Below are 72,089 nucleotides of genomic sequence, written 5' to 3' on the forward strand. Positions count from 1 at the left end.
GGTGTAATACAAGGATTCCCCGAAAACAAGGCCACCCTTTCTATTCTGAAAGATGGCCGCCCCTGCCAACGGGTCAATTTCTCAGGACCAGCTGGGTCATCTTTCTGAGCGTTGAGGTTTCATAATGGCCGAGCTCCAAGTCGGGAGTGTGATGAACTTGTTTCTTAAAATGGACCTGGGTCCACAATGGGCGCGAGGAGATAGAAGCGCTGACTCGAGAAATGAATTTGAGATATATTTGATTATATCAACTGCCTTGATGTCGCTTACGGGACTTGTGTTCATCACTGGGGCTGCGTCGGCGTGGCATGGCAAAGGCTCGATGAAGGGCTGGGTATATTTGCCGCGGCCAGGCTGGGAATCCCTTGCGGTTGCGCTGCTTTCGTCATCGGCTAGTCGTTCTATGCCGAGCTGACAGGTGCGGGGATGTGTTGACGGAGGCCGATCTTAAGCAACGGCTAGACCCTCGTTCCTGGCACTGCCCCATTATTCTTTCCGCCGATCTCCTCCGATCGTCTCGTGTGCTAGCTACGATCGCTCTCTACATTTCTCCCATCGGCTTCTTTTCAAACCTCGGTTTCTTATGCTCCAGCTACACTTGCTGTTGGGGCTAGTTGGTTATTTTGTATGCCTACACCCATGGCGAAGGTGTATTTGGGGATTCCAATTGGGTCCAGTTGGAATGCCTAATTGGTTTCAATTGTGTATTTGAAACCAATAGGTTTCAGTCGGAACCAGTCGGAATGTCTAATTGGAACCTATTGTAATATCCAGTTGGTTCCAGTTGTGTATTTCGGACGAAGTAGACATGCCAATTAGAAAGCCCAATTGGACCCAATTGCCGCGAACCTTTGTACAGTTTATTAATTCTATAAAGCTGCCGGCACGCGGCTTTATCACTTTGTCTGCGATGCAAGACGCAACCAGATTTATCTCGATTGATCGCATCCAGGCGGAACCGATTCTACGTTGTTCTTGACTGTTGTAGTAACTTTGCACGCCGTATCTGAAAGTTCGCTATCAGATTTAAATTAATGATATACGCGAAACAGCGCAAGGCCCAAGGCCTAAGAAGAGAGCAGGGGATGGAGGAAACGGATAATAACACAGCGCTGAACAAGCAACTGACATTTATTTGGCACGCTGTGCACCAAAGTAGAAACCACCGCAAAGAGCACATTCATGCGCCCGGCTCCCTGTAGGCTCCCTGCAAGCTAAGATGGGCAATTCAGGAAGCGAAATTCTTTTTGTGATAAAGATACGGATAGTGATAAAGAACTCGCCCATCAGTTTGTGCTTTCAAGATTCGTTCGACGTCCGCCGAGCACGCTTGTTACTACGCCGCCGCCGAGTGATTCAGTTCTTTGCGGGCGCAGGTCAGCCCAAATAAATAGTTTTGTTTGGAAGGCATTTCCGCCCTCTTCCTAGCTGCTCACCGGACTGGAGTCGACCACTACGTGACACAATGTTTTTTTTATTTTTTCTGGGACCTCACGGTCTACTGACATTTATTAATATGTAGTGAAGCACTAGAAAATTTAGGCTACCTATGGCGAACCCTAATCAACACACTTATTCATGCAAGCCTCCGGGATGAGTCAGTGGTTCTGTCGCTCGGCTGTTGACACGAAAGACGAGGGTTTGATCCCGGCAGCGGCAGTGGCATTTTGATGGAGGCGGAATATACTAGTGGCCCGTGTACTCTGCGATGTCAGTGCACGTTGAAGAACCCCAGGTGGTCGAAATTATCTGGAGCCCTCCACTACGGAGTCCTTCATAGCCTGAGTCACTTTGGGACGGTAAACATAATAACAACAACAGTTACAAATGTATGAATTTATTATAAGTCCCGTTTTTGATTATGCATCTTTAGTTTGTAACTGATATAAGCAGTTAGAGATTAAGATGTTATAAGGATTCCAGAAAAAGGCTGCGTGATTTATGCCATCGTTATGATCGCGACTTTTCACTTTCTTCGACACTTTATTCCTTGAACCGAACCCCACTTTCTTCACGTCGCAGCTTCGAATCACTGGTATTCTTGCATTGCACCGTCAATTCTTTGATTAGGCTCTCAAATAACTAACGTGTTCAAATTCGTTTTTTTTCGCTCGATTGTGCACTGGAATTCATTACCTGAATTCATTACCTGAACCCACCTGAGTTCATTCGCTCATGTACATCCCGAAGTTGTTCATCCGCCATGAAATATGCACATTCCTGCACATCCGTGCCTGTGGCCGATTGTATTCTTTGTCATTTAAGTTCTTTTTCTCTGCACATTGAGCTTTTGTTTGTACCCATGTCTTTAACCCACTGCTTCCCCTGGCATTGCGTAGAGGCAGGAGCTCCAGTCCTCCTTAACTGCAGCTTGGAGCGTGGCTGGCGGGCGGGGCCGGAACAGGATAGTCGTCACCGTGTTGTGCGGGTGGCTGGGCGCCGGTGCTTCTGGGTGATGGAGGAGGTGCGCTGATCTGGTGTCCAGGGAGGTTGGATGGATGACTCCAGGTAAGCATGGGGCTGATCCTCATGGCCGGACAGCTGGGCACCGGTAGGAGGTTCCGAGGACTGGGCAGGACCTCCAGACAGGATAGCAGCTTCCGGTGGGGAAGTCAGGTTGTCCTCAGGGCTCTCTGGTGGGAGTGGAGTTGCGCAAGCAGCTCTGAGGAGCTCCTGTATGGCCGAGGTCACTCTACTACGGTGGCCGTGCTAGCAGAAGCGTTTGCGGGTAGGTAGGCTGGAAGCGCCGATTAGTCGGTGGGATGCGTGTCTGCGTGACGTTTTTTTCGCTTCGCCCTCGTTCTCAACCGGATGTGGGGTCGCCGCGCCTCTCTCGGCATGTCCCTAGAGGGCCAAGGGAATCGCTAGGTCCGGCCGGCCGCCGCGCGTGCGTGGTCCGCGGGCATTCTGTTCGGTCGGCGGCGCGCGCGTTTCGGGACCTGTCCAGCAGGTATGGCTTTTTTGCGTGGTGCGCTCGTCGGCGTCAGCCAGCTGAAATTTCTGTACAGTTCTCGCTTCCATGACATTGCGACGACCCACATAAAGCGCTGACCCGCGAGAAATCGTCAGCCACATAAAGGTGCGCATTTTATCTCAAATTTCGCTTCATGAAGTGCTGTACCGCTTACCTACATGCCTTGCGCATTCCAGGACCTCGTTTTGCTGCTGCAGGAGCACGTGGCTAGTGTAGCGCTGGTGTTCAAAGTTTTTCCACGCCATTACGACGAGCCACATAAGGCGCGATTTTAGGACCGCCAGCGTCGCCAGATGAACCGCTGTCGTGACAGCCACGCTGAAGCGTTTGTTGGGCGTGCACATTCTCAGCCCCGAGGTAAGGGTTGAAAAACATTTTCGCAAGTTTTCTCGTGCAGAACTCACCAAATTGCGGCGCTTGTAACGTAACTTTTTTTCGCAGCATCGTTTCCTGGATGCTTCTGGCAAGCCGATGCTGTCCTTATTTGCCGCGGACATCTAGATACCACGTGACGAGAGACCGGGGCATCGACCAGATGTCAAAGATTATCGTCGCGGCCCTCGTCAAGATCTACGGACCAGGGATGGCGTCGGCTTCAAGGGCCAGACCATGAGAGGTGTACGTCGTACACCGGTGTAGTCGGTGCGGAGCAAAAGGGCACAAGACGGACCACTGCTGGGCCTACTGCTCACCGCGCCGCCACGCCGCTGCAGGTCGACGTTGAAGTGCTCCAGTAAACGGCCCTTTTTAGGGCCACCTCATTGTTTCCTGGCAGATCACGGACATCCCGTTTCGTGGCCGTGTTCCCTCTCTTTGTCGAAATCGGCGCCAGGCATCAAAACTCGCGATAGGCCTTGTTGCAGGGTTAGCAGAGTGCAGTGCGCCTTTGTTCATTTGCAGTGGCAAGTCCAGGGTAAAAGTGGCCGCGATTGTTCTGCCATTACAATGGGCCCTTTAGGATCGCTATCAGCTTCAACAGTAAGTCCAGAAGTTCCGACTCGCGCATTGTGGAAATCGCGCTGGCCTAGGTATACAGCATTCACCCAGTGCAGTGCAGCTTTGTTTATTTCCTTGGAGACTTCTCGCGCTTTGCCGAAATCGACGGCAGCCGTGAAAATTTAGATATTAGACCTCGCTACAGCATTAGCCCAGCGCAGCGCGCCTTTGTTTCTTTGCGTTGGCAAGCGCTAGAAGCGCGCGCTGTCTCGCGCTTTGTCTAAGTCGGCTCTAAAACTCGGGCTAGGCCTCGTTACCGGGTTGACAAAGGGCACGGCTTTGTTCCTTTTCGGCGCCCTTTATTTTATGATCGCTATCAGCTTCAACAGCAAGTCCAAGAAAAGTTATGACGATCTCGCAGTGTGGAAATAGGCGATAGAGACAAAAAACTCGTGCTTGTACTTGTAGCTACAGACTTACCCAGCTCCAGTGCGCCTCTGTTTTATTTCCGTAGCGACTACTCGCGCTTTGTAGAAATCGACGCTAGCCGTGAAAATTTACATATTAGCCCTCGCTACAGCATTAGCACAGCGAGCCTTCGTTTTTTTTGCGTTCTAACTTGCATGCAGCGCACCTTTATTTTCTCGTTACTTTTGTTCTTTTCAGTCGTTTCCTGAATCCGTCCAAAGAGCCGGGCTAGGTGGGTGATTGTTCGCCGTCAATGGAACCACATGGCGATCGCACTATACAGCACGACTTTGCTCCCTGTGCTTTTTAAATAAAAACGTCGGAGGTCGTGGTCGTGTCCGAGGATTGCTTCGACAGCTGGGGCAAAACCATGGGGACCGCACACGCTGTGTCGTCGCTGCCAAGTGAAGAGGCACAAAACGGCTGTCATCCTTAATAAAGGCCTTTCTCGGGGCCGCCTCAGTGTTTCATGGCAGATCACGCGCTTTCCACCCTGTGCCCGTGTTCTCATTTCCAATTAAATAAGCCCTTAATTCAAACCCTGCAGAACGCTTGAATTAGGAACTGCTAATATCAAGAGATGGTACTTGAGAAACAATAGCGGCTACAATGACAAAGGTGAAGAAGGGCTGGAGTTACACGCAAATAAAAAAAGGTTGGGGGTACCCAGATAGGCTGAAATGGTTTTTGGGCAGGACTCCTACTTAATTGCATTTGGAAGAGAAAAACAAGGTTTCATTTTGCAGTGTAAGCCTGCGTATCTAGAATGAACAGAGAACGTTGCCTAACACTGCTAGGGCCTGTCGTTTGACCCCTCGTTGACCCCACGAAAAAAAATAGATGTCTCTAGGAAACTATTTGCGGAATCTTTCCCCTGCTTCAGGAGGGGAGGTGGTGGTGATGGCCTCCCCTTTGTTTGGTTCGCCGCGAGACGCGACGCACGATGGAAAAGACGACGAAAGGAAGCGGGCAAAGCCGCCTTTCCGAAATTAAGCATGACTTAAAAGTGCCACAGCCGGTCTCGAGGCGAGCGCGCGCGTCAAGACCGGCCTTGCAAGTGCCTAGCTGTATTTGGATTCCAGCGAAGTAGCAGCGAACCTCCGAATCCTCCTCGACCATTCCCACGGGGCTCCGCGTGCCATGTCGCCATGTGGGTGAAAAGAGCAGTGTGCAGAGTTTACATCAAACAAGTATGAAGCTATACAATGAAGCCAATTACAGACTTCTGTGCAACAGCTAGAGGAATTTCAAGAGTATACTATGTGATGCTAGTTATCTGAGTCAAAATATAATGCAGTCAAATATTGTTTCATATTTTTTTGACCCAACAGACATGAAATGCCTGAAGATGAATGTGTACCAAACACATCGGTGCATCAGTTGTGATGCCTGAAAAAAGTTGTACCAACATATAAATGCCCATGTCGTGATAATCAGGAATACTGAATAATTAAGGAAAATAAAAAGTTTATTTTGTTCGGGCTCACACACCTGCTACAAACATCTTTATACGTAGCAATTTGAATGACTCTGTAGGAAGCTTTTTGGGTAAAAAGTACAGTATGTCTGAAAGGAGTCTTTAGGAAATGCACTGTGTAGAAATAGCCATACCAATTCCATGTCATCGTTCGATAAATGTAACAAATACCGCGCAAAGAAGCTTGCTGCATAGTATAGTTGCAAGTTACTGGTTGCAGACCGCTCTGCAGTCACTGGACTGTGATTGTGTATGTACTGCATGATAGTGCGTGGATTGCAGAGCAGTTGGACAACAAAGAGGTGCTTGTTCATATCATTTACCACATATATAAACATCATCAATGAAACAGAATGCTATGTGTAACTTTTTGACATGTTCCTTTTTGGCAGGCAGCCTCTAAAAATGTTTCCGCATAAATGAGCTAGCTTGTTTTGCAGCAATATAACCACGGGACTGCTGTAACTTGCCCGTTGCTTTGTTGGCAATGCTTGGACAACCATGATTAGTCTTCCGCATTCATGTGCACAGGTTATCCCCATTACTTGCATGCCTTTCTACCTATTAATGGCTTACAATGCAAACAGACAAAAAAAAACACAGAGCACAAGTACAGATAGTGTTTGTAGTCCTCACTCTTCTTCTTCACCTCAGTAAATATGGCACTTACCCACGCGGGGGGATTGGTCAAGGTACAGTGGAGATTGCCAATGAAGTATTTGCACGGAGGGGGAAAAAAAAGACGTGAGGCGGCGGCGTAGAAAACTGAATCAAGATAAAAATAGGAAAATTCAATTAAATTTAAGAAATATGAATTACCAGGAATAGAATCAAGCATTTTGGACATGAGAAAGAATTTTGTATACAGCTAACAAGGTAACCGATCAGTCGCACTTATGTAATCATGAAGGTAGCCACAAACACAGCTTAACGGGAATTCCTTAGCGCTCGCATCGAACGAGAGAAGAACTGGAAGAGACAGGGGGAGTCGTAACCTCGAAAGGGGGACCTCCAAATGCTGCTTTCCTTAAACTGCGAACCGCTGGCAAGAGAGGGGAAAATGATCTAATTTTTCAACTTGCCCACATGAGACACAAAGGTTTGTAGCAGCGATCCCGCATCTGCGTAAGTACAAATTTAAGTGAGGGATTCTGCATCGCAGAAGTGTCAATGACACCTCATAACGCCTTGATTTACACCACCGGACATTCCATGGGTACTTTAAGCGGTGAAAATCCAGGGTATTGAGCAACGGGTCACTCAAGCTGGCTGAAATATGTTGGAACCGCTGGAGACGTGGAGTTTCCAACAGAATGAAGTAAGGGACGGGATAGATTACAGGAGCGCTGAGAGCTGACCTTGCCAATAAATCAGCCACCTCGTTAAAATAGGCACCCGAATGCCTGCAGGTACCCGGACAAAGCGGATCTCACTCATTGTGCACGGAACAAAAAACCAAAGCGACCGATTCAGTAAAGAATTCACGGAATTTTGGAGACAGACTAGAAATGCAAGGCAGTCTGCAAGAATAAGAACCCGTGCTATATACATGCCTGGGAATTTCGAGAAGAGCCAAACCAATAGCCAAAAACTGCACGAAGAATATATATATATATATATATATATATATATATATATATATATATATATATATATATATATATATATATATATATATATATATATATATATATATATACTTATGAAGGGAGCGAGCAGTCACCTGGACCAAGGTGCATAAGGGAACGTTATTGTTTTTTATGTGTTGTGCTTATCAGTGGGAGAATAATACTTAGATTAATAATTTGCTAAAAGAAAGTTACATTTAAAGGAGCAGAGAACACAACCATGCCACCGGTGGTATCCGAACCCAGGACCTCCGAATATCGCGTTCGGTGTTCTTACCAACTGAGCCACGGCGACGGCCGTCCAATCTGCTGCTCTTGAGGGTATTTATGTTTGTTGGGTGTAAGTGAGCCTTGAAAGTGTTCACCAGCGCCACCCTCGACCATAGCGGCGGACGTATTTATGTTTATTGGGTGTAAGCGAGCCCCTACAGTGTTCACCAGCGCCACCCTAGACCATAACGGCGGACGTAACACGTCCTGTAATACCGTGGGCGTGATGTGGAACGTCATCTAACCTCGAGGGCGGAAACTGTGCGAGAGCCCTCTTATGCTACCTGTGGCATCAAGACTGCCAGAACCGAGACCATCGTTAAGCTATTAGCAGACAAAGTAATGGAAATGAGGGGGCCGTTTGACAAAATTATGAAGGGAGCCAACAGTCACCTGGACCAAGGTGCTTTGGGGAACGTTATAATTTTTAATGTGTTGTGCTTATCAGTGGGAGAATAATACTTAGATTAATAGATCGCATAAAGAAAATTACATTTAAAGCAGCAGAAAAAACAACCATGCCACCGGTGGGATCCGAGCCCACGACCTCGGAATATCGCGTCCGGTGCTCTTACCAACTGAGCCACGGCGACGGCTGTCCAATCTGCTGCTCTTGTGGGTATTCATGTTTATCCGGTGTAGGCGAGCCTTGAGAGCGCTCACCAGCGCCACCCTCGACCATATCGGCGGACGCAGCGCGCCCTGTAATACCGCGGGCGCGACGTGGAACTTCATCCAACGGCGAGGGCGGAAACTGTGCGAGAGCCTTCTTATGCGGCCTAGATTAATCTAAGCGATATATTAAATTAAGTATTATTGTCCCACTGATAAACACTACACATAAAAAAAATTATAAATTCCCCTATGCACCTTGGTTTTTTGTGGCTGTTGGCTGCTGGCTCCCTTCCTAAGTTTGTCAAACCAGCCCCTCATTTCCTTTACCTTATCGGCATATATATATATATATATATATATATATATATATATATATATATATATATATATATATATATATATATATATATATATATATATATATATATATATATATATATATATATATATATATGAAAGAAGGCAACATTTTTCCTTTTTTTTAATTTGCACTTCTGATTGATCAGTGCGAGAATATTCAATTAATCTATCGCTTTGAGGAAAGTAAATATAGAGCAGCAGAAAGAACAACCGTGAAGAACAACGACCTCCAAATATCGCGTCCAGTTGTCTACCACCTGAGCTACGCCGACGGCTGTCCTAACTCCTGCTCTCGTGGCCATTTCCGTTTTTGCATTAAAGCGATCCTGGAGAGTGTACACCAGATCCCCTCTCGGTTTGCTTACACACAAAAATGTAAACGCCCACGAGAGCCTCAGATTGTGCAGCCGTCGCCGTAGATCAGTCGGTAGAGTACCGGACGCAACATTCAGAGGTAGTGGGTCAGGAACCCACCGGCAGCATGGCTGTTTTTCTGCTGCTTCATAATTACCTTGCTCAAAGTAACAGATTAATTGAAGTAATATTATCCCACTGATCAGCACTAAAAATTAAAAAAATAAGGGATACGAACGGGATACGAACGGATCAGGGATACGAACGGAATAGCTCCAAGCCAGATCCTGCGAATATATCCCAATCGCCGCCTTCTCACAGCTGCCGGACGCATCAGTGGACAGAACGGTTTGATGAAAATTTTGTAGGTGTTCAGAAAGAAGACCATTTAAGATATTTGCGGGCATATGTTTCGCATGGGACGGGCAAATGTGGTCGTAATAGAAGACGGGGTTAGCCTGCGTATCAGCAACTAGTGGCAAGGAGATCAGATCAACCTGCAGCAGAGCTTGCGTGAACCTAACTTGCGGAAGCTGATAGCGTGGCCAATGCCTCCCATGCCTACTGTCTTTTTCTTCCATGAATCATGACAGCATACCGGCTCACCTCTTTCTCCATGCTTACACAGACATTTCACACAAATAGCCTGAAAGCCGGCCGTGGTATGGAATGAGTTTAGGGAAAATTACCTTTTTAGTCGTTTTATCTGCACAGCTTACAAATATGTGAAAGGTATATTTGGCTGTGAGTGCTTTGGCCTTTCTCTCTCATAATCATTTTGCGAACTAGCTGAAGTGGTAAACTATATCAACTTCTTCATTACATATTGTGCCATCATTGTCGCAGTAAAAATTGGGCACAAAGTAAAGATCTGCAAACATTGAGGATTTGTCTTTAAACTCTGACATAATTATGGATGGAATCAATACAAAGTAGAAGAACAAGTATAGTGCAGCACATATATGATTGGAAGTGAAAGACGAATGTTGTTGATGTTGTTAGCCTATGAAAAGATGGCACATACCCACTGGGCGATCGGCCAAGAATCCGATGGCTATTCACCTGCACTCAATTAATAAAAAAAGAAAACCACGCGGGAACGCAACACTGGTGGATGTGCTGAATTTCAGGAACAAACTGTGCAACAAGTAACAAAAATATTCCTGAATCAGATTTTACATTGCATAATGAACCATGACTGTACCAAAGCAATGAGATATAAGCGAAGCATTTCATTCCTTTCGTGACAGAAATGAGTCATGAGGTTTGTTGAATAATTAAAAAAAATGATATTTGATGGCAGCCAGCATGGGTCATTTCAAGTTATATAGCTCAAGATTACAGTCACATCTGATATAGATGACACGCATATGCCAAGAAAACAAGATAATTTTTTTTCCTTTTTTATGAGAAATGCACAGGCAGTTTGAAGGCTTGCCTCACAATTTGATTTCTGACGTATACACAAAGTCATGCCTATAAATTATTCGTGTGTTACACCAGAACCAACATTACTTAAGTTGGTAAATCATGTTCATTACCTGGGCGTCATTAATACCAAACATATACTAATGCTGATAATCCAATAGAACAAACAGCGGTTTTATGAAGACGTTAAGTAATACGTGATACTGTTGTGTCCATCAGGTAATGAACTGTGCGGCAGTTTCAGTTTCTCTTCTCTTATTTTCAGTTTCGGTTCTCTTACTTTCAGTTTCGCTTCTTCACAGTTTCAGTTTCAGTCACATATGCATGTTACTTGACACCACGTATACGTGACACAGGAAAAATAGAACGGGCGGAGGGGGGGGGGGCGGAAACTTGGCGTCAGCATGACATTGCTCGCTGCGGTGTGTCGTTCGATCTTGCATCTACAATACAACAACGTGCCGACGAGGTAAACCTTTTCTATGGGTTTCACGGGATCTTACGCCCCCTCGATCGTATATTCCTGGAAACCCGGGACAACCACCAATACCATGGAACCAGTGGAAGGCACCGTTTTCTACCTACTTAGAGGCGTCTGGCGCCTGAATTTGCTGCGTCCCGGCGCAAAGCTATGCTTCTGCAATCGCACGGCGTCGAAGGTCAGCGTCGTTCCGGAACGCCTCCCGCCACGAGCGCAATTTTAAAACGAAGGATCAGGGACCTCAATTAAGTGAAGTTACGAAAGGCGAATATGCGTTTCAAACCGCGCTCAGCACTTGCGACCGTCTGTTCTCAGCCCCGACGGAACGCCACCGCGCTGCGGTTCAAGATGTATTTATACAGAACCCTGGTGAGCCTGTCAGAGGTTTATATTGCTCAGTTACGCGAACTTGCGAAGAATTGCGACTTCGACAATTCCGTGAACACTGTTCGTGATCAGCTCGTTTCTGGCGTTGCGTCAGACAAGCTCCTAGGAAAAAATTGTTGCTCGAAGGTGCAGGGCGAATCGGGAAAAGGCGATTAATAGCTTGTACGAAGAGGAACTTTTTTAAAAATTCAGTGGTCACTCTGGCGATGTAAAGTGCGCGAGGCGAAAGTCTTTCCGCGCCCACTGGAACTGCTTCTTTATTTTTATTTAATTATTTTTGATTTTTGAAACTGCATTGTCAGATACGTTAATTTTTTCGTTTTATTTTTATTTTTCTTTAAATTTGTTATGTAGTTATTTTTTAACGTTTTGTTTCTTTCTTTAGTTATTAATTTATTTCGCGAATTTCTTAACATCTAATTACAAACTAAAGGCTAATTACTACACACCCATTACTTCGTAATTTCTAAGAGTACATGGGTTACAGCAATTATACCATTGATGACGTCATAGTGTGGCAGATTTGGCGGATGGACAGACAACGATGAGCCATTAAAGGCATCCGCCTTAAAAGTTTGTATGAAATCGCCTCTTCTGACAGTGTGAAGAAAAAATGTAAAGGCAAGTTCGAGCGCCTCTCGTACACGCGCCGTATCCTCATGCACACAGCTCCGAATCTGGACGCTGCTCACTTTCTGCCGTTTACTCCGATGCGTACGTAATCAAGGTGGACGTTGCTGTATACCTGGAGCTCCAATCAGCATTTGGCCGGTTCCACTCATTGGAAGGGCAGAAATTGTTCCAAATGCAAGAAAGTTGGCCATTTCCAAAAAGCATAGTTGGGACAGAGCATCAAGGAAGTATGCAAGGATGGAAATGATGAAGAAAAAACAATTAAGTGAGTGAAGTTCGTGGCTTTTCAGTGCTGCTGGATTTTCAAAATGCCCGTGTTAGAATTCTGCCCACCTACCGCTGTAGCAGTGAGGCTGGTGGTTCATGGGTACCCACAGAATCAGTTACTGCGACTTTTGCAGGGTTCTCTGTCCAAGTGAACTAAAGGTTTGGCCGATAGTCTATCATGTAAACCCACTGCAACCACGGCAATGGCAGGGGGGAACGGCTGGCGGTTTGGCCACAGCACCAAGTGATCTAAGTCGGCAACGCGCTGTCACATATTGGCAAGGGCAATCATCCATCAGATGCACTTCTGATTCTCTTATCTGCTTTGGTTGCCACTGTGCTCACCCAGCTGATGATCTCATATGTCCGAAGCGTGTGGATGAGCAGACTGTCCTGGAAATTATTCAGTGCGATAGGTGCTCACGAGCAGCTGCATATGCCCTGCTGGATAGAAAAAGGTGCTCTTATGCAGGTATTGTCCGCACAGCTGGTAATGATATAGAAGCTGGATTGGCAAAGTTAGTTGTTGCTGTGGAGAAAGCTCTTGCTGGTATCCTCGATCATATGCTCATGTTCATTGATGCCCTGTCCCAGATTATCTCTGCACAGGTTGCATCATCTGTAGTGAGCAGCCAATCCATGTCCTTCCTCCTGTGGACTCAGTCCAACCTTCAACCTCTCTTACATCAATGCCAGTGTTGACGAATGTCAGACACAGTCCCTACCTCTAACGTTTGCCCCTCTGACATAGAAATGTTATGGCCAACTGAGAAACGTCGCACTTTGTCCTTGCCATCATAATATGAGCGTGCTCATGCCAAGACCACAAAAGGGTCGATCTTCGGCTATCACGAAGAAAACCGACGTGTTGACAAAGGCTGTTGCCGCCTCCTTTCTAAAGCAGTAATTATGGTGAGATTAGCAGTCCTCCAATGGAATTGTTACTCAATCACATCCTCCTTCAACGAATTACAGCAGCTCTTACGTAAGCTTAGCCCAAACATTATTTTATTGGAGGAAACCTGGATTTTTCCTAAGCAGTCCTTCTCACTTAAGAATTTCCGTGTGTTTAGAAGTGATCGCACGAACGGCAGGGATGGGAGTTTAACGTTGATTTCATTCGCGAATGTGTCACAAAAACTTATGCTCCTGAATTGTGAGGTCCTTGCAGTTGATATCCTTGTACCGCAGTATGATGCTCTAACAGCTGCGAATATTTACTTTTCTGCTGACGTTCATAGGATGGATTGCTCAGATGTTTTATTGCTCAATAACTCCAACGTTTTTGCGGGAGACCTCATTTTACATCATGCTTTATGGGGTTTCTGCACAGATGTCAGTTGGCAAGTACTTTGGTGTTGAATATCTGCAAATGATGTGCATTGTTACAACAGCTGTGCCATAACTTGTATGTGGGCTCATTCGCGTTCAGCGGTTGATTTGACTTTCACTATTAATGGGGTTCGGATATCTTCATGGTCGCCAGTTGACTGTGCTACGTCGAGGGATCACTACTCGGCAACTTTCACTATAGTGTGCAGCCCTCTTAGGGTGACCGGTTCAACTCAAAAATTCGTTAGCACTGTACAGTTTAAGAAATTGATAGGTCGAACACTTTCCTCTCCAGAGTCCTCAGTTAGCTCAAACCGAAGGCAGAAGGAGTTCTTAGCTAGCTCTAGTTACATTGCATATTGCAAATGCATACGACAGTGTTAAACACAGTATTTTGCTTCATAAACTAGCTGACCTCAAACCTCCTTCGCACCTTCTTGCATGGATAAAAGAGTTCTTCAACGATAGGCATTTCTTTTGCACTGGTGGCTATTACAATTCCAACACATACGCTTGGTTGAGGGGCACGCCTCAAGGTTCACTGCTCTCACTGTTACTGTTTAATGTGCTCATGCGAGATATTCCTGTCCACCTGGCTGTCAAGGCCTAAGTGTACATAGACGACATTGCATTCTTCACTTCTGTGAAGGACATCCACACTCTGTTTCGGATGTTGCAAGCGTACCTCAACGCTTTGGAAGCCTGGCTGTGGCCTAAGGTCAGCTTTAATTGTTAGTAAGAGTGCCTTCCTTGTTTTCCCACCAGCATCCCTCCTTTTCAACTCCTTGCTGTATCACAATACCCAAATCCCACAATTTGATGGTCCGTAAAATACCTGGGTATTACCTACGATCTACAGTTAGACAGGTGACTACAAATTAAAGAAAATGTACTCTAAGGTGAGCACGCCCTTGGCAGGTTGGTGAGAATCAGCCACAAAAAATTCCACATGCACCGTGACACTTCACTCTTTTTTCACAAAGCTTATGTAAGGCCACTACTTGAGTCTGGCTGTGTTCTTTTTCTGGTTGTCCAAGGTGCAAGCTTCAACCTTTGATTCTTTTGGAGACGTGCTCTGTGTCTCTGCCTTGGACGACCAAAAACTGTGGCCAATGCTGTGCTGCTCTTGGAGGTGCAAATATACCTGGTTTAAACTCACAGTTTCAGCATCTTACTGTGCAAACTTTCCTTAGAGCTTTAGAGCCTATTCTAGGATTGGCTAGCCCCATATATTTACGACATCCCCAACTCTGTTCTCTTGTAGTATGTGGTCTAGCTATAAGCTCCCTCAGATTAGGTACACAAATTCTCTGCTATCAAAAATTTCAGTCACATTCAGTTTTGTAGTAAAGGTTCACAACCTGTGGACCAATGCTGGTATTTACTTTGAGAACACCCTCCTAAAAATTAAATGCAAAGAATTTTTCTCCTAATGTTTTAAATGGGCTTGTAGAAGAGTGTCTGGACAAATTTCCGACACATACTGCAATTTTCACAGATGCCTTTCAGAAAAAGGAAAAGGCAGCTATTGGCTCTAGATTGCAGTTATTCGTTTTGGGCCCCTGATTATACACCTATATTCGCTATTGATTTTATAGCGATTCAGTTGGCCCTAGATAAGGTCCCTTGCATCGTTACTAATGTCATTATACTTGCTGACAGCCTTTCTGTCTGGACTGCACTCGAATGCTCGAGGGACGCTCTTGTGGGCAATTCTATAAGATTTTTCATTCCACTACATGTTAAAGAAGTGCATTTTCACTGGATACCTGGCCACTGCGGCATTGATGCTAACATGACGGCCAATTTTTTTAAACAAAATCTGCCCTTTGCGGGCCTGTGGTACTATTTACTCCAAACACTGTGCATTGACAACAGCCTGCTTCCAATGGTTCCTGCATCTACATTCCTTCAGTCATGAGCCTCTCCTTGCTGAAGCGGATTTTCAACATTCCCTTGGAGTGTGCGCTTATGTAGTTTGCGGCAATGCGAGGTGTCTATGAAGTGGGATTCCAAATGTTCCCACTTTATAGACAATGATTCCAAATATGAAGTGGGATTCCAAACGGTCCCACTTGTTTTCAAGTGGTGCCACTTCAAAACAAGTGGTTTTTACAAGTGGTCCCACATGTGGTCTCACTATTCAGACATTGTTGAGCCTCTGCGCAGGCTCTTGCGACACTACGTTGCTTTCGCTTGGGACTCTGAGGCAGCTGAAAGCTTTCATGAAGTGAAGCAACTACTCTCAACTCGTGAGGCAATGCACTTGTATGATCTGGCTCTACCAGTGGCCGTGACCATAGATGCTTCAGAGCATGGACCTTTCTTTCTTTCTCTCTCTCTTTCTTTTCACTTCAGATACTACAAAATGTTTGCAAAAACTGCCGGGCCAATAGCAAAAGGTAGTATAGGCCCAATGTGCACATTTGTTATTACAGTAAGAGAAGATACCAACATGAAACTTGGTTATAAATGATCAGTGAACAAAGTAATAGCAAACAACACTCAACCTTTGAAAAGTAGAACTTATTCGCAAACAGGAAATTGTTAGCCATTTGGATATCAAGTGGTACACTATTCTATATTTTCGCCCCGCAGTATTGAATTAGGCGATGACCGTAGGCGTTTCGGGTTACAGGGTAATTAAAATTAATATTGCTTGCATTTCTAGTATTCTTGTTAGGCAACACAAATATTAATTGAAAGTGGGTAATTATTTTGTATAATGTTATTTACTACCATTTCGAATCTCATTTTATATAACAAAGGAAACTGCAAAATCTGTAACCTTTTGAACAAAGGAGCACTGGACTGATACCTGTTTGAGTATATCATTATTCGCAGTGCTCTTTTCTGCAAAGAGATAATTTGGTAAATGTAAGATCTGTATGTACTAGCCCATGACTCGCAGCAGCAGGTCAAATATGACAATGAAAAAGAGAAAAATAAATGATCTCCAGCACAGATGTTTCCCCCGTGTTCTATATAGAATGTAACAAGCTGAAGCAAGCTTGGAGCACAGGGGATCGATATGTTTGTGCCAATTAAGGTTCTTTTCTAAGGTTACACCCAGGTATTTAATGGTGTCAACTTGCTCAATTAAAACGTTATCGAGACAATTATGTAATTGTGTATCAGTGATATGTTTTTGCCTTTACCTAAACAGGATGTGCTTTGTTTTCACAGCATTTATTGTCAGTTTGTTAGCCTTAAACCATGCAGAGATGTTAACTAGCATGTCTTAGCCTCAATTTCAGTTAGTGTTGCCTGTAAAAACTGTTGCAGTGTCATCAGCGTACATCACCGTTTTTGAATTCTGCAAACAGAAATGAAAATTGTTAACATAAATAGAACACAGCACAGGGCCTAGGACTGAGCCCTGGGGGCACTCCAGCACAGACAGGCTGTCGAGATTATTTTAAGTGTTTTATGTGGACAAATTGTTTTCTGTTAGTAACGTAGCTTGTAAAAAAATCAAGAGTGCAACCCCTAAAACCATAGTGCTCTAGCTTCTGAATAAAATGTTATAATTAACAGTACCAAATGCTTTCTTTAAGTCTAGGAACAAGGCTACAGATATTTCACTATTATGCAAAGATGAAATACTTTTGAGACAATGCCATTGCTGCTGTAGATGTAGACCTCTTATTACTGAAGCCTTATTGGCAGTGAGATATGATTCTAGTTCTCTCCAAGTAGTCATTTAGTTGCTTTACGACAAGTTTTCCGAACACAGTGTTAATGATACTCAAAACCAAGATTGGATGGTAACTGCCTGGATCTGTACTGTTTGTAAACTGGTATAGCTCCAGCGATCTTCAAAATATCTGGATAAATACCTTCGTAAATTGCGTGATTCATTAATTATTGTTGCCAGGAGTGGTGCAAGATGGTGAAAGTTCTTTTAATGCTCTCGCAGTAATCCCGTCATGTCCGGTTGCCTTGTTTGCGGCAAGAGTTTTCACGATTGCTGTGATGTCACAATCGGCAATGGCTTGCGGTAAGAAGGTGTCATGAACTTGTGGGTCATTAGCACGGTAGATTAGGGATATGCGCGGCAAGCTCAGGGCCAAATGTTTGTGAAGTAATTCTCAAACCTATCAACTGTATTTTCATCAGTGTGTTCAGGAACTCCGTGCTGTTTTAATTGTCTACCGATTACGCTATTTACCACGTCCCACATTTTGCAGGAGTTGTGCTTTCTGTATTAGCATACAGTTGTATTCTTTCTTTCTAATCTGTATTAATGCCACTCCATAGTTTCTGGAGGATCTGAACTTGTTTGAATAATAAATGTTTTCTTTTTGACGTTTCCACTTATGGTACCATTTATCCTTGTCTTGTATAGCCTCAAGTATGTTCTGATTCATCCACAGGCACAAAGATTGTTCGTACCTACGGGTAGTGCATAATGTGCATTTCGATAAGGCAGACTCAAGAGCCTCAACAAAATTTTTAAATTCAGTGTGAACATTTGTATGATATACGTTGTTGAAATCTAAATTGTATATTTTCTCCTGCAAGAGTTGATAATTAATTCGCGCAATTGGTGCAGAACTCATTCGAGCTGTTTTGTAGCAAAAATGCAATGGAGACCTGCGTACTGCTGCATTCGCATCTCAACACTCCCAGGCTGAGTGTGAACACTCTAGTGTACAGAAGGGAGCACTTTCGTGTGTATGGGTATATGAATATTGGCATTACTTTTTATGGGAGAGGAAGTCCGAATTGAAGCAGGTCATCAAGCACAGTTTACCCTACTCTTATCGCATGGAACAAGTTGTTGAACGACACATAATGCAAGATTGTCGCACGCCTGCTGTACTATGACTTCGATGTGCATTATCATCACGGATGCGACAATGTAAGGTGGCAGATGCGCCGTCACGCTTACCACTGCCTGCATTGCATGAACAAGAAGAGATTGTCTCCGTGGTTTCTTCATGTATCACTAAAGAGCACCTGCAGGAAGCTGTACAAGCAGACCCAGTGCTGCAACATGTAATTTTGCACATAACAACCAAGTGGCCTGCCAAAAGTACCCTCAGCTCTGAGCTGTTGCCATTCTTCAATGTATGGGAAAAGTTGGCAGTAATGGAAAATCTGTTCTTACAAGATGAGTAAGAACACTGATGCCGTAATCATTGACGCCAGCTTAGCTGACAGCTAAAAATGAGTCACCCTGCCATATTGTTCTAACAAAACAAAGACTATACAACCAGTACTGGTGGCCAGGACGTGTTAAACAGGTGGAGGATCTTGTTCACTCTCACCATGGCGAGAATGAACATTTGCACATTTGCAAATGTGCACATTTTCCAAGCTGCAGATGAATTTGTTAAACCATCGGTGGCATGACTACCGCCAATTGCACTACCAGAACATGCCCAGCAGAAATTGCCACATTGTTGGTATATTGGCAAGGGCTAAGGATCGAAAAGTTGCAAGTTTGCACTGACCGTGGCTGACTTCTACTCCAAGTGGCCAGAGGTCTGTTTTGTTACAAATGTAACCTCCGAGTGTTAAGTTTCTAACTGTGATTTTCAGTCACGAAGGATACTGTGATGAGGTACTAACTGATCATTGGCCATAGCTTACATCTGAAATTTTTGAAGACTTCCTTCAGCACCGGGGGAATCAAGCACACTTGCTCATCTGTTTACCACTCCCAGAGTAACAGGCAGGTAGAGCTCTCTAACAGAGTACTCAAGGACTTTGTCCAACTTGCAGCAAAGGAACAGCGCTCTCTTGAGACTGCAGTCTTGGAGTACCTGGCTGTTTACTGCAGTGAACCTCATGCGACAAATGGAACTGCACCAGCGGTATTGCTGCACAGTTGCACTGCAAGGACTATAATGGACATTGTTGGTTGCCCGATTACAGGGTTCTCCAATCCAGGACCACAATTGACAAAGCTCCGAGAATGAGTGAGAGCAAAACAGCATTTCAGCGAGAAGTACACTGACAGAAAGAGGGGTGCAAAGACTCCAACCTTTTGTCGTGATGACTGTGTGGGTGAAAAAGCCTCTCATTGCTAAGAAGGGTGATCTGGTCTACAGCAAGCCGTAGAAGGTTGTAGGACAGAAGGGGCTTAGTTCATTGCTCCTTGAAGATCACCATACATGGAACGCATCCAATTGTGTCGGGTGTCTGAGACATTGGCCCGATAAACGCGTTGCAAACAGGAATGCATGTCAACTCTCCCAGTGGGTATTCCTGGGAAGCTATATAAGCCCTTCCACGTTCCAAGGGCTGGATGAAGACAGTGCAACAGTCTGAAAGCTTGGAAGATGAAGATGTGGCATCAGAACACGCAGAAGAAGGTGAAGTCCAGCAGCCAGACCGGGGTCTACTTGAGTATCACGACCGCCTGCATGATTGAAGGATTATGTTGTGAAGTAGGACTTTCATTCATAGCAGTGTCCAATTTTTTTAAAGGGGGAGAAATTAATATGTGTACGTGACGAAGAAAAATAAAAAGGAAGCGGGGACAAGATGGTGCACATGTTGCCATAGCATCACGCGTCCGGTTTGTCATTTGATCTTCGACTCACTATACAGCATTGCACATTATGCACGGTGGCGTCTAAGCATTAATCAACTTTTTGCTCTAGTATCATAGTTGTGCACAAAGTTCTTGGGGCTCATTCTGCAGATTGGTCACTGATCCTTGCAATAAAAAATTACTTGTCAAATTTCTAATGCCGTTTGTTTTTGCACAGTTATTTGTCTGTCACAGTTACCTTCGTGAATAACACGTCCGCAATGTTTTGTAAATACCACTCACTGGAGTGTTCTTTTGAAAAAAAATTCGTGATGTCTTTTGAGCACACAATGTGCCTAAATGCATAAATATCACCTGAAAGCCACAAAACACATCACTAACCATACTGAATTTGCCTTGGGGAAACTAGAAGCATAGCATTATTTGGCTGAATGGTGACTTTTTGGTTAGCTGTGATGAATTGATAACGACACTCCAGCAACAGACCATTAGGTGTCGAATTAACCTGTGATATTACGTGTCTTGCAATACAATTACTTGAAATAGCGTAAAAAATTATCCTGACAACTTCTAGAATGCATAAAGCCAAACCCTTACCTGGACATAATCCTTTTGAATGCCTACAGCACACCAGCCCCCGTCTGAGTGTGCTCATCTAATCAAAACTTTTGTAGCAGTGTTGACCTATGTGGACATTACTACTTCTCCTCCATTAGGTGCATTGCACAATACAAAAAGTAATCATCACCTCCATTTCAGGAAATTGTAATTGATACACCTTACAGTGTGCATTCACTGCTTTCATCTGTGCTCAGTCATTATCAAAAGGTCTAGTTCATCTTTACCAAGACTAGCAAGCCTGATTCTAATCTTAAAATCTGGGGATGATTCATCTACACTCTATCGTGGCTCGCTTGGCGAGGCACTCGACCGCAAGCTCTGTGTGCAGTTTCACCGCAAATGAGCCAGCGGTTGAGGCGGGGAAATTTTTGAAAGTCTTCACGATAAAAACGCACAATACTGTATATGCATTCACACAAACTTGCTAAGAGCGTTAAATAAAAAAAAAAGTCAGAGGCATTGCAGGCAAATTCATGCACGTCGCGTTGCATACATGTCTCATTACATTTGTCGTTCCCAAAGAACAGTTGCAGATTCTCGGCTGGGAAATTGTGCAGCACGTCGTAGTGATGAACCAAATTTTCGAGCGTTGATAGCTGGCTGCTGCATTGGTCGCAGTGAAGAAATGCTCCTTTTGTCTCCAACTTGTGGGCAATCCTCATATGCTGCAGCATATGTTCTTCCGCTGAGTGAAGACTGTCGCAGACGCCGAAACGTCGATCATAATCGTCGTGATGCAAATCATGGTCACCGTACTCAGGTTAACGTTGACTCTGGTTTGGAAACACTGACGCCATTATGGACAGAAGCGCGCATGCAGTGTGAGAGCGCAGTGCATTAGATGCGCTTTTTTTATCCCGCGCGCGCTGTCAAAAACGTGGGGAATTCCGAGAAAAATGAAGAGAAAGTGTGTGTGTCCCCAATCAGACATGACGTCATTAAACGTCACGTGATCTTGACGTTACGTTTGTGAATGTGACGTCACGCCTGCAACGTCACATTTTTTTAATCAATCAGCGTTTCCAGCTTACCTACCGGCAAACGCTTGTGTGCTAGCCGGCTGTGCCATTAGTGACATGCTGCCTATGCTGCCGTGCTGCCCAGCGTTCCTTTCTGCAGCTTCTTGATCGTCTGTGTGAAGATTTTAGAACCTAGTCCTTAAAATCGCGGGCATTTGTAACCGTCGTCCGCTCTTTTAACGACCAGGCGTTTTTCTTGCCTCGTGTTCTTGTTTGAAATCGGTGAGTGGTCTACTTTTTTAACGTTCATATAGCGTTCGCATACACGGTCCACTCATGTGCGCGAACCATTCCTGTATTTAATGATTTTCAGAGACTCTACGCGTTGAAATTTTAACTTGCCTGTTACTGATATGGTACTAAACACGTCTCATTATTCAGACTAACCCATCGCACACCCCACGAGCGGATGCTCGCGGCTTTTGTTCGAGCGCTCGCACCTGACAGTAGCACATTAACATTTGGTGCCCTGCTTCACCTGCGCATTTGTTTGTGATTCTGTGCAGGTAAGCTGTCTGAGACAATGAGTTCTTCCGAGGAAGTGTCATGGATATCTTGGTTTTGCGGTCTACGGGGGAACGAGTTCTTCTGCGAGGCAAGTGAACAAATTTTGCTAACACTGCGACGTCGGCTGACTCCCGTCAGAAGGCGGCATTTCCTACAAGCGCGCCTACCTTTGCATGTTGTTATTGCATCTTCCCGCCTTTAACGCCGTCGCTTCCGTACCCTCCATCGTTTTTTTTTTCTTTTTTTTGTTTGGGCTTACGAGTTGGCGACTTATGGGCACAATAGCAGCAGAAAGGTGCTGGCATTTGAAGTCGTTTTCGGTAGTTTAACCAGCAAATGTGCAAGTGTTCTCCAGCAGAAAGCCAAGGTGCGCCTTACGCTCCTTGACGTAGCATGTAGGATCACAAAGCGCCTACCGCCAGGGCGTCTACATTGGCGGTGATTGGCTCGCAATGTGCGGTGTTTCCAGCGGCCATTATTTACACGGTAATGACCCGTAGTATAGTGCTTTGCTAGTAGTAGTAGTAGTGCTTCGCTGTCAATAGAGGCCTAGGGTGAATATATGGTTAGGGGTGTTGGTTTTCAATGTTAGACATCATTTTAAGTATTGGCAAATAGAGATGGCTGTGGAAGACCACGAGAAGACCTCCTTTACCGTGAGGGAGGGCTTGTGGCATTTCCAAGTTATGCAGTGTGGCTGTCACTTCTGAACACCATTGCAAGGGCTCTCTCTAGACACCTGTCTAAAATATCTCGACGACATTCTGGCCCTTGGCAGCGCAGTCATCCAAGCAGCCTATAATCTTTCATGGCTTCCTATCAAACTTTTCTCGGTAAGTTTTAATGTAATTCATCACTTTTCTAGGCTCATAATTTAGTAATGTAATTAATTATATTGGAACACTGATTTCATGCAAAAGTAATTAATTATACTGAAATTACTTTTGCTGAGTAATGAGTCCGTGCTCCTCCTTGCTTCGGCTGTGCTCTAGCCTCGCGTTTGCGGGGCTGAGTGTCCACAAAGCAAAAAAAACTATGCGGCCAGCAATAGTCAGCCCTCCAGCGAAGTGGCGCACACGGACGAGAGGCGATGTGCGTGCGCTCATCGGCACCGCCTCGGTGATGAGTCTATTAATAGGACTGCTAGGCATTTTCCAGCACTGCATATGGTCGCACAAACAGACGTGCCGTGCCGCAGGGCCACCGGGAGATTTCCATGGCCATGGTATGCAGTATTGCACCTTCCCACAGACGCACTGCGAGTGCTTAAGCGCGCGATTCCCTTTAGACTGCTGCATATATATTGCCCTGTCGCCGCACTGACAAGTCTCAAATGACATCTAACAAACTTGGTAGTGAGTTCTAGGGAAAGCTAGGTTTTGTGGCTGGATATGAATCCATATTTTTAACTCGAGCAATATGGACGATAACGGCACCACGATATGCTATTTTTTTTGCCAACGTACCTCCGGAATTAGTCAATTTAACAGCAGAAATGGCAGCTTGTCTGCACCTTGGTGCATTTCCAGGACGATGAGCGTTAACAGGCAGTCTATGCACTCCCACTGTTTACGTGTACTACAAATTCTTCAAAATCAAGTGGTTGGGACCATACTGCACATTGAACGATTGACTTCACTGGAGAGTGAAGCGAGCAATTAAATTTTGCGATTAAGTTGGCCTCGTCTACATCAGTAAAGCGGCTGTTCAGTGGATAGGGCTACCTTTATTCAAAGAGGTGCAAAATTTCCAGTTTCCACTTTGAAGCTCAGTGGCGGTGCAAACAAAAAAATATGAAAATTTTGTAGGAACTATGACCAATGCACTTTTTTTTTTTGTTGAAACTAAAAAGTAATTGAAAAGTAGTTTTCATTACTGTTCATTGTAATGTTATGCTATTGCTTTTTGGGAGGCAGTAATTGTAATCTAATTTAATTACTTTTGAGATATTTATATTAACAAATTAGTATTGTAATTAAATTGCTTTTGAAAAGTAATTTTTGCCATGTATGCTTCCTATGCCTGTGTTGAGCCACCTTCAGGCTGAATACCAAAAAATGCAATATATACCAGTGGAGGGCAGCTTATCTCACGCATGTCAACTTGAGAAGGGTGTAAAAAGCAATCGTGCAAAAATAGTTTTTTGTCAGCCGGCGACGTCCTAAGGTTTGGCATGACCAGAAGGCATTTTCGGGTTTCTGCATATATCACCAGCACTTGAAACACTTTGCATAGTTTGCGAGACCATTCCATTCTCTAACAGAGAAAAAAAGGCCCTTTATGTAAACAAACAAGGCGCAGCAGGCTTCTGTGTGCCTAAAAGTGGCCCTGAGTTTCGCAGGAGTACCTTTGTCACCCCCGTCTTCTTTACTTCAAGCCCGAAATACCAATGCAAGTGGTAGGGCACTCAGCGTCATACTTTCCCAGAAAGGGTGGTGCTCAAAGAGTCATTGCATACTGTAGTCAAGTTCTCTGTAAGGCTGAGCAAAACTATTGCATCAGCTAGCACGAGTTGTTTGCTGTCCTCGAAACCATTGCTTACTTTCATCGCAACCTTTGCGGCACTTGCTTTCTGTTCAGGATCGACCATTCCTTGCTCGCTTGGCTTCTCCGGTTTAAAGACTCCAAGGGCCAATTTGCGCCTTGTGAGAGCTTTGTCGCATCAGCTTTCTTTTGCATTGTTAGTTTTCAAAGATTTCTTCCCAACTAGTTCATGAGTCTGTACTACTCCAGTTCAGCTGTTGTAAGTGTGTGCAGGTGCATGAAGTATCCACGTTATCCGTGCCGCCGAACTTGATGCTTTACCATCACATTGAGTGGTGCGCCTACAAGCATCTGTACTAGCGTTCCTGACAATTACATGGTGACATTCGGTTGTACACTTTAGGAAAAAAAAAACAGCATTTCCACTGGGACTTGTCAGTAGAAACTGCCACCTTGTTCATTTTAGACAAGATAGTTTGCCGGTATGGTGTCTCACTAGAAATACATACAGACCTAGGCAGCACTTTTGATCTCCAAGTTTTTCCAGGTGATGCGCAAAATATTGGGAATCCATAGACACAGACAGCGCTACATCCCCTGTCACACAAGCCAGTGGAGCACCTGAACCAGACTATCAAGAAGCACTTTTGCTCAATTGTTGAAGGGACTGTCAACTGATCTAAACATTTCAAATGTTATGATGGAAACTGAAATATCTTGCTCATATTGACAGACTTGGGCATTCCAATACCGATTAAATGAGGAAGGATTTATAATTTTAATTTCGCGCTGAAAATTTCATGAAACAAGCTTGAGCGAAGTTCTGGCATTATTGGTGCATCCTGTTACCTGTCCACGTCTCTTTAATATGTGATTTTTATTTTAAATGCTCTGCATTTTTTGTTTTCAAAAGTATTCATTATATATTACTATGGTTCACATTCTCTTCAATGCATCTTTTGATGGTGAACAAGAGCATGACTGGTAGTGATGAAGTGCTTTGGGTTATTAGATGGCGCCACAGTGTTTTTGCACTTGTCAGTCCGTCATACGTGCAGTTCACTGAAATTGCCATCGACGAGGTGTACATTAGTGGGGTAATTGATGTAAGTGAAAATAACACACATGGGCACCAAGCTGTACTGAAACTGCTTACTGTCTGGCGACAAGGGCCATGTCATTTCTCTTGCCAACATACAGTCCCTGTTGCACTTGCTTATCATGGTTTCCAGTATCGAGATGCATAAAAACGGGGGCATCAATTAAAACAAAAAGTTTGTGCAAGAAACTTCTACACTGTTTTAATGAAACCATTGTATAATCAGGTACCTTTAGATGCTAACCTACCCAGAGTAAAAAAAAATTGTTCTCAGTCCCTTAAATAAGCAGTGAGATTACTGGGACAATTTGGTGCTGCTATTCATAGTCCCATAGTCAAGTTTGTTCAGATTTATTTGTCAATTCATTGAAGCAATACAAGGGGTCACTTGTGCCACTAATTTCCAACCAAAAGTGTCATGGTAAATTTCACTATCTCTGTGGGTATGGAAAAGCTGAATCTCTCCTTAGTTGCTTAAACCACATTTCAAAATGAAAGCACTACACACTTAAAAAAAATTATGTATCCTAATAAAATTATATTGCTTCATTGAAATCTATCTGAGCACATTTTTGATCTGAAGCAAAAGGAACCAAACTTGGCTGCTCTTCTAGAGCATAATTGCTATGCAACTGTTGTGATGTCTGAGTTGACTTATTACTATGAGTGGTCTATAGTAGGTTACAACTAAAGAAAGCAGTAGTTGCTGACACTGGGCCACGCTCCACGGTGCCCTGTATTGCTCCGCTAACCAAGCACAACAATAAACGAAATCGGCTTTTTAATGTTTGACTTTATTAAGTGAGCCCGGTATCAAAATTCTAGAGCTTGTGATTTTTTTTTCTGGCGATCAGTTTCTTGTTTCAGTAACGAGAAAATTTTTTTTCTCTGCTTTTTTTGTCGTGGAAGACTTCTGTGCGGTGGTCCTTAATGTGGGCGGAGCTTCACTGCAGGCTTAAGTTGTATCAGACTATAGTACCAGCACACCTCCAATATTTGCTGAGAGTGTAGCCTCGTCTTCAGCGTCAGAGGCTGTACAACAAGAGATTGTCACCAAATCAGGCATGTCTTGATAGTGACAAGTTGTTTCGAGAAATTGAAGGTTTGGCATTTGGCACTGCACTGGTACATTACTGCAAAACATTCCCCGCTCTGTCCCAAACTTATATACCCCACCTCTGAGATTGCCTATGCCTCCACCATTTAGGAAGGAGCTGTCTTAAGCAAGACATAGTAAGTCTGCTGGGCTATGTACAGCAATCCCCAGCTAGGGGATCGAGTATGGTTTTTTTTTATTTTCGGATGTTGACATGAACTAACGCCAGACAGAGCGGGAAGGACCTTATCTTGTGATGCATTGTGTGGTGTTTTGTTTCACTTCAAGCACAAGGGGAGCCATGGGAAGAATGTCATGCACACACTTGTGCATAGTCGCTTTTGCCCGGAGCCAAATTTTTGCCCCTCCATGGGCTGATGTTGGGATGTTAATGCGTCTCACATTTGGTGGTTGTGTGGTGATGATGACGAGAAGCAATGGCAGTGCAATTGTCTGTGGGCTGTTTGCAATACAGTTAAAACTTTGTCTAACGAAACCCAATTTTGAGAAGTTACTGATCTAACGAACAAATTTTGATTCCCCGGCAAGTGCCTACAGAATTCAATGTCCTCAGTAACCTGAAATAACGAAACAAATGACTACTAAAACCAAATCAGCGTAGTTTTCTAGGAATAACTGAGTAAAGAAAAGGGGATTTCACATTTTGCCACAATGTTTCGCAGCTTGTTGGCAGCGTGCCAATTGTAACATCTAGGCGGCCAAGACACAACCCTGGTTTCGTTTTGATAGGGCTGCAAGCTGCACCGCTGTGTAGTACAAAGGACTCTGTAGTTGGCGACGTCTTCCACCTTGACTTTGAATCCATTTAACCACATTGTGCTTTCACACTGAAGCAATTCGGGCCACTTTCGTGGACTTTTCATACGCGCAGGCATGCGTTCTCTGCAAATACGATGCCGCGGCATAGCTTTTTGCTGCCTCTACGTTACCATTTCATTAAATCTGGTTTAACCGTAGTTTGAGTTTAGAGCTTAGGACAATGCCAAGATGGATCTTTTTAATGAATTTGATTCTTTTTTTTTGGAGGGGGGGGGGGGGAGTGGAAAAAGTCTTTGTAACCTGAAGATATGCATAATGTAAAAGTATATTGCATTTTCTTTCAGTTAACCACATGACGACGTCACTGAATTACAAGTGAGCAGTGCTGTTGAACTCTGTAGCTTGGTTGTGTGTGCCCTGCAGTCTCTCTATTTCTAAGCATCCAAGAACCACATTTCACAAATATGAACGCACATTAGATGGCTTGAGGGAGCATTCTTCAACAATAAAAAGTTTTCAAATTTTTGTGATTAGGTGGCCAGAACTCAGTTGTGCCTTCTCACCACAGCAGAATGCAGCAATGATCCTACAAACTACATAACATTGATTGACTACAGTGCCGGCATGTCTAGTTGTGGAGCACATCAGCACAAACATATGAGGTATTAGGTGGGGCCACAGCCTAACCTTTTAGGCCATTCCTCATTTTTCTGTGTGCATTTTTGAAAGTGAAGCAGCTGCATGTCTTTAATTGTCAGTGATGCCATTGATTTGGCTTTATTGCTAGCCCTGAACATGTTAAATTCCCCAAATTTGCAGTTAGTTGTCGAGCCTCTCCCTTTTGTGTTTCTAGCTGTATGTTATCCTGTGGTTATATGTGCGATAACTTCTATTTCTTAAAAGGCTGCTCTAGGGTTTTTTCAAGGTTATCATATTTTATTGAAACTTATACAGCAGGTTTTTCTCTCGTTCCTGATTACTACCGACAAGTTTGGCAGCCATGCTTCATTTCATTCTGGTGAAAATCGATTTTAAAGTTGGCCGTTTACATCGTCTCCATTGAGGCGATTTCTATGGGCAAAACTACATTTTCGACTTCACAAGCATGCTCTTCACATTAATGTCCACTCCCACTTCACTCACAGAACTTTTATGCTTGCATTAGGTCAAGCATTCTGTGAAATGACTCTTAGCTTTCAGTCACTACTTGAGCCATTCAACATGTGTATGAGTGTTTTTCTATTAATGTTTGTGGCATCAGCACTGTCACATGAAGCATTGTCCCTGGCCACGGACTGAGTTTCGGTTTCGGTTTGCTGTTTTCGCTATTTCAAAATGGTTCCACTCGGTATTTTGAGAAGTTTGTTGTGGCAGCAGAGAGGGACTCTAAGTAATGTGCCAGTGACTATCAATTCAAAATTCACGAAGCGTCCTCCAGCAAGAATTTCTTTTTTAAGCTTTGTAGAGCTGAGTTATCTGTAGTTAAAATTCGAATTTCAGTGTCTTCGCGCCCTTCCCTCTCCTCTCGTCCTTTTGGCTTGCTGAAAGGTAGCCGCTCCTCCGCCAGCCCCGCCGCCAGAGGATGAGTTTCCTGACCCACCAGAGCTGCGCCGCTTATTGGCTGTGGCCATGGTAGCTGCCTGACGTCTGAAAGAATCTAAGCAGTAGCCATTTCTAAACTGGTATATGCTGGAGCGGTGCGACGGAGAATGGTGCTAACATGTAAAGTCACCGGAAAGTGGTCCCTAACTTTCACGCATGATTGTGGGTTCTCTGCTGCGTGTAGAAGTGTGTTATTTGGCTCAGGTGTTCCTGACAACACAATGCGGTGATTGAGCGAGTTGATGTGCTCTTTTCGGAAGGTGCTTCACCCCTTTAATGCCGCTTCATGGAATGCTAGGCAGGTCTTTGTGCAGGATTTCAGCCAGAGGTCAGGCATATTTTGGATGCTGAGGTAGTCGAAAGACTGTACCATCTTATGAAGTAATGGTGCTGCCTTAAGTACTGCATTAATTATCTCCTCCTTAGGCTGATGGCATTTACTGACTTTTGGCTGCCCCGGGAGAAACCATTTGTTTTTTGACATTTAGCAGTAGCCATCACAGAATTGGCAGCTCTTCTAAACTGATGAAAACTGAATCATTGCTATTTCACACCAATAATATGCCATCTAATGATATGTGTCATTTGCAGGTGGACGAAGATTATATCCAGGACAAGTTTAATTTGACTGGATTGAGTGAGCAGGTTCCTCACTACAGGCAAGCTCTAGACATGATTCTGGATCTCGAGCCAGGTATGCTATTGGACTTCTTGCTTGTACTATTCTATTGTTATGTGGTACGTTTTCTCATGCTATGTCGTCATATGACCTTATACATTGTCCAGAGTGCACTGCATGTAATGTAACATATTTTCACTGGATCATGTTGTCTCTTTGGTTCAGGCATATAGGGCTCCATGATAACAGTTGCTAGCATCAATTCACTTTCTACTAGCAATTTCTATATTTCAGTGGATAAGGCTATGTTGAGTATCAGATCTCATAAAGTGCTCCATATTTTTATGTGGTGGTATTACCACAGTTTCATGGCAGATATAAAACTGCAGTCCCATTTCATGTATGGCAGTGCCATTAGCTTTTTTTTAGGGCAGAGACACATAATGTACAGTATGCCTGTCAACTTCATGCGCTCTTGGCTCTACTCTACGAAACACTACTCTTGGTCGGCATCTGCATGCACATTGCCCACAGCACTGAAAGCATGTTTAAAGACTATGCATAAAGGGCTGTTGTGTTGCCTGTTGCTTGCACTTGAGTGCAGCGACTCCCATCACCCCAGATTAGGTAGCAGCCATCTTGCAATGTTTGCACCATACACGCAATGAAAGCAGCATGTTCAAGTGCACTTGAACCTCCTTTCTGACCGTGCAGGCCACTTTATGAATAAGAAGACTCCTCGGCCAGGGTTGGGCAAGCTGATCGTCGTGCAGTGCCCTACCGAGAGGCCAGAATGGGCTGTAAATATGCTGACGAATATAAAAGCTAGTATAGTGACAGAATTATTCAAGAAATGTGATGGAATTTATGTAGATTAAGTTCAATGCTGCTGTTAGCAAGCATCTTTTTGTTGCATATGTCTGCTTAACTCATGCTTTTCTGTACAATACTTACTGCAGATGATGAGTTGGACGACAATCCCAACCAAAGTGATTTGATCGAGCAGGCAGCAGAGATGCTGTATGGCCTCATCCATGCCCGCTACATTCTCACGAACCGGGGCATTGCTCTCATGGTCTGTGCATCAGTTTCCTTCTTAACTATAAAAATTGCTCCTTTGTAAATCGAGTGATGCTCACTCGCTGGTCAGGATTAACTTCTTGACTGCACTTCCTTTCGTACATGCAGTTCCAGCCTGAGATTTAAGTTCTGGCAGATATCCCAGCATCTTAATATGCAAATTTTTTTTTGCACGTCTCAGTGGAACAGTTCGTTGAGATTCAGATGGCATATAACATTTAGGGTTTTAAGGGGGGACACTACCCTAAAGAGTGAACTTTTGAACTGCTTGCTCAGTTTCATTTAAACTTGTGGGTCCATCTGCTGGGACCATCTTTCCCAAGTTTTTTTTTTTTTAGAATAAATAGAAAGCACACTATGCAACCTTTATAACAAGGATGACTATACCTGCTTCTATCATGAAGAAAATAAAAGTAATTTCCCTAATTTTTTGTGTTATGATGCGTTAGGAATGTCCAGAGCCTACAACTGTGAAATTTTGCTTAATTTTGCCTTGTTTAAATAATGCTATCACCTAAAGAATGACATTGGTTATTCATTTTCCCTATTTTAATGCATTTTTTGTATAAAAAAGAAAACGGAGTGAACAGTTGTGTTCCTCACAAAATTTCGCTAAAGAAGGCCTGTTACAATACTAATATCAAGTAATACTGGAACAGTAATTTTTCTAGGAAAGCGGACAGTTTACTGAAAATACAGGAAAGAAGAAAAAACTCACAAGATTGAAAATCGCCCCACTTTGTTTTCAGTGCTCAAATGTTCAAGAAAACACCCCAGCCAAATAAGGAAGTTCGTCAAGAGATGGTCCCAGCAGTGATGTAAACCATCACCGCAAGTTTCAATGAAATTGAGCAAGCGGTTCAAAAGTTCCGTCTTTAGGGTAGTGTCCCCCTTAGATACATCTTGGGTTGGAATTAAAAACTATACTCACCAAGTGCTTGTGTGCAGTTTTATCATGGGGAGAGTGAAATTTGAGCTAGAAACCCCGCAAAAACCTAGTTAAAGTTTATTTTGTTTGCTTGTCTAAAATTTTCAAGCGTGAGTTGCGTTTGCATGCACCAAATTCTCTAGTATTTTTTTGCAACTGAATATATGGAGCGTTAAATATTCACCTGAGCCATAACGCACATTATTTCTAGGAGTGTTGCACGCCAACTTTTTCATATATTCTTTTAATCTGCTGCTAATGAAATGTCTAAAAAGGGTCTTCGGGGAAAATGCAGATTGAGAAGTACCAGAATGGGGACTTTGGTTACTGCCCCCGGGTGTACTGCGAGAGTCAGCAGATGCTGCCAATTGGTGAGTATATTTTAAAATTCCTGAATGGTTGCTGTAGTGGCTCAGTGGTCATGGTGCGTGGCTGCTGACCCGAAAGACACAGGTGCGATTATGGCGCAGCGGTCGCATTTCGATGGAGGCGAAATGCTGGAGGCCCATGTACTGTGTGATTTCAGTGCGTTTAAAGAACTCCAGTTGGTCGATATTATCTGAAGCCCTCCACTACGGTGTGCCTCATCGTCCGTGTCATTTAGGACATTAAACCTCATAAACCGTAAGCCTCAAATTCCTGAACGGTCACAGGCATTGGACTGGTGTACTCGTATTTCTTTGTCAACCCTAAGCAATGGTTGCATTCATTCAATGCTCAGTACTTCTCAGGATGTGCTGTACAGTGAAGAAAGAGGTTTCTGTTGCATATTTTATTGTAGCAAAACTTTTCTGCTGCTTTTTGTCTTCCGGGTATGCTGTGTTTTTCTTATTTTTTTTAAATGATGAGCACCAAATTTTTGGTTGTGTTCAGGCGATATGAAGCACATAACATAAATGGTGATAACGCAGGTGATAATCCTGATGATAAGCCCAGCTATGGAGACGCAATCATGTTTCAGTTCTGTATATTCACTGTCAACACCACTCATGCAGGCTGCTCGAGCCCTCCTCAAAGTTTCTTGTCCTCGGCACATCTGAATTCCGCGAAAGCAAGCGTGCGGGTTCCCCCCCTACGCGTACCTCATTGCTGCAAACGGAACAGCTGCCCCATAGCTTGGCTTGGTCACTGCATTTCTCTAAGCTGGACCTCACCTCGGCTTATCACCAAATACCACTGTGCTCTGAGAGTCAGGAACTGACGACTTTCATTGCACATGGTGGGCTGTTCAGGTTCAAGCACTTTTGCTTTGGACTTGCTTGTGCGCCTTCCGCTTTTCAGAAGATGACGCACTTAATTCTACACGAGTGCAAGGGGGTTCTCTTCTGCTTGAACGATATCATTGTCCATGAAACCACCCGGCAAGAGCACCTGATGAACCTTCTTCGTGCTGTTCCCGAGCGCTTGTCCCAAGCTGGACTCGGGCTTAACCACAAATTCATTTTAGGACTGTTTCCGCTTTCTTCTTCCATAGAGCAATTGTCAAGGCCCCGGCTCTGTCCAACATCGGCGAGCTTCACTCACTCCTGGGTCTTGCGTGTTTCTACTCGCAAGTTCTTCCTGTATTTCTCTGATGTTGTGGAGCCCATGCATGCCCTTCATCATGGAAGCAACTCTGCCTTCACTTGGACTGTTGCTGCAGACTCAAGCTTCAAGCTACTGAAATCCACGTTGACGTCGTACGACATACTGCATTTTCTATCCTGCCCTTCCTGTGATTGTAGCCACAAATGCTTCTGGCTACAGACAAGGAGCGGTGCTTCAGCAAGACAGTGGCCATTCCCTGCAGACTGTTGCCTTTGCCTCCCATACCTTGACTCCGAAAGAAAGGAAGTACTCTGTTGGTGAACATGAGATCCTAGCTTTCATTCGGGCATGCAAACGCTGGCAGGTGTAAGTGTGGGGCAGGCCTTCTGTTCTGCGCGTGAACCGCAGTGCACTTATTACTTTGTTGTCGACAAAAGGAACGGTCCATCGGCTGTTGCGAATTCCACGCTGGTCAGCCCGCCTGTTATAGTACTATACTTTTGAGCATTGCAAAGGCAACGACAACTCTGTTGCGGACACTCTTTACCACCCACATCGTGCATTGTATCCAGTGGAACACACTACCCACACTACTATATGCTGTTCCCTGCTGTTACTTACAAGAGCCGCAAGAGGTAACTATCACTGATGCGATTGTTGCCCAGGCCATACAGTTTACTTCTACAGCATGGCCTGACAAGAAATCACTGCAGCAACATCTTATGCCGTACTACCTTCTGTGCACGGAGTAGTCCATCCCATGGGACGCACCCTGCTGGGGTGACAAAATCATTGTTCTTGAAACTTTGCGACGGTGCCTCACGGACGTCGCACATGAATCACATCCCAGATTCAGCTGTACGAAGAGCATATTCCGAGAGCTATACTGGTGGCTGTGAATGGACGAGCATGTTGACCAACTTGTATGGGCATGGGGCAGACAAGGGAAGGGAAAAGAGGGGCTCATTATGACATACATGACAGAAGCCAACAGTAACTGAGGTCAAGGAGCATAGGGGATGTTCTGTGGGTGGGGGGGGGGGGGGAAGATCAACACTCAATGGACATGCGTTGTGTGTCAGTCATGTGACAAGTCGGCTCGTCTGGTTTCAGCTTCGCTGCAAACTGTCGCCTTTCCAGGGCTGTGCCCATCTCAAAAGCAGTTCACCACTGTGCTGTCTTTCACTAAAAAAATTTACCGCGATGAAAGCAGTTTTTGACTATGCTCTCAGGGTAATTTGCTAATTGAACTTCAAATGATTCGAACATTTTTCTGGTCCCTTTAATTTCGATTTACCAAGCTCTTAATGTAGTAGGTCTTGCTGGAATGAAATGACTGGAATACCGAAGAGAGACTGTTCAAGGTGGTGTGAAAGTTTTTGTGGGTTTCTTGTCTGCCGAGTGGTTATACCTCCACAGTTAACATCATTATTAGCTAGGCAGTCATCTGGTAGAACACTTATCAGCTGGAAACTCCGGTACCTACACTTAATTGCAACTCACTCTTAATTCTAGTGAGCATTTGTGGCCTACAAATCAGTTTGTGCCTCAGCATGTGCATATGCTGCATGCCATAGTCACATTTTAAATTGCTGAACAAAGTATTAGTGCATGCATTTCTTTCAAGGCAGATGTATAATGTTCCTTGTATACTGATAGCTGAGAAGATTGCTACAAATCTGAATCAGCAGTTCACCTTTGCTTCCTTTGATGACAGGTCTCTCAGATGTGCCAGGAGAAGCGATGGTAAAACTGTACTGCCCCAAGTGCATGGACGTGTATGGGCCCAAATCTTCGCGGCACCATCACACTGATGGTGCCTACTTTGGCACTGGCTTTCCTCATATGCTGTTCATGGTGCATCCAGAGTACCGGCCCAAGAGGCCCACAAATCAGTTTGTGCCTCGGTGAGTGCATGTACTGTGTTGTTATGCAGTGAACTAGTGCTGTGCACTTTTATGAATTCAGAAAACAAGAGCAGCAGTGCAAACTAGAAATGGGGATGCAGAGAATAAGACAGGATGGGTGCTAAAGTTCATGAACACTTTATTCGATGTATGCCTAATGTACAGTGCTCATGCACAGACTCTTAAAGCTTGGGATACATGCGGCGTTTTTTTCGACGATGTTCGCGTGGCAGTAAAAGGTTGTGGCGGCGCGGCGCCCGGCCGGAGATACATGGAACGAATAAGCGGCAGCCCGCCACTCCGTATCTCTCGGAGCAAAAGCGCTGTGACCAACAAGTGACAAATACCACTGAGCGAGGAGCTCTTTGAGAGCTGCGACGCTGACTCCTCTGTTAGAATAACAAAATTGTTCATTTGGACACCACTGTACTGATTGCAGCACGTGTGCATAGATATCCACAAGGTTTTTCATGCTCGAATGCATGCGGTCGCGTACCTTTTGACGCCCGCTCAGCCATGGCTACAATCGGCTGCGGTTTTCTTCGGCACCTTCGCTTCAGGGAGGAAAGACAGGCATTTCGATCCAAGGTCATGTTCTCCAAAAAAAGTGTCAATGTCTGGTAATGCCTTTAGTTTCACGATAACATTTCCGTGCAATAAATATCGCATTGCTCGTCGGCCATGTTGATGGTGGCGGAGGCAGCCAAAAGGAGAAGAGCTGGCTTTCTGCACTGCTATTGATTTGCTTCGGCCGCTGCTTCCGGTCTCACCGGACGCCGGGTGTCAATATCTGATGGGGCCAGACCGGCGGCGTTTTTCGCCCGACGGTGCAGATCCATGCATCCCAGGCTTAATAGGTACTGAGAATAGATGGCAAATCATCACCTGGTTACCAGAACAAACTGAGAGCGAATGTCCACTCCCGCACAGGGCCACCAGCCACTCTCAAAACACTTTGCAAGTTAACGTGCAGTTTTGTCAGTCCATTTCAACAATGCTTCGGCATCATATAGGCAAGACTTGTGCAAGCAGGCTTGACATTGGGCTGGTAGATTTGTGCTTTCTTTGTTCCGTAACAATAGCTCATGCAGCACTTATTTAAGCATCAGCTGGCTTTCGCAGTGTAGCCTTTGACACACGTGAGGAGTTCAAGATTCGGCTTGTACTGCAAAGTCTATGCAGAAAAAGCGTTAATGAGCACCTTTGCGAGCTCGTGCTTTTGTTGCCATAATACCTTGTCTCAATATTATATGCCGGGTAGACTATGCTCCTGTGAATAACTCTGTTAAGTTGCGTAGTCTTGCGTGGCAGGTAGCACTCCCAAAATGCAGAAGTTAGGTCTCCTTACTTGCTTATGGCTCCTCTATTATGTCATGATGATGTGATATTGCAGGTGATAGTGGTGGGAGCTGGATTGTCGTGGGCAATGGCACTGCCTGCAGCCATGGTAGGTGGGCGATGCTCCCCGAAGCACAAGACAATGCAAAATAGCGGGATGATTTACACTTGCGAGAAACGTTAGAATCTTAATGTCATACATCAATTTCTCTGCTCCTGTTGTGCATGTAGCAAAAATGCTCTTTCGGTTGACATTGCTATTTAGGTGCCCTACTGTCTCAAACGCATTTCTAGTGGTTGACAATAGATGTTTTTAGCATACCGGAGACTTATACCGGTTTACCAGACGCCGGCTACGCACGCAGTGGCTCCCTCACACCAACAATGACACTGCGCATGCCCAAGCGGGGTCCGGTAAACCGGTATACGTCTCCGGTTGTACGTCTCCGGTATGCTAAAAATGTCTAATGGGGACATTGGTCAGGGCTTCTTCATGAAGAAATTTCACTTTGTTTAATAGTGTCCTTGCTCCTTTGCCTTGTGTCCTCACTGCTCAATTTATTTGTTCTTGAACTATGGAGACCCCTGTTTGAGAAGGCTATAGAGATAGGGTTTGTGGCTTCAGCTCAAAGCAAATATTGGTTCCTTTATTAACCTGAATCCCTTTGTCTTTTCTCACTCTTTCCCTGGCTCACTGCACAGGCTGTATGGCTTCAAGATCCATCCTCTAGCCTACCAACTGCAACAGCAGGTGGCAGCCAACTTCAAGGCCCCCATTCGTGGCATGAACTACGGAAATGGGAAACGTTGAAGAAGTGGGACTGTATCAGCTGCCATGCACTCGCCTTGTTCGCTTTTTATCACTCTCCACGGTAACTTTTTTCTCTCTCTTCCTCTCCTTCAGGTCCTGCAATTTTTTTTCCTTGCTCTGTTCACTGCAAAGCTCACTCCATATGAGCACCTGGTTTTTGCAGTGTCCCTATAGTTTCCACATTAAGTCCTGAGTGATTTAAAAGTGGCCATGAAAGTTACTAATGTTGGCCTGGCAGCCAATTGAAGCTAGCATGTGAGAGTGTGATCTTATGCCCATTGGACTTTTCAAGCTTTGTCAACTGTGATGAGGTGCAGCCAGTTGAATGCGTCTGTGTTCAACTTCAAATAAACTTTCAGTAGACCTATAATAAACTGCACAACTCCAACCAAAAATTTTAGCTTTAACCCAACATTTCGAAGCAGATTCGGCTCCTTCATCAGGGGTGACTGAGGGAAGTAGCTAAGCGTCATTAAGTATGGAGGGGAGGAGGGCCAAAGGAACGACAGCTGTGACACGAAAGGCGTGGAGGAGGGGGAGGGGGTTTTGGCTGTTAGTCATGCTGGCGCACTGCAGGGAGGTGGTGTCACGGTCACCGCAAGCTTCACGGGTTGTTTGTGAAAAGGGACACCAGGTTGAAGGAGACAAGGCATTCATCAGCCTCAAGGGTGGCTTGGGACATCAGTTCGATGAAGTGACTGGAGTGACGGATATGGGTATCTGTTTTTCCTGCGATTGGGGATATCCCATGTCCGTCATTCCAGTCACTTCATCGAACTGGTGTCCCAAGCCACCCTTGAGGCCGACGAATGCCTTGTCTCCTTCGACGGGGTGTCCCTTTTCACAAACATCCCTGTGAAGCTTGCGGTGACCGCTACCCGCGATGACACACTCGGCGCACGAACCCCGCTGAGTGTAAATGATGTGTGCCGCCTCCTGGAGTTGTGCCTATCGAACACATACTTCTCGTCAAACGGGGAATTTTACCGACAAGTGAAAGGAACACCAATGGGAGCATCCATCTCTGTCATCATGGCCAATTTAACCATGGAACACATCGAACAACGAGCCCTCAACTCATTCCACCCGAAACCAAAGATTTTCCTCGGGAATATCGACGACTGCTTCGCCGTCATCAAAAGATCTGAGACTCAAAATTTCCTTCGTCATTTAAACTCCGTAGAACCTGACATTCAGTTCACGCTAGTGGTGGAACAAGAAAACTCCCTGCCGTTTTTGGACGTCTTCGTGTCCCGAAACCACAATACCCTTCAATTCTCCGTATACCGCAAACCAACCCACTCAGGCCGGTATCTCCACTTCACTTCGAACCACCCGACAGTCCATAAAGCATCAGTGGTGAAGACGCTGTTCAGAAGAGTTGAGACACACTGCAGCACAGAACTTGACAGAAGAAAAGAACAATGCACGATATTCAAAGAACTCATCATGAATGGCTACCCAAAAGACTTTATTCAAAAAACCATTCGACGTCAAAAACGCAACATTCGTCATGAAATCAACGTACACAGACCAATGCCACCACCAAAATACGTCACTTTACTTTAGGTCGGAGGTGTCAGCGAGACCATCGCCCGAATCCTGAAAAAATCGGGTCTCCAGGTAGCGCACAAGCCCACAAACACTGTTTCGCTTTGCCTACCTGTTCCCAAAGACCGGCCGCCGAGAGAAAGAGCCCAAGGCATTGTCTACAAAATTTCATGCGCTGACTGCGACGCAAGCTACATCGTAAGCTACATCGGCGAAACCAAAAATTTCAAATAAAGAATTCGGCAACATAAAAACGACGTCCGCAAATTCGCAAGAGAACGCAATCCAGTAGCCGAACATTCCGTGGACTCCGACCATAGAATCAACTTTGAAGGAAAACCTGCATCCTCGGAACCCAAGCAAATTACCACAAAAGGCTCCTTCTGGAATCCTGGCATATCCAAACCACCCCGAACAATATCAACCGCACAAAAGGAAACCTGCCCCCAGTATATGCCCAGGGACTTGGCTCTTCAACTCATCACCACCTCCCTGCAGCGTGACTAACAGCCAAACCCCCCCCCACCCTCCTTCACGCCTTTCGTGTCACAGCTGTCGTTCCTTTGACCTCCTCCCCTCCATACTTAAAGACGCTTAGCTACTGCCCTCAGTCACCCCTGATGAAGGAGCCGAGTCGGCTTCGAAACGTTGGGTTAAAGTTAAAATTTTTGGTTGGAGTTGTACAGTTTATTATAAGTCTTCAAACCCAACCAGACAGGCAAATCTGTCAAAATGTTTAGATTTCAGTAGACCTGCATTCTTGAATATTTTCTTTCTAGGCTTGAACAGTTGTCATGCATGAGTTGACTGCTTGCCTTTGTGTTGTCATGGACTTTTGGTGCGAACAATACTTGCTTGCTACGTTTCTTCATTGTATTTTTTTTGTCAACTAGGCTCAAACTCTCTCATTAATGATGCGAGATGTGAAGGCAAATGCATATAACTCTGCCCTGGCAACATTTCAACGATATGTAATAGACAAATCTAAAGGATTACTACCGAAGAATGCCACAATCTTACATTCTTGTTTCTTGGGCAGCTTTCAGGAAGTTGACTACAGAACACATTTGTTATTACTTTTCATTGTATTCATTTTAGTTGTTACCTTTAGTGACTAAGTGAACAGTTGATCTGTTTCAGTTATTGTCAGCTGTAGTGCAAGTACTGCCTTCAAGCCACACTCAAACTGAGATATGTTGCCAGTTGTGTTAGCTTGTGTTGAGTTTTTCTACAATATTCCTGGCTTAATTCTGGAACTTCGAGTCATGCCAATGTTCCTGTTCTGGTTTATTCTTTCATTTCATTTGGAGAGTATGATGTAAGTATAGTCTGCCCTGGGCTAGTAGATGTATCGTAAACATAACTAAATACAATAAATGGAAGCGAGAACATCTCTTTGCCCCATTTCCATGTGCTGTTTTCAGTCATGTTTATAGTGACTGCCTGGATTCTACAGAAATAGCCTTAGTGCAGTGTGTTTAGGGAAAGCCCCAAACTGGAGTAAGGTTTGAAATAAGGAAGTTATTACTGATTGGCATTGATGCTTGGCACCTATGACTGTACTTAGGTGGATGATATTGAGTAATTACTCCCTTATTTCAAATGTGGCTTTAAAGAGTGCACAAACACCAGTGTGCTGTGGGGTGTCTGCACACATTAAAGGACCCCAGGTGATCTAAATTAATCAGGTGCCCTTCACTACGGCGTCCATCAGCCCATGTGTCACTTCGGGACATTAACCCTTTGTGAGGCATGAAATTTTGTAAAGTTTCACATGCATGCAAATGGTAAAATGGTACTCAGAATGAGGAGCAACTGGCTAATATTAATTTTAAGCCATTTCAACCACTACTTCTTAAGAAAAAAAGTATGTATTTGTACTACTGTCCTTCTGGCGCATGAACATTTGCATTAGAGCTGAAAAGTGCTTTACAAGCTTTTCGACCAATTCAATTGTGGAATGGCTTAAAGCATTACACGCACAATAAAACTTGGCATCTTGCATCGACTCTAGGAGTTCATGCAGACCTGCTTTTGCGTGGTCGACCGCAACCTATAAAGTCTTGGTGTTGCGCATCGCTGAGGGTGCAAATCCTCAATTCTTCCATTCTTGGTGTGATGGGTGGAAGGAGGAGTGTCCCCGCTAAATGCTTATTCATTTACAAGTGAACACACTTTTCTAAGCCTGTAATTGCCTTCCTAGGTGCACGGTGATGCACAGTCATCTTCATAGACTGCACCACTCAATGCTATCACACGCATCATTTTTTTTCTGTGGCTTTTTTCACTGTTATGAACCCTTGCACTTCAGAGTAGCATGCTACAACACGGCTTAGTTGTCTTCCTCACTTCCATCTGATTGTGCGCAATCCAAAACAAATTCCTGATCACTATAGTGCATTTGCAGCCATCCTTGCTGAACTCCGGCTTGTCACGTAATTCATACAAAATGTTTACAGGCATCCTGAAAAGCTCATTATGTTTGTAAAGAGGTATATTATGCTCTAAAACCTCCACATCTATTTTGAAACACTGTACTGCTAAAGCTGATACCACAAAGTGAGCCCTTTATACTGAGCGCTGGCAGGCAAAACGTAGCCTGGGAAGTTAAAAAAAACTGCCTTCAAACCTTGCATAAATTTGTCTATAACTGGAATTGAATCACTAAGGACTTTTAGAAACGTAAATTTGGACTCTCGCCAGGCATTAGGAATTCTTCTTTTCCTGCCATTTGTTTTGCTTGAAATTGCGCTGAGCCGAAATCTAAACATACACTTGCAAGAACACAATATACCATTAACACCTCTTTGTAAAAAGTAAAAATACACAGCTGTTTCAGCACTTAATAGATGGCAGAACACAAAAAAACGTTAGATATGTGTACAATTTTTTTTGCGTACAAGAAAAGCATGGTGAGAAAATTGTACATGTGTACCACAGTTGCAGGGGCTTATTCTAATCCTAATAAATGTCCTAAGCCTAATTAATGTCATACAAACGCTAAACTCCAAATGCCACACCTTCGTCCTTTCGGTGTGTCCTGCCTGGACCTTTCTGGCGCAAACCCAGTTCAGAACACCGCAGCCTGCACAGGTGGTTTGCGTGACCGTGTTCACAGGAGGGCTGTTCTCACTGCGAGTTAAAGTTTGTGCGCTCTAACGAGCGTGTCTCAACCCAGGCAGAAAAAAACCATTTGGTCCAATTGGGAAATTGTTGTTCGTGGCTATTTATGAATAAAAATAACAATGGAATGAGAAGGCTATGCTAGCCGCAGCATCTCCCATAAACCTCAAGCACCTGAGTAGCGCGTAATTTGAGAGAAAGGACAGAGAAGGGGAAGGAAGGAGGAGAGATAGAAAAGATAGGCGTAGGGTGGCAGCATACACATAAAAATGCATGTTGGGTGCTGTCGCACATGGCTGCGAAGGGTATTGGGTGTGCGGGTGTGCGAATTGCTTGGTGGGGAGGAACTGCCGCTCGCGGCCCACGTGATGTCTTTCATGCCAGCACAAATGGGTTTCCCAGCGGCAGTCGGAACATACCGCGGGGCCATTGTCTGCATGCGCGGGCATCGACGTACGCACAGTATCTCACTTGTCCGGCGCACGCCGGCCGCTCAAGGTAAGTTTTTATGTGCCGCGCCCTTGCCGTGTCCTGCCTCGGTAGAGAAAAAAATAAAAAGCAAGACGGAAAAACACGCTCGCGGATTACTGTGCAAAAAGAGCTGGTGTGGGGGCTCCCAGCTGTAAAGCGTCCGAAGGTGGCACACACGGAGCGTTTTGTCACTGCGGGTAACTACCTGGCGCGGAACAGACAGGACGTCTAGCACATCTCACGGGAGCGCGCACTGCCTTGCGGCCACTGGAGCGCCGGCGCACTGTCCGGGATGAGCCCCTGCACCCTATGGTCTGCAAGCATGTCGTGACGTGGTTGGGTGAACGCGGTACAGCGGAGGAACAAGCACTCCAGTGTTTCAACTGCGTCACAATCGCCACACACGTCGCTTGTAGCTAATCAGTGGCGCAGCCTTCTGTCCCCTGGCAACACGCGTTCTACATGCCCACGAAGGATCATCGCGCACTGCAGCCCTGTCAGCTAGGGAGCGACCACTGATGCTGTCGGAGGTGATCGTAGATGACCACTCGCATGTCCTCCAGTGCGAGAGGGAAGGAAATTTCCAGTTGTGTTTTGGATAACTGGGTACAGTTCATTGCATTTGGAATGTTGGAACAATTAGATCCAGTTGGTTTTTAATAGAAAATCTGGACCAATTGAAGCCTATAAGATCTGTTGATTAACTGTTACCCAGGCGAGAAAACCAGCGTGTCCAATTGGAAGGTTCAGATGGTTCCACTTGCGTGTTTGGAACCAAAAGAAAGCTAAAGTTGGGAAAGTTTAATGGACACGATGGCTTTTTTTCGCCTGGGGTATATCCTTCGAAAGCAGAGAAATTTCACAGCATCACTGTGGTCTTCGAAAAGTCCGGATAGCTGCAGTTGTCTGCCTGTTTGAGATAAAAGGGCCACAAGTGGACTTTTTTTTTAGCTACCAGCTCAAAAAAGCCATTGGGTCCAGTTGAGTTTTCAACTTGGTTCCAAGTTTGTATTTGGAACCATTCGAACGTCCAAGCGGAGCTTTCAGTTGGTTCCAAATACGCAGTTGGAAAAAATTAGGCCTTCCTGATGGGAAACCCCATCCGCCCTCAAACAATTGTTTGACGGCGGAACGAATCACTGACCCCGAGACTCTTTTCCAAACATTGCACCCCAGAAGAGCTGAGCACCATCGCGGGGAAAATCTTGTACCCATTAGAAAGCCGGTGGCTACCCGGCTGCACTGTTCAGGCTAAAAAAAACCATTTGGTCCAGTCCAATTGGGAAGTTCCCAGTTGTGTTTCTGGAACGAATTGGAACCTATTGGAATGAAAATGGGAACCCTGCAGTTTGAAAGTTCAATCGGTTTCAATTGTGTATATTAAACCAATGGTTCCAGTTGTATGCGATTGGAACCAACTGGTTTAAATACTTAACTGGAACCATTTTGGCGCCTGTAAGAACTTTTGTAGTGGAACACAGACAACCATGCATGACACATAAATCATAATGCTAGAAGCCTGAAGAAGTGACACATAACCGGAATGTTCATTATATGTCCACTAAGATACCTTTTTTCTTGGAGCTTATATACACCACTCATTGGACCCTCCTCCTGAAGCCAATACCGTTGGTCCGTTGATTGAAGTTATTGTATTAAACACGACTGCATAGATGGCACAAATGATGAAAACAATTCAGCATATTAAGCTGCCCATGTGTTTTTTCAAAGAGCCTCATTGTTTCTCTGTTCTGTGCTTGCATAGAGCAATATGCAGATTTCAGTCATAGCTTCCAATTGGAAGCTCCGACTGGAAGGTCACCTACCAACTGTATGCTGCAATTGCACTTCCCAACTGGATGTAAGAAAACCAATTGGGTTGTCTAATTTGATTCATGAGCACAATTGGCTGACCTATTGTATGTGCAGTTGGACTCCATGTTTTTTTTTTTGCTTGTACCAGGGTGGGTATCGAACCCAGCACTTTTCGAATGCAAGGCCACCCTTTCTATTCTGAAAGATGGCCGCCCCTGCCAACGGGGCAATTTCTCAGGACCAGCTGGGTCATCTTTCCAAGCGTTGAGGTCTCATAATGGCCGAGCTCCAAGTTGGGAGTGTGATGAACTGTTTCTTAAAATGTACCTGGGTCCACACTGGGCGCGAGGAGATAGTAGCACTGACTCGACAAATGAATTTGTCATATATTTAATTAGATCAACTGTCTTGATGTCGCTTACGGGACTTGTGTTCTTCATCACTGGGGCTGCGTCGGCGTGGCATGGCAAGGGCTCGATGAAGGGCTGGGTATATTTGCCGCGGCCAGGCTGGGGATCCCTTGCGGTTGCGCTGCTTTCGTCTTCGGCTAGTCGTTCTATGCCGAGCTGACAGGTGTGGGGATGTGTTGACGGAGGCCGATCTTAAGCAACGGCTAGACCCTCGTTCCTGGCACTGCCCCATTATTCTTTCCGCCGATCTCCTCCGATCGTCTCGTGTGCTAGCTATGATCGTTCTCCCCATTTCTCCCATCGGCTTCTTTTCAAACCTCGGTTTCTTATGTTCCATCAACACTTTCTGTTGGGGCTAGTTGGTTATTATTTTCAATGCCTACACCCATGGCGAAGGTGTATTTGGGGATTCCAATTGGGTCCAGTTGGAATTTCTAAATGGTTCCAATTGTGTATTTGAAGCCATAGCTTTCAACTGGACATTCCAATTGGAACCAGTCGGAATGTCTAATTGGAACCTATTGTAATATTCATTTGGTTCCAGTTGTGTATTTTGGACGAAGTGGACATGCCAATTTGAAAGCTCAATTGGACCCAATTGCCGCGAATCTTTGTACAGTTTTTTTTTTTTTCATTCTATAAAGCTGCAGGCACGCAGCTTTATCACGTTGTTTACGATGCAAGATGAAACCAGATTTATCTCGATTGATCGCATCCAGGCGGAACCGATTCTACGTTGTTCTTGACTGTTTTAGTAACTTTGCACACCGTATCTGAAAAGTTCGCTATCAGATTTAAATTAATGATATACGCGAAACAGCGCAAGGCCCAAGGCCTAAGAAGAGAGCAGGGGATGGAGGAAACTGATAATAACACAGCGCTGAACAAGCAACTGACATTTATTTGGCACGCTGTGCACCAAAGTAGAAACCACCGCAAAGAGCACATTCATGCGCCCGGCTCCCTGCAGGACAACACAAGCTAAGATGTGCAATTCAGGAAGCGAAATTCTTTTTGTGATAAAGATACGGATAGTGATAAAGAACTCGCCCATCAGTTTGTGCTTTCAAGATTCGTTCAACGTCCGCCGAGCACGCTTGTTACTACGCCGCTGCCGAGTGATTCAGTTCTTTGCGGGCGCAGGTCAGCCCAAATAAAGACTTTTGTTTGGAAGGCATTTTCGTCCTCTTCCTGCTCACCGGACTGGAGTCACCACTACGTGACACAATTGTTTTTTCTTTTCTCTGGGACCTCATGGTCTAATCACATTTATTAATATGTAGTGAAGCACTAGAAAAATTAGGCTACCTATGGCGAACGCTAACCAACACACTTATTCATGCAAGCTTCCGGGATGAGTCAGTGGTTATGTCGCTCGGCTGCTGACACGAAAGATGTGGGTTCGATTCTGGCAGCGGCCATCGCATTTTGAGGGAGGCGAAATATACTAGCGGCCCGTGTACTGTGCGATGTTAGAACCCCACGTTGAAGAACCCCAGGTGGTCGAAATTGTCTGGACCCCTCCACTACGAAGTCCCTAATAGCCAGAGTTGCTTTGAGACGTTACAAATGTATGAATCTATAATAAGTCCCGTTTCTGATCATGCATCTTTAGTTTGGAACTGATAAAAGCAGTAAGCGATTTATAAGTTATAAGCATTCCAGAAAAATGGCTACGCGATTTATGCCATCGTTATGATCGTGACTTTTCACTTTCTTCTACACTTTATTCCTTGAACCGAACCCCACTTTCTTCACTTCGCAGCATCGAATCATTGATATTCTTGCATTGCATCGTCAATTCTTTGGTTAGGCTCTCAAATAACTAACATGTTCAAATTCGTTTTTTTTTTTTTCGCTCGATTGTGCACTGGAATTCGTTACCTAGGTTCATTCGCTCATGTACACCCCGAAGTTGCGCATCCGCCATGAAAGATGCATATTCCTGCACATTCGTGCCTGTGGCCAATTGTATTCATTGTCATTTAAGTTTTTTTTTCTGCGCATTGTGTTTTTGTTTGTACCCAAGTGTTCATTTGCGCTCATTGCTGTAGGCTGTATATATGTATTTGTTGTACTTTTTCTTTAACCCACTGCTTCCGTAGCGCACGCTGCGCTGCGATATGTATGAATAAATAAATAAATAAAATAGCTCTCTTTTGAGTCCTTTTTGCGTCTTCTTGTTAACTATATCTCTGTAACCGTTCAGATTGTTGTACTAGGTCAATGTACCATGTACCGACAGCACGCTTAACACGAACGATCGAGTGCGCGTCCTTTAGATTCACTGAACGCTGGGTCAGAGACCATGCTGCATGGTGTGTTTGCGGCTATATATATATATACATACACACACACACACACACACACACACACACTGGACTGGTCTTTGTCAGGAATGATCATACAGTGCATGGATGTATCTTATAAGATTGAACTCGGCACACAGAATCCTTGAGAACGAAAGGAAAAAGAGGAACGCAGCAGAGAACACCGACGGCAAAATGGGGGAGCAATGGCGTTGAATAAATTCGTTAAGTTTTTCAATGTGAGTTTAACCGCATTTGCGAAGTGAAATATTCGCAGGCTACGAATGTTTCACGGACACTAAGTTCTGCGCCGCATGAAGCGGCTGCAGGTCCCTTAGTGCTTCCCTCTTTTGCAAGGCAGTTTAACGCAGTGGTGTTCTGCATGCACGCAACATGCACTATAGCGAGAACAAAATGCAGTGAGCCGGCATGATGAAGCCCATACACGCGGCATGGTTCGTTGAAGCGCATCGTGAACACGAATGGCGTAGCGCAAGGGACACGCTGTGTAAGTATTGTGAAATATAAATGTTTTTGAAGGAGCGTAAAAACTAGCTTGCAGCGCTCGTTTCTAACAATTCGAGAGCAGAAACAACATGCTCTTATTGAAGATATTTTGCCAAATTGTAAGTCGACATTTTGCCCAATTGTTCTCTAGAAGAATTTTTAGCGAGTTGTGCTCTATTTGACAGAAGCGTCAAAATGAATACTCGCGAAAATTAAGTCATTTACATTACGCAAACGATTACTGAGGGCAAATACTGTGCACTAGTCCGAGTCTCGCCTACGTTTGCAATTTCCTGTAGCTCTAAACAATACCTTGGATTTGTAGAATTTGGTAATGCATGACAAGCTAACATTTAGCGCTGCAGCGAAGAGGTCACCCTGCAGGTGTCGAACTGCCAGGAAAAGTCTGTACAGGATGCAATAGAGTTTTCTTCTGCATGGTATTAAGTAATGTAGATTGATTGTAGGACATGATGACGTTTTCTGTTACGGGAGGTGACTACAATCTTGTTGCTCGATGGCAATTTTTGAAATTGGCTAGCTGTTTGTAGAGGAAGAAACAAGCGAGTAAATAATTGAAAAGCGACTTGCAGAGAAGCATGACGAAACAAGCAGGTTAGATCGCCAAAATGCTGTTATTGCAATGTCTCCACCCTAACTAGGTGAATTAAATGTCCAATTATCTCGGTTCTATCTAATGTGGTAAAGAAATCAGTCAATGAATGGTATTTAAAAAAAGTCCTTTCTCCAAACGCTACGCTTACCTCTATTCTCACAATTTGCTCAGCCACCTCAGTGGCTATGGTACTCTGCTGCTAGCAGCTGAGCCAGCTGTCCCGAAAGACGCGGGTTCGATCCCGACCGTAGCGGTCGCATTTCTATGGAAGCGAAATGCTAGGTGTACTGTGCGATGTCAGTGCACGTTAAAGAACCCAAGGTGGTCGAAATTTCCGGAGCCCTTCACTGCGGCGTCCCTCACAGCCTGAATCGCTTTGGGACGTTAAACCCCCATAAAACCAAACCAATCACCACTTTCTGAGTCCCTGTGATTTCCCTTTCTGTGGAGACACGCCCTCGGTCCTTTAAAAAACGCTATCCCTTTCTCACACTGCCCCAGCCGTCGATGTTATCACGCAGTTTAGCGAAGAAGCCACTCCGCGGAGCCGACTAGTAAGCTCACAAACTCCGAGGTGAGCCAAGCCATTTATACAGGCGCGTGTTCACGTATTCGGACACACAAACAAGGAACACTTCGAGCGTGAGCAGTAAATCTCGGCTCAATAGTTCACCCTGATGACGATAAACAGCAACTCGTCGCCGCTTCAGCAAGCATTGCACATGCACGTATAGACAAAATGGGTAGCCTAGCGCCGATTCTCCCGTCATGCTGCGTGCACTTTCCCGCAACGCTATATTCGTCACTTTTGAGGAACTGCAAAAATGAGTTCGATCGCCTATTCTTACATCTCCGCACTCCCACAAATGACACAGATCGGCGTCTTCACGCCCAGCTGTGCGCGGCGAGTACCGCTGTTGCATGCAAGCGACGGCGGCAGGCGACGCGAGGTATGCGAGTGCGAGGTTTGTCAGCAAATATATATATATATATATATATACGCACATTCCAGTGCATTCACTTCGCAATTTACCTCCATGTGCTCGTAATTTAAGCAAGCTATCGCAAGCATTTGCGCCGTCTGCGATTCTGCCCCGACCTCTGAAGCGCGCTGATACGAATTAACTGGATCAGGCGCCCGTACCTGTCACAATACGAATCTCACCGTGCACAATACCCGTCTGTATATGTAATCCGTAAGAAATGATATATGCTCGTTCTTCATCACCCGCAAACAGAGCAAATGGATGTTCATAAGTTACAAAAATTTATTCTACATCCCACCCATGGCCAAAAAGCATGTCGAATCTGTTTGAGGCCTACGGTGATACAGCGGTGACGACCAGGTCGGCGAGCCTGCTAAGGAGAAGACATGCTCCGTGCAAACATGCATGAGATAGCAATGTCAAAGCCGGAAGCATGAACGATCCGCTTCCGGATCGACATTGTTTATGGAAGACTATAGGCAAGCGCACAGCCGGCAGCTTTGTCTTCCCGCGATAGTTCGCGTACATGGAGTTTAAACCACCGCGGGTTCGATGTAGAGCGCGAGCCGAACCATCGAGACGATGGCTGAACGAACCCCGCTCAGGGGCTCAGCCGTTCAGCCGTCGCCACACGCTAGCAGATATGAGGCGCGCACTCAGTTTAAGACGGCATGCAGAAAACGACTCGCGAGAAGGAAGGCCTCAACGTTCGTGAAGCGGACTTCGTCACACGGCAGAAAATCCCACATATATGTTCGTCATGTTATCATGGAAATAGCCAGGAGCAATTTTGCAGTTCGCATTGCAGCAAATGACGTGCAGCAAATGGTGCGACCGGAGGACATGTGCCTATAGCAGCTAGAATGTGCAGTTCATTGCCGCGCTCTTGAAGAACGCGCACCGAACGCCAATCACCCCATTCCGGGCAGTGCGTGAACATTCTTGAACCAAGGGTATATACTATTCCTGTAGCTATTGCAATCCAAACGAGTGCACTGAGAACAAAATCAAGCAGACCGGCGAGCGACGGTAAAATGGGCAGACTAAAAAAAAAAAAAGACACTGGTCAGATCTGCCTGACGTATTAGAGGAAAAAGAATGCGTTGACGTCCCTTTAGCCACATCTTAAAAAGTACTGGTCAGGTATCTCTATGACGTACTCGGGAGCAAAACGTACGAGTCCGGCCGACGTACCTGTAGCCACAGCCGTACCAGCTGTGAAGCCCTTCCAATTAGGCCGTCCTCACAGCGGCGTTTTGTGAAAAAGCCCGACAGGAACACTGGAACGTTTTCTTGACGAGGGGGCGTCAAGGCCAGGAAACAACCTGTTTTTATTTGTTTCTTTATCAGTAATTTTGTATTATTTTATTTTCGCTATATGGCCATTTATTATTTTATTATCAATTGTTCCAAACTGAAGGCATATTTCTCCTTCATCAAGAATGGTTTGAAGTTTTAGGTGTTGTGAAACCCCTCTACCCCTAACACACGCCATTAATAATGAATTGACAACTTAACTTTCAAAATGGATGGAGGAGAGCGCGCTTACAGAAAGATGTTTTCCAAATAAAAACCCTCGTTAACAGACTGCGTTTGCACTTCTTGCACTACCCACTAAAGTGGTTTCACCCTCCATTGTTTTCGTTTTCGAAATGAAGAAAGGGGGATGCCCCTTAATCTGCGTGAACTGGAACTCCGGGCGGTTGCCACCAGCATCCGAGGACAGTAGTTGAAAGGGTGCAATACGACCGTCGCCAGTACCTGTCTCAGCTTGTTGCTCGTGTTCGCAAATGGGGTGCCTCGATGCGCGCATTATATAAAGACAGCAACGTAGCTTAACGGCAAAAAGTGTCACGTTCGCTGCTGTTCAGGTACCAGCTAAAACAACCATTTCAAATTGGCGGGACGTGATAATAATAATAATAATTTTATTTCCATCACCGTACGTTGATGGAAATCAGTGCCAACTTCAGCACGAAATTTGGCCACCAGGAGAGCGAAAACTTGAATATCACCTGCATATATCCCACGAAACACAAAACGTCTTAGAAGAGCGCTGAAACAGCTCGAAATGGCTTCACATGTCTTGCGCTAGATGAAACGTCTCGTAGATGTCGACGGCAAGAATTTTTTAGGAACTTCATTAAGACGTATACAGTAAGACATTTCTTCAGAAAGGTTTCTAAAACGTCGAACTCAAGACCATGTTAATAAGGCCATTGCAGAACGCGGCCACCGTGGATTAAAGATAATGTAGAACACGGCAAGCATTTTCAACCACCACGTGTTATATACCATCCAATGAATGAAGCATATGCAAGTACGGCACATATTAGTTGGCTGTGCGTTACTCCGGTATTTGCACTTGACTTTTTGAAGAGCAGGAGCACCGGTGCAAAGACCGCGCTTTGTACTCTAATTGATAGCGCGTTTTGTGCTATGCAGCCCGAGACCACATTTATCACTGTCCACATCGATTACAACTAGCCCACCACTTGTAAGGCTGGACTTAAGTTACACGAATCATAAAATTTGTTTCTTGTTGCGAACGCCTCTTCGTTCCGGCTTGGCTGGCCACGAGCAGCGAATACAGCCATCGCCGCCTTTCTTCCATGCCGCCTTCACGAAGTTGCATTCTTGGCATTCTTCCATACGCGTCCTGCACGCCAATGCTTTCTGCTGCTCCGCTCGGTGGCGATACAGAACAGTATGTCTACGTGATTTTCACCGTTTCAAGCTAAAATCATCTTTTTGCAAGTTGTAAGTGCTATATGCAATTTGTTTATTGTTATTTATGTTGTCGCTTTGCTTGAAAATTGGTTTTTGGGGAAAGGAAATGGCGCAGTATCTCTCATATATAGTTGCACACCTGAACCGCGCCGTAAGAGAAGGGATAAAGGAGGGAGTGAAAGAAGAAAAAGTTGCCGTAGTGGAGGGCTCCGGAATAATTTCGACCACCTGGGGATCTTTAACGTGCACTGACATCGCACAGCACGTGGGCGCCTTAGCGTTTTGCCTCCATAAAAACGCAGCCGCTGGGGTCGGGTTCGAACCCGGGAACTCCGGATCAGTAGCCGAGCGCCCTAACCACTGAGTCACCGCGGCGGGTCCCGGACGGCGGTTATTTTTCATTTTTTGGAATGTAGTAATTCGTCTGGCCATTTGGCGTTGCAGTCGCTGGCGGCTGCTTGCTACGCGCGAGGAGCGAACACGCGGTAGCTCGATGGACACATCCTACGCGCACGGGCGTACGCTGAAGCCTGTCTGCGCATGCACGAGGCGCGTTGCACGAGCAGGCGCAAGCGGCGCACAGATATCTGAGCATGCGGATATACCGGCGCCTAGCCTTACGTACGAGCGCACTGAGGCGCACATTGTAGCAGAGTGGCTGCGACGGCGAAGAGCTGGCATCTTGCAAATCCTCGGAGTACTTGCGGTGCTTTTACTACACCAGCCGCGGTGGCCTGCCGTTTAGGGCACTCGGCGACCGAATCGGAGGACCCGTTATATCCGGGACGCGGCGGCCGCATTTCGAAGGAGACGAAGCGCGAAAGGCGCCCGTGTGCTGTGCGATAGAAGCCGTCTAAACTAATCCGGAGCCTTTCACTACGGCGTCCCTCATTGAGCATGTATCGCTTCTAGATGTAACGCCATGAAATTGAAAATATATTTTTTTTATTTTCTAGCCTTTGCAAAGCTCTCACGTGCACTGCATCGGAGCTGCAAGGGTTTCTTGCCACGCCCTGGCACCGGTGCTGTTGTTGCCTGCAAGCAATGTAGACCGCGTTTTAGTTGCTGTGCTCAAATTGGCACATGCGGCGCGTTGAGCTCCTCCCAAAAGCCTGTACTTAGCAATGCTTCACAACCTTAGCAAAGGTGCACAACCTCTTTGCTGTCGATTAATGTTCTTGTCAGCTCAACTGCTTTTCTCGAATATTTCCTATGGCTTATGGAATAATTACAGCACAAGCTGCATGCGTAACAACTGTCTCAAGCAACTGAATTTCAGTTCGTCTGTAATGCAAAATTGCAACTGCGTGACAAATGTATTGCATTTTCAGCCCTACTGCATTCTTTCTGCCACTACGAATTCCACCGAGAATGCACCGAGACTTTGTGGCTGAAAACCTCTACTAATGTGCGTTAAGGGTATGGATAGGCAAGTGACATAGGAGCTATTGCAGCACTGAGAGAGGTGCACCCGTTTGCTGAGTCTTTGGTACGTGCATAAGAACCTCACTCACACACAAAATTAACCACGCATAGTTATACATTGCAATGCTTTTCACGTCCTGCATGGTGGTGTGGGACATTACATGCCATTTACATATAACTTGCAGCTCAGAATGTTAGGAATTCCTGTGCTTGATGTCCCCAATGCTGGTTTCTGCATTATGTAGGTGAAAAAGAAGTGCTAAAATAAATGCTTTGTTTTATGGCATCTCTCTAATTTTCACAACCTTCAGAAAGTAAATCAGTGCGGCTTCCCATCAAGGCAGAGGAGAGCCTGTAGCCATTTTGCTGTCGTGAACTTAGTGCTCAGAGGCTAGTCGAAGAAGAACCACCAGCCAATGTACGGACAGATATCCCCAATGGCGGGCACCTCAGCTGTTGATGCATATCTATAGAAATGTGGAAATATAAAACGGATGCATCATATGCAAAGTGTTCAAGATAAGGTAGGCAAGGAATAACACAATCAGCTGGGCAGTAGATTAGCTTGCCTTTTGTTTTTCTGAATTAAAACCTCAAGCCAAAGCCTTAGCAGCAAAGCCTGCTACACAGCTTCGCTACAGGCACACAACATAAACGAAGTCAAGCACAAAGAGAGCAGACCGTAGCCAAAAGCAGAGCTAACTCTTCACATAGGTAGCGCTTGAACTGCAAAATTACAAAGTTCATCGGCTGTACCTGTTAGCTGAAAGCTCTTCTTGTCATGTGGGTAATAACGTCTGATATAACCTTTGTCTTGCAAAAACTTTTGCAGGCACATTTTATACTGCACAGCATGTAATAAATTAGTTTAATGCAGGAGATCTGAGCGATAAATAGTAAATTATAATAAATAGCACGTAGAGCGTAAAAAAATCATGCTTCGGCATTTTCAGCACGCACAGAAGCTTGATCGGAGTTGTTTTCAGCATTTTCTACAAGTTCCTTTGGCCAAGTCTTCTGCAATGTTGAACGAAAGGCATTCTCAAAGCAGTTCTATCTTTGGCGTGAACCCTGCGGCATAGCTTGTATGTTAACTGACTTTAGTAAACCGTTCCTATGACACTGGTGATACCAAAAAAATCTGGAATGTCTGTGAACACAATGTGTTCCTTGGCCTTTTAAAACTAACAATTTTATAGCATGTTTATTACTCTTTATGCTTACGGATAATTGGCCCGTCCAACCACCAGACTAGCCTCTGCTATCCTTGCATCATTCTACACTTCTTGAAATCACCAACGTCGCTCTCAATCAATAAGGCAACTATTCAGTACAATATTCCGACATGCAAGCATGCAATGCATCACATGTAAGCTAGACACGCAGGCATTTATCTACTTCACATGCATGTTCACCACCTAGACAGTTTTCAAATGATGCTTTGCTGCACAGCAACAGTTCAGTATTATAACATTTGTCTCACATGTCAATTCTGCTACGTGCTGTACAATGAAAGGTGATAAACAGCTGGACTCTGTTGGCTAGCTGCTATATTTCTTTTTAAGTTCGGTTATCCTGAAGTGAATCTTCTCATAACTTACAGCCACAGAGTATGAAAAGAATGGTGCTGAATAATTCTTATCACTTTGCAATGCGATCACCTTGTCTGTCACCCTCCCTCTCCGCATACAGGAACGAATAAACAACTCCAATATGCGGGTCTAAGCAAACGGGGAACTTTAACGTAACAGCTCGCTTATAATTTTTCCATACCTGCTGCGTGCACATGTCGACTGGTCTGCTGGTGAAAACATGTGTTAAGCTTTGGGCATGAAGTTAGCAAATATATGCTCATATAACAATTTATAAATCCTAAAAGTGCTCGTAAACATATACTGCGACCAGCAATGTCAGGCAACGGGACCCCGCCGTGGCCGGTGTCGCCGTTTCGGCAGCTGACGGTTGTGATCGCATAGGCCTGAAGTGTGTTAGCTTTGAATTCCAGCAACTCGCACGCAGCACAAACTTCTGAGGAATAAATCATTCTGTCCTTTAACATCTTGTCGAGCTGTAGTGACGAGGGCCGAATAGCACATATCTGCACACCTACGACCGCGCACTTCTGCCGCCGTCATGCGAGATCGGCTGTGGCCGAAGTTGCCCGAGAGATATATTGGTGTTCCTCAAAGACAGAAAACAGCCTACTTGACCGAATTCTCAAACTCCCACAACGCTCTCAAACGTTTGCCGCCAACAAAATGCTCGAAGCAAAGCCAACGGTTGTCCGTGGAGCTCGTAGCATTCAGTCTGCCAGCGGATCGCAACGGCGTACTGTTTTCCCCTTCACTACTTGATGGCACTCGGAACACGTTGCATTCCGTTGCAGTGAAGTTGCTGCAGTTTGAAGCAGCGCGCAACACCATTTTTTTAGTGATGTGAGCGTTGGTATTAAGGAAAGAAAGGTCGAAACCGCACGTCTGCAAGCAATGCCTATACAAACGAAACCGGAAAGGAATGATCCGGAAGTCCAAATTCACGTGACGAAGCTTCGCCGGACGCAATAAACGCCGTAGTTTGGGCACCACCTACTGACCAGTTGCGTCATTGTTCGATCTCCGTAGTAGCATAAAAAAGAAAATTAAATTATTCTTGATTGGTTACTCTCAGATAAATACCGCATCAGGAAATGGTCCGTGGTAGTAAAGCGCGAAGTCTGGGTGTCGATCGGCGCTGCCAGTCAGAGTGCTTCGTAACAGGGAAGTCGCTGCGCTCATTCGCCTGAACATCAGCGCAGTACGCTTAAAATTTCGCAAGGAAAAAAAAAAGCACATATGACGCTGCGCACGTATTTATCTCCATGAGCCGGTGTGGAAGGGGCGCCGGCAGCTTCACTCGCCACCTAGGAATGCGTTCTTTTGTTGATAGCACAGCATGTTTCAACGTGTGTAAAAGTCATACGAACGTGTAACAGGCACGTTTTATGGTATTTAATATTCACTTCAAACAATTTCTAATATGGCAGGCATAATTATTTGATTCGAGTAGAAAGACGTCTGGTAAGTTGTGTCAATCTTGCGCGGTCACGTTGGCATGCTTAGAATAGCATACATTAAGTGTGCTAAAGCCCACATGCTTTTTCATTGCATCATGCATGTGTCATAATGTGTTTCGTGAGGTAGTACATGATCGCGAAGCTTGTTTGGAAAGAAGCGGCCACAGGCGAGCTGCTAACAGAGTCACGTAGCGTGATTCAGAGGGGACGCGGCAAAGTAAAGTGTTTTCGTTATTTATGCATGAGATATTTAACCAAATTTGCTGCAAATATGAAACTGCTATGTTAATTTCAGTAATTAGTATTATACCTATACCTGGCACAGTTTTTCGGTAATTATAATTAACATCCTTGTCAAGTTACCCCCGGGTCTTGAATAATTAAATAGGAAGTGGCCAATATTTTATACCAGCATGTTCACTAATAAGCCGTTCTGTATGATGGCGCTACTAGTTCTTCTTTTAGATGTTCTGTACTTATGCGTGCATATATAGTTACATGAAAATGTTTCTTACAATAATAACTAACATACTATTGCACGCGTAAGAAAAAAAAATCGAGAGATTTATTACACTCATCAACGTCTCAGCAATCGCTCGAGACGGATAGTATCATTCTATTTTCATTCGTTAAGAAATTACGAAGGGATGAGTAATGCCGATCGCAGATAATATGAAAAGTCAGAAAACGAACCTTCAAGTTTATTCACTATTTATGGCTTCTTCGCTTTCGCTTTGGTCAAAGAAATGCGGCACTGAAATCAAAGAAAGCAGTGATCTCTCTTCTTCGTAATATTAAGATGGTGGGGCGCCGTCGTTGGAAACCCGCGGAATTCGCTACATGCACGCCAGGATCATCAGAAGCGCAGCCACCTCGCAGTTTAGGACAACCACACATCTAAAGAGCATAACTTTATAAATTTGAACGAAATATTTTGCTACAATTTTGGTCTCGAATTAGAAGACCCGAGGGCCTGGAAAGAAAATATTTCCAGAAATAAAAAAGTCACCAAATTGACCAGTTTAGCAAGGGGAGAATTCGGCCTGGCTGGTGCGTGATCTTGCGGCCAGAAACAGCGCTTACGCGTGAAACAGGAGATCGGGGACACGACGCTGTCCCCACTCTTCGTACTTCGCGACACGTGTGCCAACTAACGGTAACGGTGAGAGCATGTCTGTACCGCTGAAACAACGCCAGCGCTTCCCTTCTCTACTGTCTCGAAGTAAAACTATTACAGCCAGTGCACAGTGTCAAATTTTTTTATATTTTATTCAATGCCGCGCGTATAAATCAACGACAGAAACGCTCTCTGTTTTCCACTAACCATATATAACTATACAATGCACAGTGGAGAACTATTCCTCTGAACACGCCGTATGTAGCCAGCGCGAGTCCGTGTACTTGGAGAAGTTACTAAATTGAAAGCATCAACCACTGCTGTGATTCGCAGGAACTGGAAACGCGCCTACAAGGCTTGAAAGCCCGCGCTCAACACCTCTCCGCGACGCCACTCCCTGGCCTCTGGCCTACCGCGAGCCCGCTAGCGACTGCAGCGCCACCTCGTTTGTTTGCAAACATGCAAGAGGTCTGCGCACGGCGGGTCTTGAGGGGAGCGCGCGCTTCTCTCCTCATACCCTCAGCATACCATCAGCATACCCTGTACGCTGATGATATTACCACATGGACCACTCATGGCTCTGACGGGGAAATTGAGGAAACTCTTCAGCTAGCAGCAGACACCATCTCCTCTCACGCGTCATCCATCGTGCTCGAGTGTTCCCCATCTAAGTCCGCGCTCTTCCTAATTAGGCCAAAATCTGGTGCTAACTCGCCCATCCAAATCAATTTAAAAGGATCCCCTATCCCCATCACACCCGCCGTCCGCATCCTTGGCCTCCACTTGCAGGATTCTGGACGAAATGAACATACCCTTAAAAGACTCAAGACCTCCACGCAATCCGTGTTGCACCTTCTACGCCGAGTGTCCTCCCTTAACAAGGGTTTAGACGAAGCGGACAACATGAAAGTAGTGCACGCATTTACGCTTAGCCGCATTCTATACGCAACCCCATATCTCAAATTGAACCGCACGGAAACCGAATGCGTGAACGCAATGATCCGCCTTGCGACTAAGGCAGCCCTAAACCTACCTCGTAGCATTAGCACAGCCACACTTCTTGCACTAGGCATGCATAACACCATTCAGGAACTAGTTGACGCGCACCTTCAGACACAGTACCTTAGACTTGCCACGAGCGCCACTGGCCGCCATATACTCTCTTCCCTTCGCATCAACATACCCGCTAACCAGTCAGCCCTTATAGCCATCCCTCGACACATTCATGCACCGCTCGTTGTGAAACCCCTTCCTCGAAACGTCCATCCCCAATATCACATCCCTCGCCGCGTAGCTCGCGCTAATGCTCCATAAGTATTATGGGCAAGCCCACGATGCCGTTTCCTTTAGCCCGACTGTGTATGGTCGAACGTATGTGTATGGTGGAACGTTCTGTCCTTATATTTGGCTAAAAAGCATGGCTATCAGCTTACATAGTTCGTCTTCAGGCAGGCTCTGTATGAGTCTGTAGAATGATATGCGACATATAATACTTGGATGGCAAGTTTCAAAGAGTATACTCTTTGAAACTTCTGAAGCGTACATATAGCTCCTGAAATTTCAAGCGCAGCTGCTTTAATTTTGCACAACGACGGCGTTAGCAAGATTCATGGTGCTCCCGAGGAAAACGCATCATGTCATTCGAGAAAGGAACGGGTATAGACGGAACCCAACCCTGGCCGCCGGGTCAGAGCACGTTGCACGCACGCGACGTCCAAGATCTCCTCTTGGAACAGCATTTTGAAGTCTGACGCAAAAATTAAGTCAGTTGTTGACAGTAACTGCAAGCATGAACTGCCAGCAAAGCAAAATTAGTTCGTAACTGCGTTCTGTCAATAAAATAGGCCTTTACAAGCGACGTCCAGACTTATCTGAGAGGCGATGAATATAAAAGCTTCGCATTATTCCCCTGCGTCTCTGTAGCCTCGTCATCGCTTTCGACAAAACTCCCGAGGGCACGAACTTTCCTCACGTCATTTAGGAAACAAAGTAGCGCCCCCAAAAAGAAGTTTTCAGCAACCTAACGGAGCTCCACTAAAACTCACAGCAATGCGCGTTATACCAGCTGGCTTAGCTTACAATGTAAGGAAATAAAAATTAACATTTGCGATGCTTACATCTTAATAAAAGTCCCCAATTTAAGAGAATAAAGGGCACATTCAAATGCATAGTCTGAGATCTTTCGCAAATATATTTAAAACATTTTTTTTAGGCAGCTTCAGGACACGCCGCAGGTTTAATATACGTGGAAAACAAAAAGTGGCGCTCTTTATGGTAGCCGAAGTCAACCACTGGACATACATACTCTTTGAAATTGCAATACTCATTACGCGTCAATATATGTGAATGATGACGAAGAAGCTTGCGTCCAAGTCGAAAACTGTTTATTGGGCGAACTCGTGTCCTCAAACAGGCGACGCAGCGATAAAACAAAATTTAAAGGTGACAAGGAACTTGAAACATTAGACTATTGTGCTTACTAAAATTTTGAAGATGAAGAGAGACATGTGCGAGGCTACTGTCATTCCAGAGAAATCTGGTGGCCTCTCGTTTTACAACAAAAGCGGAAAGGCCGCGTGTCATTGGCTTCGAGCACGGAACAATGCATTACAGTTCTTCTTGACACTTGCTCGCACATTAGGAATTAGCATTCTTTTGAGCTATCGATACAGGCCTCTCGTCCGAGAATATTGTGATGTATATGAGGGTGAAAATGAGTACATTCAGGACGTGCGAAAAGCGATATCGGCGTAATTAAGTACTATATACATCTCCCAGCAATCAGTTTATTTGACAGTTAAACGCTGGTGTACATGAGTCTTTCTTTCAACTTTGCAAGTATCGGCTCAAGCCACCAGCTAGGGCGCTCTCGGATTTACGGCTCACGCGTCGTAGAGAATATTTTCCTCGCTATAGCACATTTTTATGGGACGAGCGCAGCAGTTTCGTTCTCCAAGATTTCATTTTTCCCCTTAGCATTAACTTGTCATTTAATCACGGATCATGAGACAAACGCGAGGAATTGATCAGAATATTTTCTTCTGGATTTAATACCACAAATGCTCGACATAGTTATGAGAAATGGGAGAGTGATTCCTCATTTTAAATGTTTTCATCGAGCAAAGTTTGTGACGAAGAATCTGTGCACAAGAGGACTGTGTTGAAGATACGCAGCTTAAGCATCTGCGTTTTGCTTTCTTTGATTTCGGTGCTGTGCTCACATGAACCAGCGGGCTACAGCGTGAAAGCAGGCAAAAACTACCCGCCGCCGCAGATGCAGGCGTGGAGCCAGCGGTGCGGTGCGGCCGTTGCGCCTCTAGCGGCGGTGGGCGGCGTAACTCTCGGAGAAAAACGCATCGCTTCCGCGGGGATCTCGAGCGGGCGCGCTGGAAAAGGCAGATCAGGAAGGAAACGTTTTATGATAGCTCAAGGGGCAGTGCCCTCCTCTTTGAAGCTAGGTCAGGGTGTCTTAGAACGCGCAGCTACAGAAAAAAAATTAACGAAGAAGATGACACATGTGCTGTGTGTGGTAAATCTGTAGAAACAATAGAACACCTCATCCTAAAATGCGATAGTATCCATCCCGATGTCGATGCAGGCACAGCCACTCTTCCTGAGGCCTTAGGGTTTAGAGATAACAATAGTCATGTAAATAAATCTGCGGTGGAAATTAGCAAAAAGCAATTAAAGGATTGGTGGTACAAAAGCAGAGAGGTGACATAAGTTTTAAAGTGTAGGAAGACGTTTTCTTAAAGGAAATGGCGAATTGTATTAACAACTTACACCAGAGTAAACAAAAATAGAGGAAAAAAACTGAGCATAGTGGCAACAACCACTGCCCCGTTTCAAAGGGGATGCTCCTACCTTCCATCCATCCCCTCGCGGCGCGCCGGCTCGAGGCCGGCTGTGGCGAAGGCCGTATGAAAGAGCGCGCGCGCCCTTCTCGAGACGGCCGGGGTAAAGTGGCTAGATTAGCCGTGGTCTGCTCACGTTCCTGTATATGCTCCCGCAGGGAGCATTTGCGGGAGCATTTACAGGAACAATATGATCTGCGTATGTGTAGCGCCATCTTTTCGGGGTAACCTGACCTATTTATGTTAATTGCTGTGACAGCCGCTAGATGGCACCACATGTAGAAAAATACGTTGTCGCTAGTCGTCTGCGCATTCTACTGCGAGTGAATGTGGAGAGCTGGACGTCCACCTCGAACAGCGTGTCAGCATAAAATTCTGTGTGAAGCTTGGCAAGACAGCCACACAGACGTATGAGCTCCTTCGTGACGCTTACAGCAACGAAACATTATCGCGGGCGTGAGTTTTCGAGTGGCACAATAGGTTCGTTTCGCTGAGAACGTCGGTAGAAGACGACGCAAGATATAGGGGCGCCCTTCAACCTCACCGAATAAAAACAACGTGGCTCGGATCAGGGAAATCGTACACCAAGACCGCACCATTACAGTCCGCATGCTGTCAGATGCTCTCAACATTAGTAAGAAAACATGCCACCAAATTTTGCGTGAGAACTTGGGGAAACGAAAGCTGAATGCCAGACTTGCGGCGCGCTCCCTCAGACTGGACCAGAAGGACACGTGGGCATCAGTGAGCGCTGAGTTGCTCTCCAAGGCGGAGAAAGATGCTGCATTCGTCGACAGCATCATTGCTAAAGACGAAACATGGTGTTTTCAATACGATCCTCAAACAAAGAGGCAGAGCGCCGATTGGCGGTCCACAAGCTCTCCGACGTCGAGAAAGGTGCGGCGACAGAAGACCAAAACAAATACGATGCTGATAGTTTTTTTTTTTTCGATGCCAGAGGTGTCATACACCACGAGTTCGTCCCACAAGGGCAGACGGTGAATCAGTAGTTTGATATATCCGCGTGCTCCAACACATGCGTGATGTGCTGCGACGCCGTCGCCCTCACTTGTGGGCATGTGTACAATGGAGCCTTCTCCGCGATAACGCAAGGCCCCACACTGCTCTCAACGTGATAAAATTTCTCTCCAAGCACAGCGTTACTGACTTTCCCATCCGCCATAATCGCCTGACCTCTCCCAATGCGATTTTTTCCTGTTTCTCTCGTGTGAAGAGAGCCCTAAAAGGTCGCTGGATGAGGAGCGTGGAGGCCATTCAAGACGCCACCACAAAGGAGCTGACAGCTCTGCCAAAAGAAGCGTTTTCCGACTGTTTCCAAGGCCTCAAGAAGCGTTGGAAGCTGTGTATAGACTGCAAGGGAGACTATTTCGAAGTGGTGCTGCAGAAATGATTTCAATGTTAAAGGCATTTTTTTTTTTAATGGCCTCAGCCTCGAAACTTTATGTAAAAAGGTTGTAGTTTTAAAAGTTCGCGCTTCTACGACTCGGGGCAACCAGCGGTGGTGGGCTTTCCGCCCGAATCCTCGCGCAAAGCGTCATGCAGTACTCGTTACGTCAGCAGCGGAGAGCTATCATTGATGCGCCGTGCAAACTCTTTCTAGCGTCACGCAGCTACCAAGGTAAGGCCAGCGGTAAGGCCGAGTGGGTGTTGCCGGCGGGGGAGCGCCTGCATTTCAATATGCAAAAGTGACGATTGGAAACAGAAAGGTGCGAAAACGCAGAAAATTAAATTTTAATTATAGGTAACTCAGTTTTTACAAAACGCCTTGAAAAAATTCTTGTCGGAGGATATTTGTGAAGCGGCGTCCTTTAACACCCTAGGCATACCGCAACATTACTGAGAACCGCTTTCAGAGCTCATTTAAAGAGAAAAGGCGTACCTTTCTGCTAACGGTGATGGTCTTCAAGCTAGGTTTTCCCTTCTGTTCCCGTCTTCCGTGCGCTCTTTTTTCCTTCTTTATTAAGGCGACAGCGTTAAGGCTCCCGTTCTGCAAATATCCTGGGTCGTCGTCGGCGACGACGACGTTGAGTGACAAATCTCCGGAGAAGCAATCTAGGTAGGGGGCCTAGGTTACGTGACCTTGTGGCGCCATCACAACCATACCCACCGGATTGTGATCAAACTGTCCACCGTCGCAGGTTGCGCTTCAATTAATAACTGGTCGCGAGAGCTGCCCGGGAACAGCAACATTGGTCGCACAAGACCCACCAGTGGCAGTACCATGCATATCGCAGGGCAGTGGCGCATCGCTTAACCGCTGCACAACTGCGCCAGGAGTGGTATGAGGACTCACAGCGATCTATGAATTAAAAAGTCTAGAATGGCCAATTCCGCATATATGGGCCAGGGGCGTAGCTAGCCAGGGGGGTGGCTTATGGGGATTCACCCCCCCCCCCCCCCCTCCTCGAAATTTTTCATACTGTTATGCACCGCCGACCAAAATAACCACCGGCGCTGGAAATCGTGCTGGATTTGTCTAGTACGTATTTTTCACGCTCGAAAAGGCATTTCGGCGCGAACATTGCGAACTCGGGCTGAATTTCGTGGCAATTAACGCCATGCACCTGGAGTCACATAATGCAAGGAGCCCCATCCGAGTTTTCAAGGGTGTCTCGATGACAGGCAGGCTCGTCGCGACATCTCGCGGCGGTCGCGCGCGGAATCTACGGAGCGCATGGAGTTCAATTCCGAAACTTTGTGGATATAAATTTCTCATAAACTTTGTCCTTTACACAGCGAAGCAGCAAAACCAATGTAAGTAAAAAGCTCTGTTCCTTCCGAACCATGAACGCGTAATTAGGAAAATGTATGACTATTCAGTAGCCTTTAAAACCGCAGAAATTTCTGCCAGTTATTGTAACTGAGTTAGCATCATGATGAAAGTTATCATGCAAATACGAAAATTACATCATTAACCAATTTGACCGAACTTGCTCATTGAAAGCCTGGCTAGTACACTTAAACCTGGCCCACACGGCGTTTCCCAACGAACTCTGATATTGTGTAGTTTAACTTGTTGCATCATCTGTGGCGTTCATTTGTCCTTTTGTTTCTTTTTTTTCAGCTACCTGCTTTTACTTCTTTTTTGAACCAGACCAATACCCTTCTTCAATTTACTGTGCAGAATGATTGCTGCCACTATGCAGGCAGCGAAAATATACATTTTCGTATTGATTTCTGCATTCATCCTCTATTATTCTATCCATATGGTGCTGTTGCCTCTATAGCATGGCCCAAATACATATCGCGAATTTTGCGATCATAGTTTTCTTGCAGGATAGTCTATCATTCTATGCATAAAGGTTACTATCTGTGATTGCAACATGCTTATTTGTCTTGTTTGACATATTATATAGAGCAACATTAACATAGCTATGTAGATTTATTAGAGAATATACGTTTACTTAAATATATTCTTGCCATGTTTTGTGTAACATGGAGCGAACTTTGTTTCCAGCGACACTTTTTTGCCCTTTCTCAAGCTGTATCTTTGCATTTGTAGTATTCCATTGTATCTTAGCATTTCTAATGTATATTTTGCAGAAATCCTGCTTTTTATATGTGCTCTCTGTTGCGACTACAATGTCGGGGCAATTACAAAACTCGACCGGTGGCAGATGCGCCTGCATGCACAATACATTGAAATGAAGGACAGCATCACTAAGATTTTTTCCTGGCCATTGCATATGTACAAAATTGTAAACAAGGTTTTTGAATGACAAAGATTTGTTCAAATATTTGTCCTCAACATGATTATTCATATCACTGACATGTGCTACATTGCTGGTTTCCAACTGATATAATAATAATAATTGGTTTTTGGGGGAAAGGAAATGGCTCAGTATCTGTCTCATATATTGTTGGACACCTGAACCGCGCCTTAAGGGAAGGGATAAAGGAGGGAGTGAAAGAAGAAAGGAAGAGGTGCCGTAGTGGAGGGCTCCGGAATAATTTCGAGCGCCTGGGGATCTTTAACGTGCACTGACATCGCACAGCACACGGGCGCCTTAGCGTTTTTCCTCCATAAAAACGCAGCCGCCGCGGTCGGGTTCGAACCCAGGAACTCCGGATCAGTAGTCGAGCGCCCTAACCACTGAGCCACCGCGGCGGGGCAGAAAAAAAAAATTGATATAGTTCTAAAATTCATGAGACATTTTCTTTACTTACTAAATACTAGACAAAAAAGATGGAAGCATTGATATCAGTATTTCTGCCACAGTTTTTGGGACATACGAATATATTCTTTTATGAAAAATACATATTTTACTCACCTTGACAATGCGCAGAGTTCAAGAATTTGTTTGCTGCATCTAATACGCAATAGCATTGGCAATGCAATTATGATTAATGTATTTGTTCCCTCTACAGATTCTATAAGGAGGAGACCGCGCTGCAACATGAGCCCCCCCTCGAACAAAATTTCTGGCTACGCCACTGATATGGGCATAAACAGATTAACGATATCGCATCATACTCTTAAGGCAGACCCTAAGTGTCCCCACCAATTTTGTTGATGTTGTGACTATGGGGTCCTGTTCTTGCCTTCCTAAGGTTGTGATTTAATTTTCGTGTTTATAGTTTCATATTTTTTACAAAAACTTTTTTTCTGCCTCATCCATCCCTTCCCTGCCCTTGGCGGATGGGATTGCAACAAAACTGGCTCAACCCCGGCCTTTCTTCGTCCTCTCTGCGGCTTGGGGTGCGTTCGTTTTCGGTATCACTCCACTGCGCTTACTTTTCACCCTCCTCGCATTTCATGTTTCCCGTGGGCGCATTGCTGAGGCGACGTTTTCCTGTGGCAGGCCTTTGAGGAGAGATTTTGCCCCGCACTTTTGTTCCTTTTTATGCAGAAACATGACAGTTGCCGTCGCACCAGGTCCCGGCGACGTCAGAGACGAAATTCGCCGATTGGTGGATAGAGGTCACGTGACCTTGTGACGTCATCACAGCCTGCCCACAATGTTGTGAGTAAATAAACATTAGAAAAAATATTAAGGGGGCTCTGAAACACTGTCCGAGGAGAGCACATCAACTCGCTCAATGACAATATTGTGATTTCATGAAAACCTGAGCTAAATAATACATTTCTACACACAGCAGGGGACCCACAATCACGCGCGGAATTTGGCGAGCCCTTCCTGGCGACTTTTTCATGCTCAGATGGCTATTGGTTAGATTCTATCAGGCATCAGGCAGCTGCCATGGCCGCAACCAATAAGCCGCGTAGGTCCGGCGGGTCAGGAAGTTCCGCTCCCGGAGGTAGGGCTGGCGGAGAGGAGCGCCGACCTTCCAGCGTGCAAGAAGCATGGCAAAAAGTGACGAGAGGGAAAGGCGCGAAGACGATGAAATTCAAATTTTGACTCCAAAAGGCGTTAGTCTGGGCTAGTCGGTACATTTCGCAGAAAAAGGTAAAGCGCAAAAAGACAGGACTAAAGGAGCGGGCAGACACAGGCGCTGCCTACTACAGATAACTCAGCTTCTACAAAGCGCATTAAAAAAAATATTCTTGCTGGACAATATTCGTGAAGCGGCGTGCTTTAGCATCCCAGGAATACCGCAACTTTATTAGAGCCCCTTTCAGAGACCTTTTAAGGGTATGACGCGATAGCTTTTGGTTGGTTTGGTTTATGAGGGTTTACTTTCGTGGTTGTCTACATTCATAGATCCCTGGGAGTCACCATACCTCTCCCGGCGCAGTGGTGCAGCGGTTAAGCGATCACCCTGCGATGGCACTTGCAGCCATCGGTGGGGCTTGTGCGGCGCAGGTTGCTTTTCCTGGGTAACTTCTCGCAACCACTCATTGATTTAACTGCTACCTGCCACAGTGGTCAGTTTGTTCACAATCCAGTGGGCAGGTTGTGACGACACCACAATGTCACGTGACCTAGATGGCCTATTTAGATTGCTGCTCCGGTTATTTTTCGCTTACAACGGCGACGACGCTGAATTTTCTGGACAATGGGATATGTTGTTAAAATGCGACATATCCAAATGTCGGCACTGTAACAGCATAGCGCATACCTGCTTCTGCAGCTTGCAGTCTGAATGTTGCACTAGAGTTTTGGTTTGTACTTGGTCTGTATATATCCCTGGCTGCATCCCCTAATCATGCGAATATTGCGGTTGATGGCCCGAAAATGCCAAAGAAACCTACGTAAGCACACAAAGAAGTTGCAGTTGAAGCAGCGACAAATACAACTATAATATCTAATATACCACACTTAAGGTGACTTAAGCGTCCCCAGTTTTAACGCGAGGGCGTTAAGGCTCGCGTTCTTTTGAAAAGCCAGAGTCAGCGTAGTCAGTGAAATAGCAGAGGCCCAACTGCCATCTAGGCCATGTGACCTAGGTGACGTCATCTGGCCACTGTGGCAGGTGACAACCTGCCCATTTGACATTGAGGAAACTACACACCGTGGCAAGATGGCAGCTAGTTAAATCAATGACTGTTAGCGAGAGATTGCTCGGAAATAGCAACGAGAGTCTCGCAGGCCCCACCGATGAGCAGCCTCCCGTGGCAGTGGCGCATGGCTGCACCACTGCGTCAGGAGTGGCAAGGCCTCTCCCCGCAATCTATGAACGTAGCAAACGACCGAGTCTGCGAAACGATGTGCAAAGAGGACCCCAGGCCGCTGAAGGGACCTATTAATGCTATCGCGTCATATATTTAAGGCAGCGCTCAAGTGTCCCCTCAACTTTTTTGTTGCCCTTGTTTATATTCTCACCCATTTTGCAGCTTTTTTTTTCGCCTTCTCCGTTTTGCCTCTCGCTCTACGAAATAAATGCATCTCTTCGCGTTCCTTTCGAGATCTAGCTCTTGAGCACCTGTCCGTTAAATCGCACTTCTTTACTTACTAGGAAGCGGCAGCAGGAAAAATACGAGCCTGGCATATTGCGTGCAGGCAGTCAGTGCGTGCAATGCGTGTGAGGCCAGCGACGTATGTGCGGCCGGCACGCACTTCTGGGTGCAGTCTAATACGAGTGCGGTCACGGTGCCCAAAAGGTGTGCGGCCGAAGCCCACCCGCATTCCAGACACCATACTGGTTGTGGCTATTAATGCGATAATAACGCGAGAGTTGATATAAAGCCTCACACGAGAAAAGGCCGCCGCAATGGCTCAGTGCACGTGCTCGGCTGCTGACCCTAAAGACGCAGATTCGATCCCGGCCGAGGCGGTCGCAGTTTTCTTCTAGTGATCAGCTTCTTAGTTAGGTAACAAGAAAAGTTCCGACAATGGATTGTCCTGTAGGAATTCCGTGCGGCAATCCTGAATGTGGGCGGAGCTTCACTGCAGACTGTATAGGCTGCAGCTATTGCCTTGTTCAGCTTTTTTCTAGAGACCGTAAAGAAAGCTAAAGCTATGTTACCTGAAACGTAATTATCACATACAGTAAACCTAACATTGTGTAAATGCTGTCTCTTTGTAGAAACATTTTAAAATTCCTTGCTGTGTGCAGGAAATTGTTTTAAAAACATTATTGCACAAGCAAAAAAGAAGACACTAACAACTCACAGACAGTATTATAGGGTAACATCTTGTACTATTCAGATAACACTGCCATAACGAATTGCGTTACTTGGAGAGCTAACACTGCGGCCAACAAGTAAAACATCATAAAAGGATTGTAGAGCCAAAAACTACACAAGGCATTGAAATACAGACTCTTCAATACCTCTAGCGGCACACCACGACACATGCAGTTTTTGTGCGGGGCTTCATGTTTGTCAAATGAAGCAATGCATCAACGGTTGCCTCAAAGATCCTGCTAGGTCCCTAGATGCCGCTGCCGCAACATAAACCTAGCACTCCAATATACATGCAATACATGCATTCAGTTGCTAGTCAGCACTCCTGTGCATCTTTTCTTTATCTGTCCCACTTATTTTTGGCTTTTGATTCACAATGAGTCGCCAACTCACCTAGCAATGTACTTTGATGATATAATAAGAGCAACAAGAAGAAAAAAAAAACATTTAGCTTGGTTTTTCGTGTCTTCACACAAGCCAACAGTCATTGAGTTCATATTTCATACCCGATGCTTGAACACATTTGAGCTGTAGAGCCCCCTTTCCACTGTTCCTATGTTACCGGTGTGTGCAAAAAAAAGTAGATAAGCAAAGAACATTTTGTCTACCACACCACGGCCACAGCATGAATAGACCCAACTGGCATGCACCTCTCACCAGGGTTACAGATTTAAGCTTCCGCACATTTTACTTACCATCACTACTGTGCAGCAAACAAAATTTTCTTTTGTGACCGTAACAGTGCTCATCAGTTCTCTGGGGCAATATGTTAAGCAAAATTTTCAACTTCATTAACTCACAAGCCCAGAGAAGAGTTAGGAGAAAAGGGAGTCAGCTTCAAATATCAACAATTTATTTACACAATTCAACAGTGGGTGAAGATTCCTTGTACAAATTTCTTTAGAGAACCAACTTTTCAAATGTCTCATTCAGTTTCTTTTTGTTTTAGAAAAGAAATCTATAAAACAGGAAAGAAACAGCATACTAAAAAGCCTAGAATGAAATGTACAAGGTCGATCGAAATTTCTTGTCTCCATTCGAGATGCGGGATTGTAAAATTGAATAGAAAAGGCAGTGTCAAAATGCAAGTTCCAACAATGTGTTTTTTTTTTCTTTTTCCTCTCAATTCTTATCCTATCATACAGAGTAAATGTAATATGCAATAACAAAAGAAGAATGTGTTTTCTCAACTTCTTTAACAAAAACAGCAGTGCAATTTGCGCGCGATTCATGGCTCAGTGTACAACAAAAGACGACAAAAGAAAGTGAGGAGGGGGATGAGGGAGACATATGCATCAAAGGGAAAAGAAATGGATGAGATTACACACACAACAAGACGGTTATTCATTTCTTCTGAGATCGGCATGTGCATTCAGAATATGGTTATGGAATATGCATGTACACGGATACCTTCACGAGGGTAGAGTAACAACACAGCACAGGAGTAGAACTGCAACTCTCTTTCCAGCATGGATGCCTGTTGCCAGCAGCTTCCGAAGACCCTGCCTTCAGTGTGCCTTGCAAAGGAGCACCTATTTCCAAAACTTGGGGGCTGCCTTTCCATATGTGCGTGGGTCACACTTGACCTGTGCGTTCTGACAAGCTATCACGGCAAAATAGAAGAAAGCTGAAGTGAAGGTAGGGTCTTCACCCACGTGATACAACAGTCATTCTTGCAAAGCACAAATGTATGGAGAACCGATCACTTCAGAAACGACAACAATATGGAACAGATAAAATGGAGGATAACTCTTCTATCAATTCGCTGATTGCTGACTAGTGGCGATGCGTAGCAGCGGCGTACGGGGCTGTCTGGGAAACGCCTCTTCGCGAAGTAAAAATGGGGGCACGATGAAGGGTGTTAAGTGGTATGCCTTGTTTCATCTTCAAAGGTGGTGCAACCATGAAGTTGTAATTATACACACCATAATTTTAGCTCTCTTAATAGGATTATTCTGGTATATATAAGGCACATCTTGATAACTACCTGTTCCACTCCAAATGTCTTAACACATTAGCCTTCTTTTATATCTAGGCACAGAAATAAAGAAAACAAACGCATGAGCAGAAATGCCTGCAGTAATATTTGCTTAAAATCCTTTTTTTTTTTTACAATCACTCTTTCCTCAGAGTTAAAACAGCCAGCACTAACCACTGCTTGGGCTGCACACCTGTTTGCCATTGTACTCAACTTGTCATACTATGTATATTTTTACTTCCTGCGGACAGGCGCCCCTTGAGCCTTGTGCATGAACAAGCTTTGAGGACCAGATCCAGAACTTTTAAACTGTGCGCTTTTAAGTGAACAAAAATGAAACCACAAACACAAAAAGTTGGCTTAGGAAGCAACACTGTTTCACTAAACACTAACAAAACATCACGCACTGCTAGCTGTAGTCTCTGTATCCTTGCAATGTGGGTGTACTGAAATGTGTACGAAATCGACTTTTATGATCAATGCTTTAGTTTTGCAATAGCAAATGGTGGTTTGTTACAATAATGTGCTCAAAATTAGATTAGAAAATCCCCAAAGGTTTTTCTCCTTTAAGGTTCTTCTTTTGTGTTATCAGTAACTCGAAGCATAAATACCTGGCTCTATTGTACAAGCATAATCTGTCTCATAAAATGGCAGACAGAATGAAATAAAATGAAAACTCAGTAGTGGACCTCTGAAGATAATGCATGTAATGTGAAGCACCTTGACTTAATGAACTGTATTACAAGAAATGCTGCATTCCATTATAAGCAGATGCATATGACATTGTATCATTCTCGTACTGCAATTTAGCACACTGCTTTTAAGTTCATTACCATGATAAAGTTTTGCAGGTTTACACTTCTATCCTGGAGGACAAAAGTGCTCAAAATATTTAAGGCAATCCATCTTGGAACTTGCTTTACAGTCATTTTTCCAAGCCCTATGCGGCTGCTGCAATGGCTGCATCATAGCAATCATCGAGAACTGCAAATGCGGCGAATGCAAGTTAGAAGCGCTGCATTTTAAATATTACGGTCTGTTTTCTTGAACCGAATGAGGGCAG

At 45.0% G+C, this 72,089-nt stretch overlaps 1 protein-coding gene across 1 annotated transcript; it reads left to right on the top strand.

Moving 5' to 3' along the window:
• The first annotated feature begins 21,783 nt into the window (after positions 1–21,783).
• On the top strand, positions 21,784–37,891 carry LOC144114672 (casein kinase II subunit beta). The gene is made up of 7 exons (XM_077648556.1): positions 21,784–21,977; positions 22,262–22,350; positions 29,915–30,017; positions 30,902–31,017; positions 32,246–32,321; positions 35,195–35,384; positions 37,425–37,891. Exons 2-7 carry the CDS (start codon positions 22,279–22,281, stop codon positions 37,531–37,533), a joined length of 666 nt encoding a protein of 221 aa, XP_077504682.1. The 5' UTR covers positions 21,784–21,977; positions 22,262–22,278; the 3' UTR covers positions 37,534–37,891.
• The last annotated feature ends 34,198 nt before the right edge of the window (positions 37,892–72,089 follow it).

The sequence above is a fragment of the Amblyomma americanum genome, chromosome 1 (genome assembly GCF_052857255.1).
Source record: "Amblyomma americanum isolate KBUSLIRL-KWMA chromosome 1, ASM5285725v1, whole genome shotgun sequence".
NCBI lineage: Eukaryota > Metazoa > Arthropoda > Arachnida > Ixodida > Ixodidae > Amblyomma > Amblyomma americanum.

Coding starts and splice junctions, on each gene's coding strand:
- LOC144114672 (XM_077648556.1), top strand. CDS start 22,279: ATGAGTTCTTCCGAGGAAGTGTCATGGATATCTTGGTTTTGCGGTCTA. Junction 32,322..35,194: donor TCAGCAGATGCTGCCAATTG/GTGAGTATATTT, acceptor CTTTGATGACAG/GTCTCTCAGATGTGCCAGGA. Junction 35,385..37,424: donor ACAAATCAGTTTGTGCCTCG/GTGAGTGCATGT, acceptor CTCACTGCACAG/GCTGTATGGCTTCAAGATCC.